The 70478-nt window shown below is 44.0% G+C and overlaps 4 protein-coding genes across 15 annotated transcripts; all 4 read left to right on the forward strand.

Moving 5' to 3' along the window:
* Positions 1-6753: 6753 nt before the first annotated feature.
* On the forward strand, positions 6754-13781 carry LOC100384259 (uncharacterized). 4 transcript variants are annotated; one of them, XM_008645924.4, is made up of 22 exons: positions 6761-7579; positions 7817-8016; positions 8107-8253; positions 8399-8532; positions 9286-9395; positions 9484-9590; positions 9686-9818; positions 9902-10018; positions 10235-10342; positions 10423-10494; positions 10732-10854; positions 10933-11107; positions 11207-11328; positions 11537-11674; positions 11908-12068; positions 12136-12201; positions 12406-12469; positions 12543-12678; positions 12752-12825; positions 12918-13012; positions 13124-13155; positions 13292-13781. In XM_008645924.4, the coding sequence occupies exons 1-22, from the start codon at positions 6905-6907 to the stop codon at positions 13468-13470; spliced, it is 3168 nt and encodes a 1055-aa protein (XP_008644146.1). In that variant the 5' UTR covers positions 6761-6904; the 3' UTR covers positions 13471-13781. The 4 variants fall into 4 exon arrangements, with proteins under 4 accessions (XP_035814846.1, XP_035814847.1, XP_008644146.1 ...); XM_008645925.3 differs by having other exon boundaries at positions 6866-7579; positions 11908-12050; XM_035958953.1 differs by having other exon boundaries at positions 6754-7579; positions 7817-8253.
* Positions 13782-15005: 1224 nt separating this feature from the next.
* Positions 15006-19828, forward strand: LOC100191289 (uncharacterized). 3 transcript variants are annotated; one of them, XM_020552994.3, is made up of 3 exons: positions 15020-15254; positions 15585-17864; positions 18083-19828. In XM_020552994.3, exon 3 carries the CDS (start codon positions 18086-18088, stop codon positions 18905-18907), a length of 822 nt encoding a protein of 273 aa, XP_020408583.1. In that variant the 5' UTR covers positions 15020-15254; positions 15585-17864; positions 18083-18085; the 3' UTR covers positions 18908-19828. The 3 variants fall into 3 exon arrangements, with proteins under 3 accessions (NP_001130195.2, XP_020408583.1, XP_020408584.1); XM_020552995.3 differs by having other exon boundaries at positions 16138-17864; NM_001136723.2 differs by lacking the exon at positions 15585-17864 and having other exon boundaries at positions 15006-15254; positions 18083-19364.
* Positions 19829-22058: 2230 nt separating this feature from the next.
* On the forward strand, positions 22059-29279 carry LOC100281610 (uncharacterized). Of its 6 annotated transcripts, none has more exons than XR_004858197.1 (4): positions 22065-23604; positions 23722-27121; positions 27427-27756; positions 28884-29279. XR_004858197.1 is itself a non-coding variant. In XM_008645406.4 (3 exons), the coding sequence occupies exons 1-2, from the start codon at positions 22363-22365 to the stop codon at positions 27754-27756; spliced, it is 1572 nt and encodes a 523-aa protein (XP_008643628.1). In that variant the 5' UTR covers positions 22059-22362; the 3' UTR covers positions 28884-29279. The 6 variants fall into 6 exon arrangements, 4 of the variants coding, with proteins under 4 accessions (XP_008643628.1, XP_008643625.1, XP_008643626.1 ...); XR_004858196.1 differs by lacking the exon at positions 28884-29279 and adding an exon at positions 28053-28545; XM_008645406.4 differs by lacking the exon at positions 23722-27121 and having other exon boundaries at positions 22059-23604.
* Positions 29280-64201: 34922 nt separating this feature from the next.
* LOC100282569 (uncharacterized) lies at positions 64202-67180 on the forward strand. Of its 2 annotated transcripts, none has more exons than XM_020553354.3 (6): positions 64202-64378; positions 64481-64599; positions 64957-65059; positions 65151-65214; positions 66479-66567; positions 66649-67180. In XM_020553354.3, the coding sequence occupies exons 1-6, from the start codon at positions 64340-64342 to the stop codon at positions 66742-66744; spliced, it is 510 nt and encodes a 169-aa protein (XP_020408943.1). In that variant the 5' UTR covers positions 64202-64339; the 3' UTR covers positions 66745-67180. The 2 variants fall into 2 exon arrangements, with proteins under 2 accessions (XP_020408943.1, NP_001300810.1); NM_001313881.1 differs by having other exon boundaries at positions 64236-64378; positions 64496-64599; positions 66649-67164.
* Positions 67181-70478: the final 3298 nt, after the last annotated feature.

A 70478-nucleotide genomic window follows, 5' to 3' on the forward strand; every position in this document is an offset into this window, starting at 1 on the left:
TCATAGCCGATCGCGTATGTCATCGTTTCTCACTTGGTCCAATCTTATGTGCCCATATATCCAACGCAACATACGCATCTCTAATGGCGAAGGACGCGCCAAAATCAAGGTGTTTCTAATGCAACTCCGAAAAAAATTCATAAACATAATCCAAACCAATTCATAGCTATAAAATAAGCGATGAATATGAAAATAAATATCTTATTTAAGAGTTATCATGATCATAATCCACTTACTAACCGGTTCCTTCTACCTCCTAGGCTCCTAGTCCTTGTCGGTCCAACAACGGAGATGGTGACATGGGCTACAACGGGAACCGGGACAACCGATCAGGGATGAACAACCGCGATGTGTGCAGAGCTGGGCACAGCGTCGACGCGCCTACGTAGAGCAGGGCGGCGGCGCACGGAGCAGAGTAGTTTGAGCAGAGCTGGGCTGAGCGGTGCGCGCTCGAAGCTTGGCTGGGAAACGCTCGTGCACGGTGTAGGGCGGCTGCGCACGCAGAGCACGTCGGCAGAGTCGCGCAGAGCTAGGCAAACGGGCGGAGTCATGCATAGGCCCTGTTTGGCACAACTGCTGCTGGTTGAAAAAGCAGCTTATCTGATAAGCTGGTGAAAAGCAGCTTCTGTTTGTTGGCTGCTTTTAGTGTATTCTGAGAAGCAGCTGAACTGATAAGCTGCTGCAGAAGCTAGCTGTTTGGCAAAACTTCTGCTTAAATTTGTGAAGAAGCTGAAAATAAGCTGTGCCAAACAGGGCCATAGTCTGTCCTGGCGCCCTAGCAGCTGCGTGTTAGGGTTGTGATGGAATTGTTTTACCGTTGATGTTTTCTTGGGCCGGACCAAGGTATTGCTCAAGCAATACTGGGTCATATTGGGCCCTCCGCCCCTACACATCTCTGCGACACTTAATTGTTGGATATGTTGTCTCTTAGTAGGCCAACACTCAGCCCTATATAACATAGCAGGTCTAATCGTTGTCCTGTAGAATTTGTCTTTCAACTTATGTGGCACTCTCTTGTCACATAGGACTCCTAATGCTTAACGTCATTTCATTCACCCTGCTTGGATTCTATGGCTAACATCTTCATCAATATCACTATCTCTCTATAGCATTGATCCCAAATAACAGAATGTGTCCTTCTTTGGTATTACCTTGCCTCCCAAGCTTACATATCCATCCTCACTAATTGTAGTACCAATAAGCTTCTATTAAATGGGACTCTTATGTTTCTTCTAACAATAGTAATGATGATGACTAGAGGATCACAAAGAAGAAAACACATGCAACCATCTCCATCAACAACGAACTTTCTCTCTATGACGCTTGTAGGAAACAGGTGACGCCTAAGAGGGGGGGTGAATTAGGACTTCTAAAACTTTCGCTAAACTAGGCCACAAATAAATCCTTAGAGCGAAACCTATGCAAATAAACAAACTAGAATGTGCAAACTAAGTTTTGTCTAAGTGTTGCTATCTCTACGGCAATGTCTAAGTTTCAATCTACACTATATAAGCATGAATACAAGATTGAAACTTAAATGCTTAATATAAATGCGGAAACTTAAAGAGCAAAGTAGAGAAGCAAACTCTCGTGGATGACGCCGGTATTTTTACCGAGGTATCCGGAACCGCGCAAGGTCCCGACTAATCCTCGTTGGTGCCCCTACGCAAAGGGAAGCCCACGCGAGGGCCAAGCACCTCGGTCGAGTAACTCCGTAGAGAGCCGCGGGCCTTCTCCACGCGCAAGTGGTGCACCGCTTCCGGCTCCTCTCGGACGCTCCCCGCCGTCTCCACTATTGAGCTTCCGGCCGAAACGTCGCGGGCCTCGTTCCCTCCGGTACACGGTGGTGGCCGTGACACAAACACGGTTGTCACGGTCTCGCAAGACACTCGCCCCACTCGGTACAATTACAATGGCTCACGCAAGAGCCGAGAGGTTGTGAGGTTTATCTAAACTCACTCAACAATCTAGGGTTCACCTAGAGCAAGCGCTAAAGCGGTCTAACTAACCTAAGCACTTCGTAAAGCACCTACGCTAATCAACGAGTGATTCTATTAAGCACTTGGGTATTTGAGCACTTGGAAATGTCTACAATATGCCTTGGTATGTTGCTTGGGCTCCCACACCTTCAAATGGCCGGTTGGGTGAAGTATATATAGGCCCCAACTCAAATATAGTCGTTGGAAAGCAGTTCTGCAGCTTTCTGTGGCGCACCGGACAGGTGCACCGGACTGTCCGGTGGTGCACCGGACATGCCACGTGTACTAGCCGTTAAAAGTAGCCGTTGGAGCTTCCGAAGATGGCGCACCGGGACGGTCCGGTGTGCACCGGACAGCCCATGTCCGCTTGTCGTATTTTGGCCATAACTTTTAGCTCCGAACTCCGATTTCGATGATCTTGTACTTTTTGGAAAGCTTATGAAATTCTCTACATCCCAGAGTTGAAGCCATATCAGTTTGAGCAAATTTGGCACATCGGACAGGCCAGTGTGCACCGGACATCCCATATGCTACTGCAGTTTTTCAGCAATTCCGACTTCGTATTGTGGGCATAACCTTTAGCTCCGAACTCCGATTTTGATGATCTTGGACTTTTTGGAAAGCTTATAAAATTGTCTACATCTCAGAGTTGAATCCATGTCAGTTTGAATAGATTTGATGTTGTGAAACACTTCCAATTCAGTCAGCCCTTCCTCTCAACTTTATCAACTTCACTTTTGTTTTGTAGCTTTGTATCTCACTTCTACTTCTTGATGTGTTGGACTCTTAGCATATATAAAGTGTCTTCAATATTACTTTGTAATGTCTTCTATGAGTCTTATAATGTCTTCTTTGAGGTGTTGCATCCTCAGAGCCTCAGTCCAATCCACTTCGCATCCTGTGAACTACAACACACAAATATTTGGGAAATACATTAGTCCACAGGTTATGTTGATCATCAAACACCAAAACCTATTGAGCTAAATGGCCCGGGGTCATTTTCCTTACAACGCTCCATCATCATGCTTCGTGACCAAGGGTCATAAGGTATAATATGATGAGAGCAATAGCAAAAGTGAGAATAAAAGTGAGGATGAGGAGTAGACATTCAAGGAGGAATACTTTGAGATATTGCAAGAGGCTCATTCTCTCAAGGACAAGAAGAGAAGAGAATTTAATAGAACATGCAAGAAGCATAAATCTCTTGAGCAATCCCTTAAGGAGGCCTTGGCTACTTATGAGAAGCTTATTGATGCTCATGAGAAGCTAAAGGAAGCTCATTCTTCTTTTCCTGTCCAAGATAAGAAGGAACCTATTGAAATAACTAGCATAGGTGTTACATGTGATATTCTTCAAGATACTAATTATGCACATATTGTTATTGCACCTACTAACCCTTCTTGTAGCACTAAAAACCACCATCTATGAGTGACATTGTTGCTTGTGATACCTTATGGTTTAAAATGAAACCCTCAATAAGGAGGTAAATAAGCTCACATTGGGGGACATCATTTTTTATCCTTCTTAGCATGTTTTCTCTTTATGTTTAAGACAAACATAGTGCATGGTTTACCACCACTTTTGTTTTGAGCTCTTAGGTTCAATAGTTACAAATCTCTGCTAAGTATCTTTGGGTCCTATCATTGTCCTTGGTTCTATTTGTTATAGCCATACATGTGCTTATGATGCTTTTAAACACAATTACGTTCATGGTACATGACATCAATGTTATGCATCAAAAGCAACACTTTAGCATATAGGAGCTCTATATTCCACTAACATGAGTATAGTTGTGTTCCACTCCAAATCCTTTGTTGCCATCTCCTTTTCATTTAGAACCAATTTGTTGAGGTTATCAACAATTTCTAGCCTACTTAAATGTTTTGTTGGTCCATTTTTATATTTATGTCATTCCTGAACTTACCCCTCTATCATCTTGTCTAAGATGTTATTAGATTGCAACTAACATCTACGGGAATTGAAGTAGTACATCTTGCCACCAAATAAGAGGCAAAATAGTCAGTGTTCGAATCACATATTGGACATATAAAATTATCACGAATGCTTCATCCAACAAAGATGTTGTAGACTAAGAAATTATGAACCTACCATAAATACGCTACCCTAAGGGTGAATTTATGCTTCTTGTAAAAGTGATTTGCTTCAACTCCTTTCTAGAACTTTTTGAACTCTTCAATCAAAGGTTTTAGCATCACATTGAGTTTTGTTCCAGGATGTTTTGGAGCTAGAGAGCGACAACAGGCGTGGACCTAATCAGTGTGGGGCTCACGTGTAGGGTTGGCAACGAGTTTGAAACCCGCGAGTATAGGGTTTACAAACCCGTACCCATGATGTTAATACTAAACCTGTATCTGCACCCTCTACATGAGTCGGGTACAATATCCTACCCCCCCCCCCCCCCCGTCCGCTACCCGTGGGTGCCACAAACCCACGAGCACATAAATTGCACGTATATTTTACTTATATATGCATACATATATAAATATATGCATGTATATATAAGGAATGCAGGTACGTGGATTCACGACATGAGTACAACTTTTTCATACACACGAGAAAAAATCATCGGTTTGACAATCAAACTCACACTCATCACGAGTTCAAACTCACACCTAAATCCGCACCTTGTATTGTAGGTGAAAGGGAAATAGGCTTACACCTTTTCCTAAATTGATTTTGGCGGTTGAATTGTCCAACACAAATAAATGGACTAACTAGTTTGCTCTAGTCTATAAGTTTTACAGGTGCCAAAGGTTCACAAAAAGCCAATAAAAAGACCAAAGATGGGTTCAAATAAAGAGAGCTAAAGACATCCCAAAAGGCACCCTGGTCTGGTGCACCGGACTGTCCGGTGTGCCACCGGACTGTCCGGTGTGCCACCGGACAGTGTCCGGTGCACCAGGGAACTTGATGCTGAACTCGCTACCTTCGGGAAAATGGGAGGCCGCTCCGCTATAATTTACCGGACTGTCCGGTGAAGCACTGGACAGTGTCCGGTGTCACACCGGACTGTCCGGTGTGCCAGCGGAGCAACGGCTACTTCGCGCCAACGGTCGACTGCAACGCATTTAATGCGCGCCTGCGCGCGCAGAGGACAGAGCACGCGCGGAAGGCGCACCGAACAGTCTACAGGACCTGTCCGGTGCACCACCGGACAGCCCAGAGGCCCCACCAGTCAGAGCTCCAACGGTCAGAACCCAACGGCCGGCTGACATGGCTGGCGCACCGGACAGTGTCCGGTGGCGCACCGAACTGTCCGGTGCGCCATGCGACAGACAGCCCTCCAACGGTCACTTTTGGTGGTTGGGGCTATAAATACCCCAACCACCCCACCATTCATTGCATCCAAGTTTTCCACCTTCCAACACATTACAACAGCTATAACATTCAATTGTAGACACAACCAAAGAGATCAAATCCTCTCCCAAGTCCGGAATCACTCCAAATCAAATACTGACTAGAGAGAGCGACATTTGTGTTCATTTGAGCTCTTGCGCTTGGATTGCTTCTTTTCTTTCTCATTCTTCTTGTGATCAACTCAATTGTAACCGAGGCAAGAGACACCAATTATGTGGTGGTCCTTGCGGGGACTTTGTGTCCCGTTTGATTGAGAAGAGAAACTCACTCGGTCTAAGTGACCGTTTGAGAGAGGGAAAGGGTTGAAAGAGACCCGGTCTTTGTGACCACCTCAACGGGGAGTACGTTTGCAAGAACCGAACCTCGGTAAAACAAATCATCGTGTCTTACTCTTTATTTGCCCGCGATTTGCTTTCACCGTCTCTCTCGGACTCGTTCATATTTGTAACGCTAACCCAGCTTGTAATTGTGCTTAAGTTTATAAATTTCAGATTCGCCCTATTCACCCCCCTCTAGGCGACTTTCAGTAGGGCTTTTACCCGTGGGTACGCAGGTAAAATATGCCCGTTGCCATCCCTACTCACACGTTCCAACCATACGTTTTACGAATGCACATACAAATCTACGAGTTGGTCTTAGGGTATCAACGTTGCTGATACATATCTAATGGAATTGGTATTTGATCATTTTCCATAGACTCCTTATCTCATCTCCTATTATACCGCCTATTTTGAATTCCACGGTGTAAACAATCCACCGTAAAACAATATTTTATATGACTATATACCGCTGTGCTAGAGACGCCCCGCTCACAAGTCACTCTCAAGTGACATGACAATCAGCGTGCTCACAAGTCACTCTCAAGTGACATTTCCCAAGTCATTGCTGAACAGTGTGTAGACTCCCTATCCAAGATTCCAAGTGACAAATCGTAGCGTCCCAGGCCATCTGGTGCAAATCAATGTTACGTATGGAACGAGCTCCACCACCAGGCGCATCGTTTGCGTGACCGCAGCGGACAAAGATGTCACGGTCCCTTTGCCAGATCTTCCACCGCCGCGTGCACTCTGTCGCACAACTTACGTGCACTCTGTCGCAGCGTGCACTCTGTCGCACAACTTCCCTTTGTGGCCTTCTCCCGCCGTGCGCCACCGGAGATTTTACTCCAATAGATCCACTGAGACGTGCGTGCGGCCATGTGAAGAGCCGTCGCATTAACCGTCGCGTTGCCACTGTCGTCAGATCGCAAGGGCGAAACGCATCCAACCCCAGAACCCCTACGACACCACTGTCCAGTGTCCACTCCACTCGCTTCGCTTGCAGTTGCAGATCCGCCAGTAGTGAATTGCATGCCGGTCGTGTGGGCTTTGGCGCTGGTGGGTCCATCAGTTGAAAGTTGAAACGCCGGGGTGCGTCGCACTGTCGCTTCGCTTGCGCTCTTCGCGTCCGTTCCCCCCCAAAGCCACGATAAATATGCGCTCGAGACCGACCCTTTCGGCCGTAATCTCCTCCGCTCAAGCCGTAGTAGGGTTTCCGTAGCCCAGCCCATGTCGACGCGCGACGGCGGAGGCGGCCGGCGTGGCGGCAATGCAGCAGCAGGCCGTGGAGGTGACGGCCAAGGGCGGGGCCGTGGAGGGGGCGGCCGAGGTGGCGCCGGCGGCCGTGGCGGTGGCGGCCAATGGCGGGCCCAAGGCGGCGCGGAGCTTGGCGGTGGCCGAGGTGGAGCCGTCGGCGCAGCGCGTGGCGGCCGCGGAGGTGTCGAGAGAGGGGGTCACCAGTCCTTCCACGGCGCCAGGCCGGTCGGTGGGGACCGAGGCGGACGCGGACACTACCACCATGGCGTGCCTGCTCAGGTCCAGCCGCAGTGGCAAGTGGCCGCGCCGCCTTCGACGTCGAGGCCGACACCCGCGGAAGTCGAGGAGCTGAGAGGCGAGGTGGAGAGGAAGGCGGCGGTGGCGGTGCCAGACGCAGAGGCGCACGAGGGGCCGTCGTCGGGCACCGCGCATGAGCCTTCCGCCGCGCCGGCGCGGGTCGAAGCGGAGCAAGGGACGTCGCTGGTGGTGGAGGCAGACCAGGCCGCTCAGGGGAGGCTGCCTCCGTCGTCGAGCAAGGCGCTGGTTTTCCCCGCGCGGCCGGGGTACGGCACGCTCGGCCGGAGGTGCCGCGTGCGCGCCAACCATTTCTTCGTTCAGGTGGCGGACAAGGAGATCTACCACTACGACGTATGTGCTGTATATATGCATGACCCCTCTCTCTTTCTTTTGGTTTTTATTATAATTTTTTTTTCATTTTTTTGAAGTTGCATAATTAAGTTTTATAGTGTTCGCTGCTTTACGCAATTTCTGTAGTTACATGGCTCCTGTTCATTCCCAGTTCCAGAACTGATATAATCAATTTACCGTAAACATTTATATCTGTCTCCTTTCAAGTACAATTTCTATCCTTCTTAACTTGTGCAGGTCGTGATTAGTCCAGAATCGCAGTCAAGGAAAAGAAATCGTTGGATTCTTAACGAACTCGTTAAATTGCACAAGAATTACTTGAATGGGCGACTGCCTGTTTATGATGGTAGAAAGGGCCTTTTCACTGCTGGTCCGCTACCGTTCAAAACCAAAGAATTTGTTCTGGAACTAACCAATCCTGAGAGAGCAAACCAGGGGTATGGTGTTGTATTCTGTTTTTCAAGCTCACGCTTGTTCTTTGTATGTGCTTATTCACGTTGCATTAATCCTTGCCTTACTGCCTGCAGGGCGAAAGAGTACAGCGTGACCATAAAAGATGCTGCCAAATTAGATCTTTACAGCCTTAGGCAGTTCTTGGCTGGTAGGCAGAGGGAACTGCCACAGGATACTGTCCAAGCCCTCGATATTGCTATGCGAGAATGCCCAACTGAAAAGTACTAGTTATGATGCATCCATGCAAATTTAATATCCATTGAATTCATGTCGCCCTATATATATTTGTTTGGCGGACTGACTATTGTATATGATCCTTCTGCGGTTCCATCAGTTCTGACTTTTTTTCTTTTCAAACTGTGACAGGTATGTATCCATCTCAAGGTCATTTTTCTCTCAGTCATTTGGACATGGTGGTGATATTGGCAGTGGTGTGGAATGCTGGAGGGGGTACTACCAAAGTCTACGTGCTACACAAATGGGATTGTCTTTAAATATTGGTATAGTTGTGGCTAATTCTTTTGCCTTATTAAATCACACATACCACACTATCTATTCTCCTAGACATTTACTTGGCATGCAGTAGCATCTATATGTACTATCTGTATGTCCACCAAATTAAAGAGTAACAAGCTCAATTTAAAGCTTCTGCCGTGGGCATGATGTATATTACACATTCGTGGTGCCCTTTGTTACTCTTGTCATCAATGAATAAGTTAGGTCACTGTACAGTCTTACAGGACTACTGTTCTGTATCATGCAAGTGTACTTTGTACTATGTATTAAGAATACTTGTATATATTGTATATGCCATTGTGCCACTTCATCTTGATTTTATATACAAGTATTAAAGAACTATAGTATTCTTTTCGTCCCAAAATATAAGTATTCCTAAATTTGTCCTTAGGAGCTTCTCCAACAACTGACTTGGGTTTTCGCCATGGGACATGAGAGCCAAAAAAGCTATGAGCTAGTGTAGGAATAAGAGCTTTTGCAACAATTGGTGTTTTAGGGCCTGTTTGGAAGGGATCCGTGTGGCTCCAGCTCTACATTGTAGTAGTACTATAGGTGTGGTGGGGCCAGGAGCCCTAGAATGATGGCTTCTCCGGCTCCTCCACTCTTGTAGTTGTATTTTTCTGGAGACAGCCATCCAGCTCTGTGCCATAGTGTTGCATATTGCACATGCGCAGGAAGTCGGATAAATTTCAATGTTAACCAGTAGGGGTGATAAAATTTGTTTATTTTCCTTTCAGATATTTCAGCAACTGCATTTTACAAGGCTCAACCGATTTTGGAGTTTGCATTGGAGTACCTCAACATACGTGACACCTCAAGGCGTTTGTCTGACCAGGATCGCTTAAAAGTATTGAACATCATACTTTTATTATATCCTCATTAGTTCTAATGTTATATGGTCTGATTGAATCATATTTTGTCGTTTCTCTTTGTAGCTGAAGAAAGTCCTCAAAGGAGTACGTGTTGTGGCAACACATCGTCGTGATATAGCCATACATTACAAGATTACTGGGATAACCTCACTTCCCTTGAATAGTTTAACGTATCTATTCAGTTTTAATTGATATTCTTTTTCTTAATTCATTCTGCACTGTTTTTTAATGGCACATGTTTAAATATTCATGTTTGTTTATATAGGTTTAATCAAGATGGGGCAAGTGTTTCAGTTGTCCAATACTTTAAACACCAATATAATTACAGTTTGAAACACATTCACTGGCCATGCCTTCAATCTGGCAATGATAGTAGGCCGACTTATTTACCAATGGAGGTAGTGCCTATATTTTATCTGTTTGTGTTAATATTTTGTCAGTGTTTTGTCAGATTTCTTTAGGATGTCTCTTATTTATGCAGGTTTGCAGTATACTTGGCGGTCAACGCTATTCTAGGAAGCTAAATGAGTACCAAGTCACAAGCATCCTGAAGAAGGCATGTGAGCGACCACCTCAAAGGGAGGGCAGCATTTTAGAGGTGATTTTTGTGACTACTATCCCATTGTTGACTCTGTTCTTGTACATTGGCTCTGTTCTTGTACATTGACTCTCTTCTTGTACATTGTAGTATATAGTTTTGTGTGGTGTTTAGTATTTTTTTTACCTTTTTAATGAAAGACCTACCTATTTCGTATTTTTCTCAGGTAGTTAATAGGAACAACTATGGTAATGATCTATTTCGTATTTTTCTCAGGTAGTTAATAGGAACGACTATGGTAATGATCATTGTGCCAAAGAATTTGGTATTAAGGTGACAAATGAACTTGCCTTGGTTGATGCACGGGTGCTGCCAGCTCCGACGGTAAGTTTGTTCTTTTCCTGGATCGTTTTTTACACTCTGTTCCAGTTGTCTATACTGGTGATCATTTATATTGATTTTAGCTTAAGTACCATGACTCTGGACGAGAAAAGGTGTGTAGTCCTTCCGTTGGTCAGTGGAACATGAACAACAAGGTATTACATGTTATTTTCTTTCTGAGCTCCACTTTACTTTTATCCAATCACACCAAAATTATATTTTTTTGATAAGGATTCTAGTTTCATGTGTACCTGTAATGTTGTTGGCGTGCCACTTTTATTAATAAATACTATAGTCACTGATTCACAAATGTAGTAATTGTCAGGTTTTCACATTCTTTTTCTGAAATGTTTCCATATCTTTATTGGTCAATAATTTTTGACATCTATCAGAGATTGATCGATGGAGTATCCATTCAGTATTGGGCTTGTGTGACTTTTGCTTCTCGGTTGCATCCAAATGATGTCCGCATGTTTTGCAACAACTTGGTTGGGGCGTGCAATGATATGGGCATGGTAAAGATGCAACATTTGGTCTTGTACCCCTTTCACTGTTTTTTATGCTGGTTTAAATGTTCTCATTTTGTGTGGCAGCAAATAAATGGGAGACCTTGTGTTGATGTTGGGCAAGCACGCCCAGATAACTTAGAAGCTGCACTCAGAAATACTCATAGACAATCTGCACAAATGCTTGCCCAACAAGGCGTGACTAGACAGCTTGATTTACTAATTGTTGTATTACCAGATGCAAATGCAAGTGTCTTTTATGGTAAGCAAGTCAAATGGTTTTCAAAGCTTGTAGTATTTGTTGGCTACTTTTTGTATGCATTCTTGTTTGAACTTTAGCTTTGACATGTCTTTAATGCAGGTAGGATAAAGCGTCTTTGTGAAACTGAACTTGGTTTAGTAACTCAATGTTGTCAACCAAAGAATGTTTTTAAAGGTGGCCGACAATATCTCCAAAACCTGGCTCTTAAAATTAATGTTAAGGTAATGTCGCCTAGGTAGTTGCTGAATTTGGCCTTTGTAGATACTATTCAGCTCATATACTGTCATTTTGGGCTGTTTCGAGCTTTAGTATAATTGGTATTTCATTGAAATTATGGTTTGTGGGTTTGGCTTTTATAGCTCAAGAAAGAAAGAGTGGAACATGTAACTAATTTGAAGATTGCTTACATTGTTCATAATTTGCACATAGGTTGGTGGCCGTAATACAGTTCTCGAAGATGCTTTAAATAGGAGAATACATTTGTTAACAGATTTACCTACAATTATCTTTGGAGCTGATGTTACCCACCCAGCTCCAGGGGAAGATGCATCCCCGTCTATTGCAGCGGTCTGTATTTTCTCTTTTTTCTTGTTCTCAACTTGATATTTTCATCAGAAGACCTCTGTCAAATAACTTAAAGCATGTAATCTGCTTTTTTTGGTTTATACTCTTGTCAGAACTTTGAAGAAACAATTTGTTACTTTACCTTGACTTCTTGTTGCATTGGCATGTCCTGTTTGTTGGATAGAGGCCTCTGTGTGTTTCTGGTTTCTAATAAGTCGTGTAAAAGTTTATGATAGGTTGTTGCATCAATGGATTGGCCACAAGTTGCAAAGTACAGGTGCTTGGTGTCTTCTCAAGGTCATAGGGAAGAGATCATAACTGATCTTTTCACACAAGTGAAGGATCCACAAAAGGGACTTATTAACGGTGGAATGATCAGGCATGCCGAACATCTTAGGTGTCTAACTTTGTTCTTCAAATAAATGATCTTTCCTTTTTTTTTAAATGTCATATTGTTGATTCAGGGAACTACTCGTGTCATTCTATAAGGCAAACGGGAGCCGCAAACCAAGCAGGATAATTTTCTATCGGTTCGTAATTGTCTGTTTGAATGAATTATGTTGCCGTCTGAACTTAAATCTCGTTTCCGTTCATGAAAAGACAGCACCTGCCGTTTTCCCTTATGTTAATACATTGTTGATACATAGCATTCAACAGCTACACCTTGGGGAAGAATTGCCATTGTGCACCTGAAAAACAAGAGAACTCATTTTACTTGTTTCCTTGACTTGCAGAGATGGTGTCAGTGAGGGGCAGTTTAGCCAGGTCTTGCTTTATGAAGTGGATGCAATTCGAAAGGTGGTTTTCTTCACAATATTATTCTCTTTTGTTGTATTCTCCTAACTGAGTTTACGTTTGTGTTTGTACTCAGGCGTGTGCCAGCTTGGAAGAGGGCTACCTTCCTCCAATTACATTCATTGTGGTGCAAAAGCGCCATCACACACGGCTTTTCCCTGAAGATCATCATGCACACGGACAGATGGATCGAAGTGGAAACATTTTGCCAGGTAAAATAAATTTGCTATCGTTTCAGTCCTCTGCATTCTTTGTTTCTGGCTACTAATTTTATTGTGTTCTTAGGAACTGTTGTTGACACGAAGATATGCCATCCAAGTGAATTCGACTTCTACCTTTGTAGCCACTCTGGCATACAGGTGAAACTGATGCTAGATGCCGTGATGCTTTAGAAACAAAAACAAATCCACTGCTTGACGCCTGTGGTTTACTCATTTTGCACTTTTGGCAGGGAACGAGCCGGCCAGCACACTACCATGTTCTGTTTGACGAAAACAAATTCACTGCCGATGCACTGCAAACGTTGACCTACAAACTGTGCTACACGTAAACAGTTTCTTTACCACTTGCTTGTGATTCTTAACAAAACTGGTGCATTTTTACCGTTCGAATTATGGCCACCATACTTACCTGGTCGGTGATCTGGCTTTCTTTCAGGTATGCGCGATGCACTCGATCAGTCTCTATAGGTCAGTAACTGGTCTGCAAGTTACTTTACATATACTGTGAAGTTTACTGGTGTTATCCTCCATGTTCTCTATGTTGTTTTCTTTCTGTTCATGGATGACCGATCCAGTCGCACTGTGTTGTTATTGCATAATACAGTTCCCCCGGCGTACTACGCACACCTGGCGGCCTTCCGTGCGCGCCACTACATGGACGATGACCTCTCCGACCAGGGGTCGTCTTCAGTGGCGAGTTCTCGCATGAAAGATGGCGCTGTTCCGGTGAAGCAGCTGCCGAAAGTGATGGAGAGCGTCAAACAGTTCATGTTCTACTGCTGAAGGTGGCCTTTGCAGGAAGGACCTTCATCGACACTTTTGTTGCCATGAAATGAAACGAGTAATTCTGGGTTGGTGTAATTATGGTGAAGTAACCCTGAAGGGTGGGCCGCACGACCTCCAAATCATATTTTGGGTCTGGCGAGTCTTCTATCCAAAACTCGTCAGAAAACGCCTTTTATTTTTGGTGGACTTCGTATAAGTCCAAGGCATTGCCTGTGATTTTGGGGTTTCTTTTAGGTTGCAACCTTGTTTTGTTTTTGAAATTTTCTGCTTTGAATTGATGCATTATATATGAAGAAATGAGCCTCTCACGCTAGCTCCAGCAAGTGACCCAAGTATGACAAATATGTATGTACAAAAAATAAAAAATGCCTCTAATATGGATATTTGAGTATAAATGACATGATTTAGAGGACATTGTTAGAGAGAAAGGAGATATAGATAATGAAATTTTTTAGAGAAGACTGTAAATGACGGATATAAAAGATGTATATAGAAGACGTTGCTGGAGACAGCGCATAGTATATGCGTGCCAGTATCGAGCATTCATTATTATTCCTAATGTACCCTCTCGATTTCGATGTGGCCTGTCGTCACGCTGCGATGGGCAACGCCGGTCACTTGCCCCGTTGCCCGTGTCGTTGTCGTTTGAAGTTCTAACACGGTTTGGTCAGAGAAAAGAGAATTTAGTGACGATTGATAGATATTTGGTTGAATTATACATGGCGTGATCGCTTAGTATATACTCGTTCTCAAATCATTTAGGTGCGTTAACTCTATTCTTTGTTTGGTTTAAGTGTAGAGAGGGACTCGTATCCTATCGTTTTTTGAGCAAGAGCATTTAACAATTTATATTAAATTTTCATATATAGATTCAGAACCACTTCGTTCTTATTTTATTGAAAACTAAACATCCAAAAAAAACAAAAAATAAAATAAAATAAATTTACTCTATTTTTTCTCACTCCTCAACCAAACATATCCTTACAGTTGCGACTTGCAGTCGTCAACGTGCTTATGACAAGTCTGGAAGACCCGCCGTGCGTCAATGATCCCCGCGACCCCGCCTCCCCGGCATTCGGGGTTATTCCCTCGCAAAAAGCAGGTCGGGACTCGGAAGCAACGCCATGCTGGGGAAGGGAATAATTTCAAAAACCGTAACTCTTATTGGTGCCACACATCATCCATTAGGTCAGATTTGATGCTATGGGACTCCTCCAATTTACTAGTCCTTAAATTTAGGAACAATTGGATCTATACCATTAAAAGATCCAAACTTTAGATATATATCATGGACCCTACATGTCATTGACTCATGTGGACCCACATGTAAGTGAGATAGTAATGGTATGGATCCAAAGTGGTGATCTTTTAATGGTATGGATCCAAATTTCCCTTAAATTTAATAGACTTACCAAGGTCCTTAAATTTAATACTATATATTTAATTTAATAACATCTTTTGGATGTGACACAATTAAACTTTAGTAGATGGCAAGTTGGCAACCAATCAACCCTTATAAAAAGAAAGAGAAAGAAAAGAAAAAATCGAACCAAGCCCTGCTAGCGGTGTCCGGTCCGGTGCCCACCTATTTCCTCTCGCAGCCTCTTCTCCCCAAACCCTAATCTTGCTCCTGCCTATCTCTGCTCCAATCCGTTGGTCGAGCGGCGGCGATGGAGGGGAAGGAGGAAGGTCGGATCTTCGTGGGCGGCCTGTCGTGGCAAACGGACGAGCGCAAGCTTCAGGACGCCTTTGGTCGCTTCGGCAAGGTCGTCGATGTTCAGGTACCCGTTCCTCCCCGTCCGTCTCCGTTAGTGCTCATGCCCGCCCCCGGGTAATTTTGCTAGATCTATCAGTTTCATGTTGCCCGCGGCGCAAAATTGTTGGGTACTTGGGTATGATGGTTGGCGTGCGGTGGGTGAGGTGGAAAGACGGATCTGTAGATTCCTTATGTTTACAGTCGAAGGGGGATGTTTGTTTTGCATATGAAGAGGATTGCGATTTCTGTTCACCTTTATTCCTTCCGTTGTTCAGAAAGAGGCGTAACTTGGTGAGCGAAAAATACTTTTCTTCTTTAGGTTCTGTTTGGTTACAGTCCCTGTATTTGTCTCTAGATTGCCGTGGGATCTCCCGTGGGACTGAAGGAAGGACTAAACTGCTTCACTCTAAACCATATTGATTCCACCGGTTGCCCCCTTTTTTTCTGTTGCTGCGGGAGGAGGGTAGTGGCGCGAGAATGGTAAAGGGTATTTTATTCTTCTTACAAGTCATTTGATGAGTTGTGAACACTTTTAGTCATGGAACCAAACATGCAGCAACTAAACTTTAGTTCTTGGACTAAGGAACCAAACATGCCCTTAGTTGGAAGTAGCAAGGTCGAATTCTTTGGCTTCATTATCGAAATTATAATGATGAAACGGTGCTTCTTGTCATGATGGACTAAAAGAACATACTATCCTGTATGTATCCTAGCTTCTCAAAGACTAAAGAACTAAGTCTAGTGTCATTTGTCTAGTATGATTCATAGTTATTTTCCTATGTTGATAGCTTGCTCTCTGAAATTCATGAATACTCACTGCTCTTGTTTTTGCATTTTTCTTTGCAACTGGTCTCTGTTCTCTTGGCCATTCTTTGTTTGCCGAGGCTGAATGAGCGGCAAATTTCCAGATATGGAACACAACGCGACACTTGTTGCTTTCCCGAGCTGAATTGCTGATGAGGTTCACCACAGTTAGATGCCTGATTTGAGCACTTTGTCTGTGAAATTGGATTAAATAAATGGAGAACAGCCATTGGTTCTACTGTTTCTGGTGTTCTGCTATTTCTTAGTTCAATTCTGTGGTCTGATGAAAGAGAGGAGATGTTACTAATGATTTCTTTGGTAGAATTGGATGAACAACACCTGTCATGCCTCCTTAGTTTCTGATCTGTGGGCATTCTGCTCAGCCAGCACAAGAGTTGTGTGCACCTGTAGAGAACAACAACAGGGACAATGCTCATGACACAGATTGATAGATGAAGTTGGAGGTCATTGCCAGATCTGCATATGTTACTGCTGTAGTGGGTTGAACTGATTTGATTGGCTTATAAGATGCAACAGAAATCATCATTTCATTATTAGTGTTTGGTTGTGTTCACTGCCCTGGCCATGTTTTCAGTTGGGTTCATTGGCATCCTTGCTGCAGATAGAATCATGACTGCAGTTGGCTTGTTTTGTTTTTGTTGATATGACCTGCCTACATAGCTCCTTGTCCCGCTACCTCCATCAGCATTTAGTGAATTGATGACAAATTTGATCTTTTTTATGTTTTATATTTTTTAAACTAGGTAGAGCTTGCAATGATTTATGGCTGCAACTCTTTTACACAAATGCTTATTTCTTAACAGCTGCAGCAAAATTTGGTATTTACTTTTTTTGTATTTCAAACTCAAGCAAGTCCTTTTCTTAAGCTCTCCTTTTTGAATTTCTTTCTTGTGTAATACATTTTTTTTACCAGTGCTGTTATTGTTTGAGCCTTGAGGGCAGTAACTGTTTCCGTGCTCCGGTAATGGAAGCTGACTTTTGTTTAGGGTTAAAATTTGCATACTGGTAATTTATACAGTATTCAGTTATCATTTATGGGCACTTGAAGGACAAATGCTGGAACAGAAATTTGTTGCTAGCCTCACCAGTGTGGACCCTTTGATCCATTGTCTGTGTGATATTGCTTTCAGCCCCCTCCATGCTTTGCATTGCAATTTTGGGAAGACAAACTGGTTTGACCTAGGAGATCAGCTAACCAGCAGCTCAGACTTAAATGTTGTTACCATTGAAAAGCTAGTTGTTTGCCTTTAAATTTGGGCACTTGAAGGACAAATGCTGGAACAGAAATTTGTTGCTAGCCTCACCAGTGTGGACCCTTTGATCCATTGTCTGTGTGATATTGCTTTCAGCCCCCTCCATGCTTTGCATTGCAATTTTGGGAAGACAAACTGGTTTGACCTAGGAGATCAGCTAACCAGCAGCTCAGACTTAAATGTTGTTACCATTGAAAAGCTAGTTGTTTGCCTTTAAATTTGTGCATTGGCTTAGATGGTCTGGTATGCAAGAATATGCCAGTGGGCATATCTGCTACATTGTCCTGTCATCAGAATATGCTGAATTTTTTGAGAAGTTCATGGCGGTAATGATAAAATTGGTTCCTGCTTGGAAACAGTCCAGTTCTCCAAAACATGGTTCCCACTCCCAGAGTTCTATAGCTTTGCTCCTTGTCTGTGTTAATGAGTTTTGCTGTCTTGGGGATAGACAATTTCATGAAGGTAGTTACAGCTAGATGCATCTGTGTCAGGATTATGATTTGTTCTTGTATTACCGAGATCCAGGAATAACCTAGTCTCAGTGCTTCTCTTCTGAGGTAATGTCCTTTTGTTGTCTATCTAAACTTATTAGAAGTGATTCTGCTTAGTGTAACCTATTTCACGTAGTGGATACTATTAATTGATATGGCATGTTTTGATGGTTTTCTCATGTATCACTGTGCCTCAAGGTATCAGTATTAAATGACAACTTACTGATATGATATCTGTTTATTTTCCCCACATTGATTACGCTCATGAGTGTTTCTACTTGTAGATCATGCTGGAGAGACACACATACCGCCACAGGGGCTTTGGCTTCGTGACATTCGAAGATCGAAGGGCAGTTGACAGCGCTATCAAAGAGATGCGTGGCCAAGAGTTAGATGGTCGTACCATCTCAGTGAACAAGGCTGAGCCTAAGATGAATACAGATGACACAAGGTTCGACAGTGGCGGTGGACGAGGAGAATATCGAGGTGGTAGAGGTGATGGTCCACCCCCTGGCAATTGCTATGAGTGTGGCCGTCCTGGTCATTGGGTCCGTGACTGCCCTAGTGCTGCTGGTGGTCGTTCTGGCAGATTCCCATCCAAGTTCAGTGGTGGTGGCAGAGGAGACCGCTTTTCTGGATCAGATAGGTTTAATGATCGTTACATGGATGATCGTTATGATGGTGGTCGTTATGGGTACCGTGATCAAGTTGATGCAAGGGACAAGTATGGTGGGGGCCGAGATCGTTATGCCAATGATCGCTACCCCGCTGGTGGCGATCACTTTGACGGAGACAGGTATGGAGGTGGCCTGGATCGGTACGCACCGAATGGTTATGGGAGGGAACGAGAAAGAAGTTACGAGAGAGATGGAGTTCGTGGCGGCGGTGGCTATGATAGGAGTGGCTCAAGAGGTGGTGGAAGCTATGACAGGGATGGCCCTAGAGGCGGCAAGGGTGGTGGCTATGTCAGGGATGGCCCACGCGGTGGTGTTGCTGATCGTTATGGTGGTGGAGGACCTGCACGCTATGATGGTGGAAGTTACAGGGAGAGGCCTGGGCCATATGATCGCCCTAGCAGGGGAGGAGGTCGTTTTGATGAACGCCACTGATGAACTGCCTCTAGACTCGAGCCCCTGGTCTTGTAGTTTAGCCTTTTGCAGTTCTGCATAGCTTAATGTTTAATGGGCTATGGAAGATGCCTAATTTACCCCCCTCTTTGGCACTTCAATGTCTGCTCTGTATTTCAACCAGTACTTGGGCGCCGTTGTTGCCTTCTCGATAAGTTTATCAAGCTGACTGTTTTTGCATGAGACGGGTCATCCTTTGGGCTACTACTCTGCCTGTTGGTCCGGATGTTTCAGTTGTGCATGCCGTGCGTCCTGCAGTTATAGTGGAGTCGAGGTTCTCAGTGATTGTTTGTCATTGTTGATCTGAATATCTGGTATGCATGGACTGACTATGTTTTCAGTGATTGCCTGTCACCGTTGGTCTGAATATCTGGTGAACATATATGCTCAGTGACGGTGCTTGTCAATGTTGTTGGTCTGGATATTTGGGTTCGCAAGGATATATTTGCAGTGCTGAGATGCAAGTGCTTAACCGAACTGTAGCCAAAGTAACCCTATGCTAGAAGTAACTGGCAACCATGTTGAATTGTTAATCTCGTTAGTTTTTTGTCTGGGGTCTTGAAAATGCCCTCCAGATCTCTCACGAGAACGTGAACTTCACCTATCTTCTCTATCGAGCTGCATCGCCCTCTCTTTTGGCGAGCAGGTCTTTGGATTCACCGTTTGCTTGTGTGATATCTGCTTAGTTGTGTGGGGATGATCAAGTGGTTGGAAAGCTTTGCTGTGACTGTTCGTTGATCTTCTTTCTGCCGCTCATTGGATCGGAGGACCGTCTTGTTTTTGTGTGAATGTTCGAGGAACGACACTGTTAACAACTGACCTTTTTATGTTGACAAATTACAGAGTTGTTCACCTTGGCATTAGATGTTCGTTTGACTTTAATCTAAAATGTCTTCTATTGTTTATATTGTGTTTTGTTTCTATGGATTATACCTGCAGCAGTTCGAACATCCGAACAGTCAGCATGTTAGCTTGAGTTCAGCAAATGCATGTTTTTTTTGATAAAATAAGGGAACCGAGAGATTCAGAGGTGGAGCAAGGTGCGGTTAGTCCAATGATAGCTGGTGCCGCCTATCGCCGTCTCCACAACTCTATCGCCCAGCGTGACTGTCTGACTGAGTTCCCCGTCTCGGTCGTCCTGCGTCTTTCCAATTAGGCTCGCCAAGAAAAATCACGATCTGTCAGTCTCGGTCCCGTGATACACTCCAGTCCACCTCCAAGAAACATGTAAATTAATCCTGTCGCCATCAGCGCCAAACGGCACATTGCTCAAGCTATTCTAGTGGAGCACTCCTAAGTGACGCATTTCTTTGCGCTGTGATCCATGACCAACTTTGGTATTTATTAGCTCTTTGTATCATTGTAATGTGTTCTCTTTGTTAACATACTGCTGCCACCAGTGTACTATTAGGTGTTGTTTAGGATAGTGGTACGGTCTCTAAAATATAACTTAAACTATTTTTTTAAAATATAATAAACTCTTAATACATTTATATATTTATAAAAGTACTTGTTAAGATAAATCGGTGTATATAAATATTATATTTCAAAATTACATAATAAAATGATTATTTATAGTCAAAATTTTATAAATTTAACTATAATCTTATTTAAAACGACAACTAATAGAACACCGAAGATAGTACCAAAGCGGCAGAGCCCAACCTTCTCAACTCTCAACTATGTTAGACAGTGTATCATAGTATGAAACACACTTTTTTTTGAACTTTTGGCTTCATTTTTAACTGTCTCTGACCAATTTTTTTTTGCCGTAGTGAGGAAAGAAAAATTCATATGATTAGAGAACACACAGCTATACTTTTGTCGTTTTAATGGTATTCGACGGTGCTGAGCAACTAAGACTGTCTCCAGCAGCGTCCCCTAAATTCCATCCTCTAAAGGAATATTCCCTGTCTTTTACAGCACACTCTAAAATATTATGTCCTCTATATCTTCTCAGTCTCCAGCAACGTCCCCTAAATTCGATCCTCTAAAGCTACAATGTTAACAAATTTCCTTTTCCCATTCATTTAGTTTTTTTGTTTTATTTCCATTACACGCAATAAAATGTATTCGCAAAATAGTACATTTAAATTTTCTAAATAATGCGTGATTAATAATTTGAAATTGTAAATATTAATTATCACTCGAAGTGATTTTTTTACTTGTTGTCGGCAATACGTTTCCGGAACAGACAGCGACAACAATATTCTAGCTCTCGCTTTAACTACCAGTCACAAATTAGCAATTACTTAAAAATCAGCACCGTGCGCTCGTCCTCCTCCCTGGCAGTCAGCACGCTCATCGTCCTGCGTGGCACTCGAGGCACACGAGCATAGCAGTGGGCTGGTGGTTTCGACAGATAGAGGATCTATATGAAATCTCCAAATATAGCGAATGCATGACAAACGCTATATTTTAGCGGCCTCGGTAGCGGATGCTGCTGGACACCTTCCGAACGAGAGGAAACGTTAAATATAAAGGACATGAAGTCTAAGGGAGAATATACAATGTTATTTAATATAGAGGCTCTTGAGTTGTTTAAATGAGTATTGGGAAAAAAACCGTCTCTCCGTGAAAAAACGTCTATGACTTGTAACCTAAGTAGCAACAGACACATCACTTCCCATTTTACGAATTCGTCGTCTATTCTATCAATCCGATGTTGTAAATACGCATTTACTTCTGTATTTATTAATATACTATATTTATAAATATTTCGTTGTATAATAATCTCTTAACTGTTTCTTTTGTTTAGAGAACTGTTTTGATGTATCTTCATTATACATGCCCTAATTTATATCTATACCGTGCAAACACCTGTATTAGTTGCCCTGGGTACATTTTTAAAATTTTTCGTAATTTTAGTCGCAGTTTATATGCTTTGCTTATGTAAAAAAAAGTTAGAATCACTCTCGAGAGACAGAGAGAGTATAAACTAACGCCTACCATAAATATAATTTATACCTATACTGTGCAAACACCTGTATTAGTTGCCCTGGGTACAATTTTTTAAATTTTTAGTAATTTTAGTCGCAGTTTATATGCTTTGCTTCCGTACAAAAAAAAGTTAGAATCACTCTCTCGAGAGACAGAGAGAGTATAAACTAACGCCTACCATAAATACAAAATAAAGAAAGACAAAAAAAGAAAATCCCTATTCCTCCTCAGCATACCCCTTCTTCCTTCGTCCCCATTGATCCCCTTCCCCCCTCCACTCGTCTCCCAAATCGCCAGCGAGCGCCATGCCGCCGCCTCCCCTGCCCTCGCCGCCCCTGACCGGCTGACCCGACCTCCCCACTGTCTTTCCCTTCCACCTGGGCGCCACAGCGTTTCCCTTCCCGTCACCACGAAATCCCGGAGGGACGAGGAGGGAGTTCGTCGCCTGATCGATCGGCCGATCCACGCCGCCGGCCTCCCAATCCTTCGCTGCCGCCATGTTCAACAAGATAATCAAGAGGGGAAACCGCAAGGGCGCGCGCGGGGACAGTGCGGAGGTCGCCGCGCGCCCCGCAGCGCCCTCGTCATCCTCCGGGAGCGGCGGCGGCGGCGCGGGGGGAGCCGCGCCCGTCACCGTCAACCACGCCTCCCGGGCCACAGCGCCTTCTCCGTCGTCGCCCACTTCTCCGCACGTCACGCCGTCCGCGTTTGCGACCAACCCGGCGGTGGGGGCGGCGTCACCGCCACTCCTCGAGCCTCTCCCGCTCCTCCGCGACGTCGCCGCCGCAGACCGTCCGGGCCTCATCCTCCGCAAGCTCCGCCTCGTCGCGGCGCTCTTCGACCTCTCGGACTCGCTCAAGCACCCGCGAGAGAAGGAGGCCAAACGCCAGGCGCTCCTCGAGCTCGTAGATTACGTGCAGGCTCCAGCTCAGGCCGCGGGCGCCAACGCGCCCACGCGCCTCCCGGACCACGTCCAGGAGGCGCTAGTCCTTGCCATCTCTGCCAACATCTTCCGCCCGCTGCCACCCGCGCTGCACGAGTCCGCCGCCGCGATCGACCCCGGCGCCGCGCCCGACGACGACGAGGAGCCATACCTGGACCCCTCCTGGCCACACCTCCAGCTCGTCTATGAGCTCCTTCTCCGATACGTTGTTTCGCCTGACACGGACACCAAGGTCGCCAAGCGGTATGTGGACCATGCTTTCGTCCTCCGCATCCTCGACCTCTTTGACTCCGAGGATCCGCGTGAGCGGGAATACCTCAAGACCGTGCTCCACCGCATCTATGGCAAGTTCATGGTACACCGACCATTCATCCGTAAGGCCATCAACAATGTGTTCTACCGGTTCATCTTTGAGACTCAGCGCTACAATGGCATAGGGGAGCTCCTTGAGATCCTTGGAAGCATCATTAATGGATTTGCCTTGCCAATGAAGGAGGAGCACAAGCTATTCCTTGCCCGTGCTCTCATCCCCCTGCACAAGCCCAAATCTGTTGTGATCTACCATCAGCAGCTATCCTATTGTATTGTTGAGTTCGTTGAGAAGGACTACAAATTAGCAGATACTGTGATTAGGGGTCTGCTCAAGTACTGGCCAGTCACAAATTGCCAGAAGGAGGTGTTGTTTCTGGGGGAGCTTGAAGAAGTGCTCGAGGCAACACAGCCTGCAGAGTTCCAACGGTGCATGGTGCCACTGTTTAAGCAGATTGCCCGATGCCTTAACAGTTCTCACTTCCAGGTATGGCTTTAATTGATTTTTTGGCTTCTAGTTAAGTATATTGTCATCAACATGCCTTCTAAGTTTTGTTTTTTAGTCAAATGAGCTCCATATGTTTCAAGATATGCCTTTTTTCAGTGGATATGCCTCATTGCAAGTCCCAAATCACAATTTGCATGTTGAGGAAAACAAGGGCTTCTTTGGTTGCTGCATGACTCTGCCCTGCCCAAAGTCTCGGCCGGCCAAATCGGCTGCCCAGAAATTGGCCGCGCATTTGCTGCAAAATGAACTGTGTTTGGCCTCATGAGCTGGGGCAAGCCAAAATACGGTGGGAATCCAAACAACATCAGTTTTCTTGGTCAACAGACAGATTTTGGCTTGGCAGTCATGGACGTTCATCCAAACCCACCCTTAAACTCTTATACAAGGCAGTGTTAATTAATAGGAAAAAACGAAACGGGATGCATTGCTTTGTACATTTTTTGTAACCTAGCATAAAAAGTTCCATTAAGTGTACCCAAATGAGTTTTGAATCAGTAGGACACCTTTGACAATTACCATTTTGCACTAGTACTTCTAGTACTATCTTTATTGGTCCTTGTCCGCGGGGTAAGGTAGCCCCCAGGTGTTTTGCTAAGAAGAAGACCTCATACAGGTCGAGAAAATCCTCCAACCCCTGCACACCAATACATAGTGGCACCAAAACCCATTTGAAAACGACCACGCCCTGTGCCGTGATCTGGGAAGTCAGAAAACACATTCCAGGTTGAAGAAATGCTCAAATCATTTTTGCAGTTTTTTTCATCACTGTCTTTTTCTGTTTTTGGTCAGAAAACATTCTTTCTGACACAGTGGAACACAATGGCTGCTTTGAACCCGCGACTTGGTGACTCAGTGAGACACTTCTCACCACTGCACCAGGCCTGCCTTTCATACAGTGGAACACACTAGGTGATAATTGATTGTTTCCAGACAATGTAGTACTTAAAGGCACATTTAGATCACACTTATGGAGTCATGAAATGTTAGCTATATTCATAACAGTCGAGCACTTATGTTTCATAATTTTTTTAGTCTTGCAATGTTGAAATATGTTACAGAACTTGGATGCTATGGGATGGAAGAATCTAAGCTGGGTGTAGATGGAAAGGACTGGAATAGAATCTTCCTTTCCCTTTTTGTTTCTTCATGTTATTGGTTTATGTCAGTGTATCCAGCTTTTTGTGGCTTCTATTTCCTTTTTGCAGCTAAGCTGCCTAATAGCTTTAGATGCACATTATCTGTAGCTTTTAGCAGTAGAAGCATGCAAATATTGGACTCAATATGAGATTTCTAAGCAGTACAAGCTGCCATTTGCAGCAATCAACTGGAGTATGGAAATGTGTTTGAACTTTGAAATATTTGAAAGATACTATGCAATTACTTCTTTAAATATTGTACTATCTAGAGGATAGATTACTCGCTTTCCACACTGCACTGGACCTGTAAACTACAAATGTACCATCTATAAGTTCTGGAAGAATGTACCATCACTATCTATAAGGAGCCAGATCTATTGGTTCTTGTCTCAGTGATTGCTAGTACAACCTTTGGTGTTATGTTAAATGTTAGCTGATCTGGGAGAAAGTCATGGGAGAGGCTAAAACATGCATAAGATTACACAAGCTATTAGACAAGACTGGTTCCCCAGTGAAAACTGTTTGTTGTGGGCATATTCAAAGATATCTATGCTAGTGTTTCATTAAGATAGTCATGTCCCTCAACAGCAGTTGATAAATATCCGTTGTTTCGAGTTGATCTGTTCTGTAGGATCTTAGGTACCAAATATTTCAGTGTTATTGACAAGACCAGTTCCCTCATCTAGCAACATGCAGCATTTATAGTTTTACAGAATATTTCTGTATCTGTCACTGAATTTTAGAAAATGATTGCATCCATCCATTTATCATTCCATTCTTCAATTTCCATGGTTTGCATCATAAATAAGGCAACCAAATTGCTTTTTTTTTTAATTTTTAGGCACCTAAGTCTGGCAGTAGATAAGTTCAGTAAAAATAGCTGGACCACTCGCTTTGGTAATAATGATTGTGTTGTTGTAGATAACTCTTCTCTGGTTGTAACATTTCTTGTACCGAATTGACTCCAGAACTCGATATGCCTGATGAGAACCCAATATTTCTCATTATGGTCTTGTGTATGTTCCAATTTTCCTATACTGGGTCCAACCATTTCCCTCTGCTGCAACGTTCTAAGAACATCAATGCTCTGTGGGTGTCATAGACTGGATGGTGATGTTTACTGCATGCTAATTGGCCAGTGTTTCTTTTAGTTTGATTATTGTTGGAGCTGATTTCTAGCCATGCACATTGATTTTAGTAAACTGTGGCATACTGGTTTCATTTTCATTATAATGCTTATTTATGATATTGGATGACTAAATAAACAATAAATTTTCCATTCACACAAGCTTTTGAGCTATGCTGCTGGCACAAACGATTCAAAATCCATTTCTATGTGAATTATTCTGGTTGGTAAGTGAACTTATCTAGATGATCGAGTACCAGGACCTTCGTATCAAATAATGAAACACCATCTCACCATGCATCTCTGTGCCCTGTGTACATTCTACAATGACGACTCTTTCACTCACTGCATTCGGTTACTGACATTTGCTTGAGTACAAATCTTTTCCTATCCTTTTTACCATTTTTTATGGATATATGGCCTGCTATGTTATTTCTGCAAATAAATAATATCTCATGTTTGACTTCTTTTAGTTCATTATAAATCCATAAAACTAAAGATTCATGTTGGACTTGTTTTAATTCGTTTTTCATAAATCCCAGGAAGCTTCTCTATCATTAACCAGTTTATTTTAGTTTTTAGGATTGTCACACTGCATTTAAATCACATATTCGGTACTGGTAGTATGTTAATTAATCTTGGCTTGAATCTCTTGACAGTTATATAATATATTCCTGGTTCGTGTCTTCAATTGAAGCGAAACCTTCCTTGAGCATACACAACCATCCAGGTACCCACTCATGGATGAGTGGGTAATATGACCTATTCCCTCTGTTGCTTAACTTTTCTTATCTAGTGCTGCATTTGTCAATAACCTGCTTTAGGATTGGAGTCAGCTTGTACAAATATATGATACACTCACGACCCTTACGCATCCCACCACACAGACACCCTCTCCCACAAAAATGGGTGGCACATATATAATAGTGCACAACCAGTGTAACATATAAAGAAGTGCAAAAATCCACTTTTATACCTGTGTCTTATGGCATTTTGAGCAACAGAAATTTAGTTGGTACTGTTTCCAATTGCTGTCCATGTGCTGCTGCTGTGCAAATTACATGACACTTGGCAGTGGTCATGGTAGAGCCTAGGGATCTTAGGGCGCGATCATGTGTGATGGTGGGTCGGCGCTTCCACGAGTGACGTCGGGCAGGTGCCGTCGGAACGGGAAAGAGGGAGAGCATGAACTCAGGGGGCAACGGCTGATGTTGTCCTGTTTAACTGTTCCCTGGTACGAGAGTTTGTGTTTTATCAATCTAAACAATTGAACTTTTAATCCAGGTGGTTTATCTAATGTCGGTCAGTTGCCGCGGATGTGCACACGGCCCATGTCCCACGACGCCGTGCATCACATGTCCACAGTCCTTCGTCTATACCGCATCATAATGTACCCTTTGCCTAACAAGATATGCTTTATGTTGCCACTTCTGATTTCTAGAAAGTATTTTACCGTGTTGTTAAGTTGGTAGTTCCTGCTTTGTAATTTCTAGAAAGTATCTCTGATGTTTTTGCTTGATTATTGATTTTGCTTGTCAGGTTGCTGAACGCGCTTTGTTCTTGTGGAACAATGATCACATTGTAAGCTTGATAGCGCAAAATCGTGGTGTTATATTTCCAATTATATTTGAAGCGCTCGAGAGGAATATACATAGCCACTGGAATCAAGCAGTTCATGGTCTCACTGCAAATGTGCGCAAGATGTTTCTGGACATGGACAGTGAACTATTTGAAGAGTGCCAGCAGCAGTATATGGATAAACAAGCAAAAGCCAAAGAGATGCAGGAGCAACGAGAATCAGCATGGAGACAATTGGAAGCTGTTGTTGCTGCCAAGGCTGCTGGGGATGACATGGTTTTGGTCAACTAGGTAATATAACCAACCTTTCCACTTCATTTATTTGTTAGTGCTTGTTGTTTTTAGTCTTGTAACCTAAAACTGTACTACTTTTGTTCTCGGCTTTGTTCTAGCATATCTGTGAGATGCATTGCCACTTTTTGTACTGCTCACCTTTTGTTTTGAGTCATGGCAGTTCACAAAAAGATGGGATATATCTGTACCAAAGTTTCAATTTATTATGGACAATTGATTTTTAGTAATGTCAGTCAAACCAAGCATCCATAAGTACGCAAACATCGTTTGAAAGGATGTTTATGCTTTCTCAGATGATTGCTGCTCACTTATTTCTTGAGCGCGGTGCTAGTTGCGGTCCTCTTATATCAACTTTGTTGACTTGGGACTATCAGATCCATGTTCCTTGCATCAGTGAAAAACATGTGGGCCGAGTTTGAACACATTGGTGGCCGCGACAGCCAATCCACGCAGAATTTCTGTGTCTAGTGAGGTCCTGCTATGGTTCTGAGCCGTTCCTTTATTCAGCCCCTCCTCTTCTGTTGCGTTAATTTATGAACAATTGGACTCTTGTATTAATCCTTCATTGTTTGCCCTAGTTTCGTACCCACAATTGGGAAAATTCAAGTAGTGAAAATGACTCAGCTAGATTGTAAGGTTTCTTTTATTTGTATTTACTTCTTTTCTCCTTGGGAGTTATTTCAGTTCATGTTGTTGTATGGAGGTAACAGTACAAATGGCAGATAAAAGCCTTTTTAACCTAGTGTCCGGCATGGTAGCAATACAATGTCAGATCTTCTGTAGGAACTGTTTCGACGTTGCTGTGATTGTTTAGCAATATAACGGCTCACTCTGTGGTACGCTGGATTAAGTTCTGGTTACATGTTAATTCGTGGGTAAATGGCAGGGGGCTCGCCGTATGCAATTTCTAAATTTAGATCTCATATTTCATGTGGTGTAAGTGTAATGCTAGCTGTGAGTTTCCTAGTTACGACATATGCGCAAGCCATCGGTTCATTAATGGTCGCTCGCCTGTGACATTCATTTTTTTCTTATGCCCGCTGCATTAGTTTATTCACGGTTTAAATGTTCTGATTCTGCTCTTAATCAGATGATGCCATCTTGGCCGGCTTTTTTTTTGGCAGTTGGCACGACAGTTTGCAATCTGAGACTTGGCACTCGTGAGTCGTGAGAGAAACAAGTCGATGTCTAGGCACTCACGTGAAAGCTTTCCGGTCGGCGGTGAAATAGCGGAGTACTCGTTAGACATCATGCTCACGTGCATGGCAGTGTGTCCCTGCCAAAAAAGAATGGCGGAGCATCCTGCTTTTCTATGAAACACTCGGTAAAATTTCATACTGGGATGCAGATGGACCACGCGTTATCGTCTTATAAGTGCCTGCTAAAAAAATGTTGAAGATAAGTATGGTGTCACCGCTCGCCAGCTGCCGCCGCATGCTGACTTGCATCATGTACGTGTCCCTGGACAGCTAGAGTTATTTTTTACAAAAAAAATCTTTTAATCAATATTTTAATATTAACCTGGGATAAAAAAGATGCAACTTGCATCATGTACGTGTCCCTGGACAGCTAGAGATTTTTTTTTAAAAAAATTCTTTTAATCAATATTTTAATATTAACCTGGGTTAAAAAAGATGCAACTTGCATCATGTACGTGTCCCTGGACAGCTAGAGTTTTTTTTAAAAAAATCTTTAATCAATATTTTAATATTAATCTGGGTTAAAAAAGATGCAGTTTTTGTTTTGTTGTGTTGATCCATTATCGCTCGTCACGGTAGGAAGACACTGCTGCAACAAGGGACCCTGTGCAAACGTGGCATTTCTATGGTGTCCGTTATCTCATCGTATCTGGCATAACAAGGAATCCCATGTAGACCTAAAATCGTCCCAGAAGGGGTTGAATTTGGGTAGAGAAGTCCCTAGAAGGAGTTTTTCTAGGTGTGTGCAGGGTTGAATTTTGATGTTTAATGATCAACATGACTATTAGCAATATTAGTTGCCAGTATAGAAGGCTTAATGGATGACGTGTAAGAAGTCCAAGACATAAGATAGAAGTCACTTATGATATTTCATCAGCACCACCAGTGGTGGAGCTCTATAAAATTAACACTCCAGGCCACTCTATAAAACTTTCAAGGTTACTTTAATAAACAGCCCCTAATATATTATGTGACTAAATATACCGCTAAAACAAAATATACCACAAACATAGACTAAGATATTATTTACTTCAATTTAGCATCTAAAAATACAATAAACTTGATAAAAAATATAAAAGTATCTAATTAGAGACGATTTGGTCCTCCGTCTCTAACTACTTCCTTGGGTTCCAAGTGAAGCAACTCAAGGACGGCACCTTCATCTCTCAAACGAAGTACACACAAGACTTGCTGAAGCGGTTTGGGATGAAGGACGTCAAGCCCGCAAAGACTCCGATGGGGACCGACGGACACACCGACCTCAACAAAGGAGGTAAGTCCGTTGATCAAAAGGCATACCGGTCAATGATAGGGTCATTACTTTACTTATGTGCTAGTAGACCGGATATTATGCTTAGCGTATGCATGTGTGCTAGATTTCAATCCGATCCTAAGGAGTGTCACTTAGTGGCGGTGAAGCGAATTCTTAGATATTTAGTTGCTACGCCTTGCTTCGGGATCTGGTATCCAAAGGGGTCTACCTTTGACTTAATTGGATATTCAGATTCCGACTATGCTGGATGTAAGGTCGATAGGAAGAGTACATCGGGGACGTGCCAATTCTTAGGAAGGTCCCTGGTGTCATGGAACTCTAAGAAACAAACTTTCGTTGCCCTATCCACCGCTGAGGCCGAGTATGTTGCCGCAGGACAGTGTTGCGCGCAACTACTTTGGATGATGCAAACCCTCAGGGACTTTGGCTACAATCTGAGCAAAGTCTCACTCCTATGTGATAATGAGAGTGCTATCCGCATGGCGGAAAATCCCGTTGAACACAGCCGCACAAAGCACATAGACATCCGGCATCACTTTTTGAGAGACCACCAGCAAAAGGGAGATATCGAAGTGTTTCATGTTAGCACCGAGAACCAGCTAGCCGATATCTTTACCAAGCCTCTAGATGAGAAGACCTTTTGCAGGTTACGTAGTGAGCTAAATGTCTTAGATTCACGGAACTTGGATTAATTTATAGCATACATGTGTTTATGCCTTTGATCATGTTCCCTATGCATTTCGTTGCTTACTTATGGTGCTCAAGTTGTACAAACACTCCCCGGACCTCACAAGTCCTTTTTGCAAGTGATGCACATATTTAGGGGGAGCTGTGCTACAACTTGACCCTTTGAGACTAACCATGTGCTTGAGTTTGCTTGTTCTAGTCTCAAAGGAGGTTTGAAAGGGAAAAGGTGGACTTGGACCATGAAAGACTTCCACTGCACTCCGATGAGAGGGTAACTTATTCCAAGTTCATCTCATGTACTCTTATTGCCTTTGTATTCTTATTGAAGATTTTGGTGAGGCAATGGGGTTCTGGGGCCAAGATTAATCCCGTTTTGGTGCTTGATGCCAAAGGGGGAGAAAATAAGGCTAAAGCAATAAATGGATCAGCTACCACTTGAGAATTTTGAAAAAGTAGAGTTAGAGTTTTTGTTTGTCAAAATACTCTTGTTTGCTTCTTATTGTCAAAAGTTGGCTTCTCGTGGGGAGAAGTGTTGATTATGGGAAAAAAGGGGGAGTTTTTGAAATCTTGAATCAATTTCTCTTGGAACAACTCTCTTCATGTCTTAACAAGTGTGTTTGACTTAGAGATAGAAATTTGAGGTTGATTTGCAAAAACAAACCAAGTGGTGGCAAAGAGTGATCCATATATGCCAAAAATAAATCAAACCAAATTTGAGTTTTCATTTGCATTGATATTGCACTTGTTCTAGTTGTTTTATGTTGTGTTGGCATAAATCACCAAAAAGGGGGAGATTGAAAGGGAAATGTTCCCTTGGGCCATTTCTAAGTATTTTGGTGATTGAGTGCCAATGCAAGTGCTTTTGTGTTGATATATGCAATATGGTGGACAAAGTGCAAATCATGTCAAAAGGTATGTTTCTCAGACTTGGTACATTGTTTTTGAGACTAATGTATTGCGTCTAAGTGCTGGAAACAGGAAAAGAACAATTGGAAATATCTTGGCCCGGGCAGCCAAGACTCTGCTCAGTCTGGGAGCACCGGACTGTCCGGTGGTGCACCAGACAGTGTCCGGTGCGCCAGGCTGGCTCGAGCGAACTGGCCGCTCTCGGGAATTCACCGGCGACGTACGGCTATAATTCACCGGACTGTCCGGTGTGCACCAGACTGTCCGGTGAGCCAACGGTCGGCCGGGCCAACGGTCAGCCGCGCGATCTGCGCGGGACACGTGGCCGAGCCAACGACTAGAAGGGGGCACCTGTAACACCCTGAATTTGGGGGTATAAAATTTCTTTGCTCATACTCACAAATTCAGGTGTTACTTCCTTTTCTCATCCTTCCTCATTCTTTTCTTTCTCATTTCTATAGGAGCTAAGTGCTTATTTTATTTGTAATTATAGTTTATTATGTTAAACCCTAAGGGAGTATGAATTGTTGCATCATGTTGAACCCTAGATTTCACTTTTGCTTGGTGCATAATTCTTGGAAGGTTTGGTTTGAATTTGTGGCTTGTTTGAATTTGAATCAAATAGGGAAAGTAAAAAGAAAAGGGAAAAACAATTCAGAATAAAAGAAAAAGGCAAAGCAGCCCACGTCCCCGCCCCCCTCGGCCTTTCGGCCCAGTCGGCCCATCTAGCGCGCGCGCCCCTCCCCCCTCCTCTCTCTGCTCGCCCGGCCCCACCTGTCGGCGCTGCCGCTTCCCCGCGCGCGCCCGCTCCCTCGCTCTCTCTCTGCCCGTGGGCCCGACCCGTCAGCCCCGCTTCCCTCGCGCCCGCACCCGCTTTCTTCTCTCTCTCTCTGCGCCGCGGGCCCAGCTTGTCAGCTTCTCCGTCTTCGCGTAACCGCCGCCGTGCGTGCCGCGGTCTCCGCGCCCACGTCGCGCGTGGGACTCGCCCCACCTCGCCCTCGGCCACTTGAGCCCCGAGCCTTGCTCGCCATCTCCCCCTCCCTCATTTGCGCACCAACCGCCCCCCCCCTTCCACCTCTCCCTCGCTGTGCGCACGCCAGAGCGCCGCCGCCGTAAACCCCGCCGTCCCGAGCTCGGTTCCCGGCCGCCGTTGGAGCTCCGCCGTGTCCATTGCCACGGTGAGCTTCGCCCCGACGTCCGCAACCCGGAACGCGCACCAATTTCCCCTTCCCCTCCCTATTTCTCTCTGCCCGCGCTCACCCGCCGTCCGCCGTGCAGCCGCCACCGTCGACCCGGGCCACCGTCGCGTCTCCGTCGCCGCCGAGGAGTCCCCGGAGCCCGCCTTGAGGTAAAGGACCTCTCCCGCCCCTATTGGCCTTTATTTTGCTCTCTGTTGCGTTTGATTGCTCGCCGGAGTAGAGTAACCCCGCCGCCGAGCCGCCCCGCCGTGAACCGCCCCCCTCCGGTGCCCCTGCCCCGACCCAGACCCCACCAATGGAGTCCCCGTGCCCACCCTAGCCTCCCCGACCACTCGGATCGCCCCAAGGACCCGCAGGGTCCCCGCGCCCCTCGTCTCCGGCGAACTCCTCCGCCGCGGGGACGAGCGCCGCCGCCCCAGCTAGCCGAAGGAGACGGGAGCCAGCCACCCCATCCCCGCCGTCGATATTAGATCGGACGGCACGGATTCAAATAACACGAACCCAACCTCAACCGTCCGCCCAAGATCCAACGGCCCAGATCCGTTTCCCCCGCGCCCGCCTCCCTGCCAACTGGGCCCCGCGTGCCAGTCGCCCGCGCCCGCGCTGTCCGCTGGGCCCCGCCTGTCAGCCCCGCGCCCGCGCTGCCCGCCCGGCCCCGCCTGTCAGCCGCTCACGCCGCCGCGCGCCCGCGCGCCCGCCGCGGGATCTAATCCTAGCCGTCGATCTGAGATCCAACGGCTGTAGGCGCCCGATACCCCTTCGCCCGCGCATTTTCTTAAAGAACCCCCCTGTTTTCTGGAAATTGCGCCCGCCGTCCCTGGTTTCTCGCAGTTAGGTCCTCGGACCTTTTATTTAATTCAAAATAAGTCCTTAGGGTATAATTTTAACCCTTAAACTTGTAAAATTCATAACTTTGTCATATGAACTCCAAATTAGGTGCTTCAAATTGCAAAATGTTCATAATATTATTATCTATCTGTTTATGCAATGTTTCCTTGCTGTTCCATGTCCCAATTAATGGTTAATCATTAGGATAAAGTTAATGTTATGGGAACCCTATTTGAGATAAATAAAAGATAGTAGACTTTAATGAAAGTTGGAGCACTTAAGTTTATGGACTCAAACACTTAAGTTTAAGAACTTAAACCAGATAATTATTTAATCCCACCACTGACTTAAACTTGATTAGTGGATGATGAATCACTTTGTATAGTCCTCTACCCCAGACCTAGGGAACACCAGAGTGCCTATCCCTTTTCAACTATGAACATGTGACCTCTCTCTGCTGCATATGTTTGGTATATTGTTTTTGTTTGTTATTTTCCCAAGTGCATAGTGTGAATGATTGCTTTACGTAGACAACGAGCAGTCTGTGTTTCCCGAGGCAGTGGCAGAGGAAGTCCCTGATCAGCAGTTTGGTGAAGGCAAGTGTCCTATGTCCCATTATGTCCTATTCATTTATAACTTACTACCCCGCATTACTTACTTGAGACCTAAGGATTGACTAGCTTTACATTTTACTTTATCCTTGATGACCTTATGGGCTATTATGGTTAGCACTTTGCTATTGCTTTAACATAATCAATGAACATGATGTGACTATTTATGATACTGTTATCCTGATGATGTTGGTGATCCTGTGATACTCTAGGGGGCTCAGGCTGTTTCCTGAGTACCTCTCCGTAAGGACTGGTTCGTTGAGAGACCACCCGGGATAACAGTGCAACCATGAGGGTGAAATGGGATGCCCTTAGCTGATTAATTAGATGAACTAGAGGTGTAGTTGCTTAGTCGTCGTGCCGTCAATGGGGTCCAGGCACAGTGCTTGCTCTGCCGAGGCTGAGTGCCGAGGTTCTTTCGTTTTGCTCTTTGTTAGTCACTCTCCTGCGGGGAGGGGTACTGTGTTTATCAAACTGGAGAAACCTAACGGGCAGCTATGATCTCTAGGGAATCTTTGTAAAAGTTACGTAGTGATGCCCTGCCAGACCACCTAGGTAGTGGTCAATGGGGAGTAGCTCTCCCCGGGTAGAAAGGGAATCATGACTCATGGGTAAAGTGTGCAACCTCTGCAGAGGGTAGTGAAACTGGTATATCAGCCGTGCTCACGGTTAAGAGCAGCCTTGGGATCCTCTTTGATTAGAGATACAGATGGTTCGAGATACAGGGATTATGTTATGGTTTTGGTTCGACTATGATGATGATGTTCCTCGATGAGGAAATGGTTTACGGGTTGGTTAATGCTAAAATCTGGCTTCTACTAATGATAAATACTTGACCAACTAAAAGCAACTGCTTGAGCCTAACCCCACATAAAGCTAGTCCACCTCAGCCAAACGGGACATTTGCTGAGTACGTTGATGTGTACTCATCCTTGCTTTACCACAAAACACCAGGTTGTCCGCATTGTAACCACTGCTCCGGAGAAGGCGAAGCCGTGGAAGGAGACTTCCAGGAGTTCCAAGACTACGATGAATTCTAGGTGTGGGTTGGCGGCAACCCCCAGTCAGCTGCCTGTGGAGGCTTTATCATTACTGCGTTTCGCTAGCACTTTGATTTAACTGTTAAGACAATGACTATGTGGATGTCTATGACTCTATGATGTAATAAGTACTCTTTTATGTTATTATTCGAGCATTGTGTGATGATGTTCATTTATGTAATCGCTGTGTACGTGAGTTCTGATCCTGGCACGTACATAGTTCGCATTCGGTTTGCCTTCCAAAACCGGGTGTGACAGCACCGGACTGTCCGGTGTGCACCGGACATGTCCGGTGCGCCAACGGCTCCAAGGCTGCCAACGGTCGGCTTCGCCATAGAAGGAAAGAAATCGGGCACCGGAAAGTGTCCGGTGTGCACCGGACTGTCCGGTGCGCCACGCGACAGAAGGCAAGGATTGCCTTCCCAGATTGCTCTCAACGGCTCCTAGCTGCCTTGGGGCTATAAAAGGGACCCCTAGGCGCATGGAGGAGTATCTCAAGTATTCTAAAATCATTCCTAAGCACTAAGACATCGATTCCGCGCCTTTGATTCTTTGCGATAGCAATTAGAGCTCTAGTTGAGTTGTGAACTCATTGAGTTGTGTTGTGAGCTCTTGTTGCGACTTGTGTGCGTGGTGTTGCTGTGATTTCTTGTCTTGAGTGTGTTGCTTATCCCTCCCTTACTCCGTGCTTCTTTGTAAACTTCAAGTGTAAGGGCGAGAGGCTCCAAGTTGTGGAGATTCCTCGCAAACGGGATTAAGAAAAGCAAAGCAAAACACCGTGGTATTCAAGTGGGTCTTTGGACCGCTTGAGAGGGGTTGATTGCAACCCTCGTCCGTTGGGACGCCACAACATGGAGTAGGCAAGCGTTGGTCTTGGCCGAACCACGGGATAACCACCGTGCCATCTCTGTGATTGACATTTTTGTGGTTACTGTGTTTTGTTGAGACTCCTCTCTAGCCACTTGGCGATTATTGTGCTAACACTTAACCAAGTTTTTGTGGCTTAAGTTTCAAGTTTTACAGGATCACCTATTCACCCCCCCTCTAGGTGCTCTCACTAAGAGCAATATTACAAGTAAAAGATATAACTTAGAGAGAGGAAGAACAATCACAAAGAATCAAGCACAAGTGACACGGTGATTTTCCCATGGTTCGGTCAAGCCTCAAATGCTTGTCTACTCTACGTTGTGAACTTGTGATGTCCTAACCGAAAAGGGTTGCACTTAACCCCTATCAAATGATCCAATGATCAACTTGAGTGCTACGGTCTTCCTTATCACAGTATCAATCCCCTCGCAAGGAATCTCCACAAGTTGGAGTCTCTTGCAGTCGTTCACACTTTAATAGAGTTACAATTCAGTAACAGCAAGAGGGAGAGTAAGAACACACACACACACAAGAGCAAACGCACACCAACACAATGTAAGAACGAAGATCACAACACAACACTCCCACAAAAAGATAGAAACAACTCAGAACGATGTCTAGATCTCACTAGAATGTCACAAATACGTCGTTGCAGAGTATGAGAGTGATGTATTGCTCTTGGGGTGGTTGGGGTGCTGAAGGAGGTCACCAAGGGGTCCTTTTATAGCCCAAGGATGCCCAAGGTTGTTGCTCCTTCCTCGCAAAACTTCCTGAAAAACTACTGTTCTCGGGGGCACCGGACCGGTCTGGTGTGCCACCGGACTGGAAACAATAGCTCTTCTCCGGGATATGACTGATCACTTTCCTTAGCTGACTGGCACCAGACCGGTCCGATGCACCTCTGGACTGGGTGCCACATCAGCTAGCCATTGGCCAGTGTGTGCCCGCGTGAAGTACTCGTTACATACGGTCTGGTGCACCACAGGATCGAACACTGTTGAAGGTCTGATATTTTTATAATAAAAATCATGAGGCTAGACTATTCACGTACGGATGCGGTCCGTGCACCACCGGATTGGTCCGGTTCCTAGACTAGCTGAAAAGTCTTTTTTCTCCAAAACTTTACCATTTATTCCTTTTGATTTGGACTTTCTTGTGAGCTTTCCTACCACTTAGACAAACATAGCTAGCATCTAATCAAATTTACCAAGTGTAGGAAACTCATATTTTTATTAATCTTTCACCAGGATTTGAGTTATGGCTCAAATTGAGCCCAAAATGCACTTTTTCATAGAAATGAGTTAGACATTGAATCAAAGTGCTAAGAACATTGTATTATGCATATTCAACTTATCTAAGTGTTCAAACCTCATAGTTTTACCATTTTACCTGAAGTTACACTTTCTAGCCTCTTGCAGGCTCGTTTGGACTGATTCTAAGCCCAAAACGCACATTTCTCACAAAGTTGAGTTAGTGACCAAATGAAAGTGCTAGAAACATTGTATTGGGTCTATGCAACATTGTAACATATCTAAAGGTTCAAACCTCACAATTTTATCCTTTACTCTGATTTGCACTTTCTGGCCTTTTTTGAGCTCTTTTAGACTTCGAACCTTCGAATTCCATATAAGTGAAACTACACTCATACACTTAGCAAACAAGTTAGTCCACGGTGGTGTGTGTGATATCCTGGCCCCTGGGATGGTGATATCCTGGCCCAAGGCTTAATAGAATTAATAGTGTATCCAAACCAACAAGGTGCATCTTCTTTTTTGGAAGCATATCTCGAAGGAACCTCCAAGTTAAGTGTGCTTGGTGTGAATCATCTAGGCCCCTTAGTGATGTTTTGGTAATTAATGACAACTATTTGTGGACTAACGGTTCTTGGAGAAATAAGAAAATCTTGGAGATTTATAAGCATTGGTTGTGGATCAAGTGAAGGCAAAGGTATAACATAGGTTTTGTTTTTGCCGATCTCCAGGAGTTTAGAGAAGTTATTTGAAAGGGAAATAGGCTTACACCTTTTCCTAATTGATTTTGGTGGTTGAATTGCCCAACACAAATAATTGGACTAACTAGTTTTGCTCTAGAATATAAGTTTTATAGGTGCCAAAGGTACACAATAAACCAATACAAAGTTAGAAGAAAGGGTTCAAAAAGAAAGGAGCAAAGCAACCGAAGGCTGCCCTGGTGTGGCACACCGGACAGACAGTGTCTGGTGCACCAGGGTGGATTCTCTCCAACTCGCTAGCTTCGGGAATTTGGGGAGGCCGCTCCGCTATAATTCACCGGACTGTTCGGTGTAGCACCGGACTGTCCGGTGCACCAAGCGGAGCAACGGCTCCAAGCACCAACGGTACAGGAACAGTGAACAGTGTTCACTGCGCTCGCAGAAGTCAGAGCAGGCGTCAGAAGGCGCACCGGACTGTTTGGTGGCCCCACTTGTCAGAGCTCCAACGGTCGGAACCCAACGGCCTGGTGACGTGGCTGGCGCACCGGACAGTGTCCGGTGGCGCACCGGACTGTCCAGTGCGCCATACGACAACATCCCTCACCAACGGTTCTTTTGGTGGTTGGGGCTATAAATACCCCTAACCACCACTCGTAAATGCATCCAAGTTTTCAGCCATCAAACTTCATGCAAGAGCGATAGACTTCATTCCAAGACACAATCAAAGAGATCAAATCCTCTCCCAAGTCCGGAATCACTCCAAACAAAATTAGTGACTAGAGAGAGAGAGAGACATTTGTGTTCTTTTAAGCTCTTGTGCTTGGATTGCTTTTCTTCTTCCTCTATTCTGGTTTCCAACTCAATTGTAATCAAAGCAAGAGACACCAATTGTGTGGTGGTCCTTGTGGGGACTTAGTGTCCCGTTTGATTGAGAAGAGAAGCTCACTCGGTCTAGGTGACCGTTTGAGAGAGGGAAAGGGTTGAAAGAGACCCGGTCTTTGTGACCACCTCAACGGGGAGTAGGTTTGCAAGAACCGAACCTCGGTAAAACAAATCACCGTGTCATCCGTTCTTATTTGCTTGTGATTTGTTTCGCCCTCTCTTTCGGACCCGACTTTAATTCTAACGCTAACCCCGGCTTGTAGTTGTGCTTAAAGTTTATAAATTTCAGATTTGCCTATTCACCCCCCTCTAGGCGACTTTCAATTGGTATCGGAGCCCTGTACTTCATTAAGATCCTAACCGCTCGAAGTGATGTCGGGAGCTCACGCCAAGAAGGAGATGGTGGTGACCGACGAGAAGGCCGCCACAAGCCACAGGAAGGCTCCATCGGGGGAGTCCGCCAACAAGAAGAGGGAGGAATCACCTCCCCGCGTTAAGTCGCACCGGAGTGGCGACAAGAAGAAGAAAATGAAGAAAGTGGTCTACTACGAGACCGATTCTTCGTCGCCCTCCACCTCCGGCTCCGACACGCCTTCCGTCACTTCTAAGCGCCATGAGCGCAAGAAGTTTAATAAGATCTCCTTACGCTATCCTCGCATTTCCAAACGCACCCCTTTACTTTCCGTCCCACTAGGCAAACCACCGGTCTTTGACGGTGAAGATTATTGTATGTGGAGTGATAAAATGAGGCACCATCTAACCTCACTCCACGCTAGTATTTGGGACATTGTTGAGTTTGGTGCGCAGGAACCATCCGTGGGGGGATGAAGGCTATGATTCGGATGAGGTAGCCCAAATCCGGCACTTCAATTCACAAGCCACCACTATACTCCTCGCCTCTCTAAGTCGAGAGGAGTATAACAAAGTGCAATGGTTGAAGAGCGCCAAAGAGATTTGGGACGTACTCAAGACCGCACACGAAGGAGACGAGGTGACCAAGATCACCAAGAGGGAAACGATCGAGGGGGAGCTCGGACGGTTCATGCTTCACCAAGGGGAGGAGCCACAAGCCATGTACAACCGGCTCAAGACCTTGGTGAACCAAGTGCGCAACCTCGGGAGCACCAAGTGGGATGACCATGAAATGATCAAGGTTATTCTTAGATCACTCGTATTTCTTAATCTCACTCAAGTTCAATTAATTGGTGGTGATCCTAGATTGTAAGTGCAATCAACCCTACTTAAGGGTTTTGGTGATTAATGACAAAACAAACTGAGATTCTAACAAGTTTGCTCCTAGCATGTACACAGAAATTCTACAGACACGAGAAGCACAGATCTTACGAGCATAAAAGTATAAAGCACAGAGGATTTAAAATTCCACATCAAATGGCGTGCTCCAAGTGCTTAGAAACAACGGCGGTGCTAAATTTATAATTCTTGAGTCATAGGAATTGCCGTGCAATTAAGAGGGATCCGCGACGGTTAAGTAAGTTGTGCAATGAGCCAAGTTCAAAATCTTTTGAAAACATCTTGGAGAACATTTTTCCAGATCATGAATGTCCTTGAGAAAAACAAATTTTACTTCCCACAAAGACTCCACTTTTGTTCTCTTCAAAATACTCAAAATTTGGTTTCAGCCCCCAAAACCGGTTCAACCGGTCCTGAAACCGGTTCAACCGGTTTTGGTACTGTTCACCTGCCACCTCTGCTCTGACCTGTCTGACAGTCAGAGCTGTCAGAAAAGTCGCAGCAGATATTTTTCTAAAACCGGTTGAGCCGAAATTTTTCCTTACTCAGCCGGTTTTGAAACCGGTTGAGTCTCCGGCTGAGTAGCTCGGTGGACTGGGATCCCCCTGGTAGAAACCGGTTCAACCGGTTTGAAAACCGGTTCAACCAGTTTTTACTTCTTTTCTCCCAACGGCTGCCAGCTTTTGGGGGATCCTTTATATACCCCCTCACACTCTCTCTCTCATTTACTCCTGCCTCTCCCACGAATTCTTGGCTGACCAACCTTCAAACAAGCACATTCATTTCACCTTTCACACCCGCAATAGCATCTCCTTCAATCATTTGAAGGACCCTTGGTGTGAGGTGAACTCGATCGAACTCGCTGTCAATTTCATCTCGATTCTCCCATTCTCTTTGTTCTTGAGCTTGTTGCAAACTTAACCGTGTGCGGATTTGTTACTCTTGGAACCTCGTGTTCCTTGACGGTTAGAGGTTGCTTGGGAGTCTCCAAATTTGTGGACGACCCCAAGAAGTTTGTATCACCCGCTCTTTGAGCTGATTTGAGAAGAGATTGCCTTGACCTTTGTGGTCGGCTTGTGGAGGATTAGGGTTGGAAAAGACCCGGCCCTTTGTGGGTTCCTCAACGAGGAGTAGGACACCTTTGTGGTGGTTGCCGAACCTCGGGTTATATCGCGTGTTCTTGTGTGTTCTTGTTAAGCGCTTTATATTCGGTGGTTGGTTCATATTATTCATTCGAGTAGATTTTGTGTAAGGCAAGTCTTTAGCTATATTCTTCACTACTTCGTATTTGTTCAATAGATTATCTAATTTAAGTTGAGCAGGTTCAAACTTGTTCAGTTGTAATTAAAATTGACTGAACCGGTTTGTACCAGTGCAACTTTAATTTAACCTATCTCGAAGTTTTTTTTAGTGAAAATTTTTAGGTGTAGCCTATTCACCCCCCCTCTAGGCTACTTTCATAGATACAAACTAATGTCTCCCGAGGAAGTGATAGGAAAATTTGTGAGCTTTGAATTGACGATCAAAGGCTCCAAGAAAATCATCGAGAGCAAGGCGTCTCCTCCACAACCGATGTGCAACCCGTTGCATTCAAAGCAACAGAGGAGAAGAAAGATGAGTCTACGTCAAGTACACTCCCCATTGACGCCTCCAAGCTCGACAATGAGGAGATGACGCTCATCATCAAGAGCTTTCGCCAAATCCTCAAGCAAAGGAGGGGGAAGGACTACAAGCCCCGCTCCAAGAAAGTTTGCTACAAGTGTGGTAAGCCCGATCATTTTATCGCTAAATGTCCTTTATCTAGTGATAGTGACAGGGATAACGACAAGAAGGGAAAGAGGAGAGAAAAGAAGAAGTATTACAAGAAGAAGGGCGGCGATGCCCATGTTTGCCGAGAGTGGGACTCCGACGAGAGCTCCACCGACTCCTCCTCCGACGAGGACGCCGCAAACATCACCGTCAACAAGGGACTCCTCTTCCCCAACGTCGGCCACAAGTGCCTCATGGCAAAAGACGGCAAGAAGAAGAAGGTAAAATCAAGATCCTCCACTAAGTATGCTACTTCTAGTGATGAGGCTAGCTCTAGTGATGATGAGGATGATTTGCTCACCCTTTTTGCCAACTTAAACATGCAACAAAAGGAAAAATTGAATGAATTAATTAGTGATATTCATGAGAAGGATGAACTCTTGGACACCCAAGATGACTTCCTTATTAAAGAAAATAAGAAGCATGTTAAAGTTAAAAATGCTTATGCTCAGGAAGTAGAAAAATGTGAAAATTTGTCTAGTGAGCTAAGTACTTGCCATGATGTTATTTCCAACCTTAGAAATAAAAATGCCAAACTAATTGCTAAGGTTGAGAAGTTAGATATTTGTGATGATTCAATTGTTAGTCTTAGAAATGATAATGCTAGTTTGATTACTAAGATTGGCAATTTGAATGCATCTCTAGCCTTAAGATTGAGAATGAAAAATTAATTGCTAAGGTTAAAGATTTAAATGTTTGCAATGATACTATTTCCAATCTTAGAGATAAAAATGCCATGTTACATGCTAAGATTGATGAACTAAATGTTTGCAAACCCTCTACTTCTAGTGTTGATCATGTTTCTATTTGTACTAGATGTAGAGATATTAATGTTGATGCTATTCATGATCACCTAGCTTTAATCAAACAACAAAATGATCACATAGCTCAACTTAGTGCTAAAATTAATGAGCATGACTTAGAAAATGAAAAATTTAAATTTGCTAAAAGCATGCTCTATAGTGGGAGACGCCCAGGCATTAAGGATGACATTGGCTTCCAAAAGGGAGACAATGTCAAGCTTAATGCCCCCAAGAAATTGTCCAACTTTGTTAAGGGCAAAGCTCCCATGGTTCAGGATAACGAGGGTTACATTTTATACCCTGCCGGTTATCCCGAACATAAAATTAGGAGAATTCACTCTAGGAAGTCTCACTCTGGCTCTCATCATGCTTTTATGTATAAGAGTGAGACATCTAGTTCTAGGCAATCAACCCATGCTAAATTTCCTAAGAAGAAAACTCCTATTGCATCAAATGAGCCTAATATTTCATTTAAAACTTTTGATGCATCCTATGTCTTAACTAACAAATCAAGCAAAATAGTTGTCAAATATGTTGGGGGCAAACACAAAGGCTCCAAGACTTGTGTTTGGGTACCCAAGGTGCTTGTTTCTAATGTGAAAGGACCCAAGACCGTTTGGGTACCTAAGAACAAGGCCTAAAACTCTTTTATAGGTTTATGCATCCGGTGGCTCAAGTTGGATCATCGATAGCGGGTGCACAAACCACATGACAGGGGAGAAGAAGATGTTCTCCTCCTACGAGAAAAACAATGATCCCCAAAGAGCTATCACATTCGGAGATGGAAATCAAGGTTTGGTCAAAGGACTTGGTAAAATTGCTATATCTCCTGACTATTCTATTTCCAATGTTGTTCTTGTAGATTCTTTAGATTACAATTTGCTTTCCGTTTCTCAATTATGTAAAATGGGCTACAACTGTCTTTTTACAGATTTAGGTGTTACTGTCTTTAGAAGAAGTGATGATTCAGTAGCATTTAAGGGAGTGTTAGAGGGTCAGCTATACTTAGTTGATTTTAATAATGCTGAACTCAACACTTGCTTAATTGCTAAGACTAACATGGGTTGGCTCTGGCACCGCCGACTAGCCATGTTGGGATGAAGAATCTTCATAAGCTTCTAAAGGGAGATCACATTTTGGGACTAACCAATGTTCATTTTGATAAAGACAGGGTTTGTAGCGCATGTCAATCAGGAAAGCAAGGTGGTGTTCATCATCCACACAAGAACATCATGACGACCAATAGGCCGCTTGAGCTACTCCACATGGACCTATTCGGCCCGATAGCTTACATAAGCATCGGCGGGAGTAAGTATTGTCTTGTAATTGTGGATGATTATTCTCGCTTCACTTGGGTGTTCTTTTTGCAGGAAAAATCACAAACCCAAGAAACTTTAAAGGGATTCTTGAGACGGGCTCAAAACGAGTTCGACTTAAGGATCAAAAAGATTAGAAGTGACAACAGAACGAAGTTCAAGAACTCATAAATAGAAGGCTTCCTTGAAGAGGAGGGAATCAAGCATGCGTTCTCTTCTCCCTACACGCCACAACAAAATGGTGTAGTGGAGAGGAAGAATAGAACTCTACTTGACATGGCGAGGACCATGCTTGATGAGTACAAGACTTCATACCGGTTTTGAGCGGAAGCAATCAACACCGCTTGCTACGCCATCAACCGCCTCTACCTTCACCGAATCCTCAAGAAGACATCATATGAACTCCTAACCGGTAAAAAGCCCAATGTTTCATATTTTAGAGTCTTTGGTAGCAAATGTTTTATTCTTGTTAAAAGAGGTAGAAAATCTAAATTTGCTCCTAAGGCTATAGAAGGCTTTTTACTTGGTTATGATTCAAACACAAGGGCATATAGAGTCTTTAACAAGTCCACTTGACTAGTTGAAGTTTCTTGTGACATTGTGTTTGATGAGACTAACGGCTCTCAAGTAGAGCAAGTTGATCTTGATGAGCTAGATGATGAAGAGGCTCCGTGCGTCGCGCTAAGGAACATGTCCATTGGGGATGTGTGTCCTAAGGAATCCGAAGAGCCTCCACAAGCACAAGATCAATCATCTTCCTCCATGCAAGCATCTCCACCAACTCAAGATGAGGATCCAGCTCAAGATGATGAAAATGAGGATCAAGAAGATGAGCCACCTCAAGAGGAGGACAATGATCAAGGGGGAGATGCCCATGATCAAGACAATGAAGATGATGAGGATCCAAGCCCGCCACACCCAAGAGTCCACCAAGCAATACAACAAGATCACCCCGTGAACACCATCCTCGGCGATATTCAAAAGGGGGTAACCACTCAATCTCGTGTTGCTCATTTTTATGAACATTACTCCTTTGTGTCTTCTATTGAGCCGTACAGGGTAGAAGATGCATTAAGGGATATGGATTGCGTGTTGGCGATGCAAGAGGAGCTCAACAACTTCACGAGGAATGAGGTATGACATTTAGTTCCACGTCCTAACCAAAATGTTGTAGGAACCAAGTGGGTCTTCCGCAACAAATAAGATGAGCATGGTGTGGTGACAAGGAACAAAGCCCGACTTGTGGCCAAGGGTTATTCACAAGTCGAAGGTTTGGATTTCGGTGAAACCTATGCACCCGTAGCTAGGCTTGAGTCAATTCGTATATTACTTGCCTATGCTACTTAGCATGGCTTCAAGCTTTATCAAATGGACGTGAAGAGTGCCTTCCTCAATGGACCAATCAAGGAGGAGGTCTATGTTGAGCAACCTCCCGGCTTTGAAGATAGTGAGTACCCTAACCATGTCTATAAACTCTCTAAGGCGCTTTATGGGCTCAAGCAAGCCCCAAGAGCATGGTATGAATGTCTAAGAGATTTTCTTATTTCTAATGACTCTAAAGTCGGAAAAGCCGATCCTACTCTATTCACTAAAACTATTGCAAAAGATTTGTTTGTATGCCAAATTTATGTTGATGATATCATATTTGGGTCTACTAACAAATCTACTTGTAAAGAATTTAGTTGGATCATGATTCAAATATTCGAGATGTTTATGATGGGGGAGTTGAAGTATTTCTTAGGATTTCAAGTAAAGCAACTCCAAGAGGGCACCTTCATTAGCCAAACAAAGTACATTCAAGACATACTCACCAAGTTTGGGATGAAGATGCTAAGCCCATCAAGACACCCATGGGAACTAATGGGCATCTTGACCTCGACACAGGAGGTAAATCCGTAGATCAAAAGGTATACCGGTCGATGATAGGTTCTTTACTCTACTTATGTGCATCTCGACCGGATATTATGCTTTCCGTATGCATGTTTGCAAGATTCCAAGCCAATCATAAGGAAGTTTACCTTAGGGCCGTAAAACGAATCTTGAGATATTTAGTTTATACTCCTAAGTTTGGCCTTTGGTACCCCAGGGGATCCACTTTTGATTTAATTGGATATTCCGATGCTGATTGGGCAGGGTGTAAGATTGATAGAAAGAGCACATCAGGGACTTGCCAGTTCTTAGGAAATCTCTGGTGTCTTGGGCTTCAAAGAAGCAAAATTCTATAGCTCTTTCTACCGCCAAAGCCGAGTATATTGCCACAGGCCATTGTTACGTGCAATTGCTTTGGATGAGGCAAACCCTTGGGGACTATGGTTACAAATTAACCAAAGTCCCTCTCCTATATGATAATGAGAGTGCAATCCGCATGGCGGATAATCCCGTTGAGCACAACCGCACTAAACACAGCCATTCGGTATCACTTTTTGAGGGATCACCAACAACGGGGGGATATCGAGATTGCATATATTAACACCAAAGAACAATTAGCTGATATCTTCACCAAGCCACTAGATGAGAAAACCTTTACCAAACTTAGGCATGAGCTAAATATTCTTGATTCTAGAAATTTTGATTGATATTTTGCACACATATCTCATTTATATAACTTTGATCTTCTCTCTTTCATGTGCTATGACTAATGTGTTTTTCGAGTGTATTTCATGCTAAGTCATAGATTGAAAGGGAATTGGAGTCTTCGACGAAGACAAGGCTTCCACTCCACTCCATCGAATTATTCATCCTTCGCCGTCACTCCGCACCGCTCTCCAATTTGGTATAATCTTCACTCCTACATTATCTATCAAAGGAGGGGAAAGTATGAAAAAGGGCTTATATTTCACTCAAGTATCCGTTTTTGGCGATTCATGCCAAAGGGGGAGAAAGTATTAGCCCAAAGCAAAAGGACCGCACCACCACCAATTTTCAAAATGTAGTCTTTCAAATTTGTATTAAATGAAGGTTTTTCAATTGGTATCTTATTCTTGATAAAATATTTAAATTGGTATAACCCCTTTCAAAATTAATATCTAAAACCCTCTTGAACACTAAGAGGAGGATTTTATTGAGGGGGAGTTTTGTTTAGTCAAAGGAAAAGCATTTGAAACAGGGGGAGAAAATTTCAAATCTTGAAAATGCTTCTCAAAATCTTATTCATTTCCCTTTGACTATTTGCAAAAAGACTTTGAAAAGAATTTACAAAAGAATTTGCAAAAACAAAACAAGTGGTGCAAGCGTGGTCCAAAATTTTAAATATGAAGAAAGCATCCATGCATATCTTATGAAATGTATATTGGTTTAATTACAAGTAACCTTTGCACTTACCTTATGCAAACTAGTTCAATTATGCACTTATATATTTGCTTTCGTTTGTGTTGGAATCAATCACCAAAAAGGGGGAGATTGAAAGGGAAATAGGCTTACACCTTTTCCTAATTGATTTTGGTGGTTGAATTGCCCAACACAAATAATTGGACTAACTAGTTTTGCTCTAGAATATAAGTTTTACAGGTACCAAAGGTACACAATAAACCAATACAAAGTTAGAAGAAAGGGTTCAAAAAGAAAGGAGCAAAGTAACCGAATGCTGCCCTGGTCTGGCGCACCGGACAGTGTCCGGTGCACCAGGGTGGATTCTCTCCAACTCGCTAGCTTTGAGAATTTGGGGAGGTCGCTCCGCTATAATTCACCGGACTGTCCGGTGTAGCACCGGACTGTCCGGTGCACCAAGCGGAGCAACGGCTCCAAGCGCCAACGATCGTCTGCAACGGTACAAGAACAGTGAACAGTGTTCACTACGCGCGCAGAAGTCAGAGCAGGCGTTAGAAGGTGCACCGGACAGTGAATAGTGACTGTCCGGTGGTGAAGCGCCCCAATCCTTTGGGACTCAAATGTGATACAATTACTAGTCCCAGGAGGCTAGTAAACACATTTATACATCAGATGATTACAGATCTGCTTAAACGATACGAACCTATAAAGGTGGCGAACAACTTTAAGAGTTGGTCCACAACTCAGGATATATCATCAGAGTGGGGCTGAAGCAGCCCGATATACGCAGCAAAGCAATTCATCGGTCCAACAGCCACAGGCAAGGTTGGGAACAGTCGTAACTCTTACCCGATCTCATTTTTCTGAAAAAAATTAAGCAAGGGTGAGTATAAATGTACTCAACAGCCCACCTTCACCCGCGGAATGGGGAAACCAGATATAATGCATGTAATATGTGGAGCTCAGGATATTTTGCAGAAACAACAATATTTTATGCAGGGTTGTTTTGTAAACATTTTTGTATTTTTCAAAGCGCATCCTCTCTCAAAGAAGCATGAAGTTTTTCAGTATAGAACGAAATCCCCTGGACTAAACCATCCAGGTATCTCAGCAGTTTCCCACTGGTTTTCATTTTTAAAAACAGCTACTGGACTTCCCGTCCACCATAGCTCACGGCTCAACCGCCAGACCTTTTAAAAAACCACTTTTCTCAAACGCACCCTTTTTTGAAAACAAAACATTAATTGCCATACCATACCAGACTCGTCCATTCCTGTGGACACGGACTATTCGAATAGGTTTTCAAACTCTGCGCAGAGGTGTACACTTTACCCACTAGTCCGGCTCTGCGATCTCATAGCTAGTGAGACCCGAATACGAATCTCTTTCTTTCCTCGCACGTCCTAACCTTAACGGTTATACCGGAAGGAGTCAGGCCACCGCCATGTCCAAACCAGACAAAACATTCCCCCTCCTTATCCTCTCGGTGCTCCCCAGCCTTCATAACCCTAGGGTTGGACCGTACGAGTTCAGATTGAGTGACTGCCCACACAGTCTCGAGTGGTTGTACTTATCATGAGTACAGGTAGTGAAGGATGACAAACCGGTCCTTATGTGAGGGAACAATCCTTCTGCTCACACCTAAACCAGTTGAGCCATCACCTTAGGCCCTCCCCTAAACCAGGGAGTCCCTGATCATCCCTACTCAAAGGTGGTAAGCATGAAAACCCCTCATCATACACATTTTGAAAAGCATTTTCTTTTGAAAACTCACAGCTTTCCTCAAATCCTTTGTAACAAATATATTAAGGATTGATTGCGGCAAGCGGCTTGGGTGGCCATAATAACTTGTCTCAAAATCATATCATGCATAAAATAACAGGCTGAGGATTGTGGTTGAAAAACATAGGTAATTTATGCATCAAAGGGATCCAGTGAGCTTGTCGTGCTTATCCGGCGAAGGGGGAAGAGGAGCTCGCGGAACTGGCTTCTAGCTCCACTGCCTGGCATAGACTTGCAGATCTGGCCTCCACGAGACGGCACGAACGCTCCAATAACTATGCAACATGAACAAACAAACATACAAACCAACAAGTATACCAAAAAATATTTAGTATAGTGGTCAGAATAGCGATATATGCATGGGTAGAGTCGTGAGTAGAATCTGTGTCATGTGGTGTTGAGATACTGCTGGTGGTGGAGCAAAGGTGTTTACCAGGAGGGTGGACTGGAGACGAAGCGACACTATGCGTGTAGCCGGCAGAGCGGAGTAACTGAGTGGGTGGGGTGTTTGCCTTGGCTGAGGGTGTTGAGTGTGTGGAGTGGGAGAGGGTAGCTGGGTGTATTTATATATAGCTGGGTGTATGTGGTGTAGCACAGTGAAGTTCACTGTTGGTGAGAATAGTGACGAATGAATCGTCTGACTTAATATGAACAGGAGAGTTATAGGTAGAATATGGGACAAGAGTATTTTGGGAGTTTTCTGGAATATGAACCATGCTTAAGGGATGACATGGTTGGATAGGGAATAGTTTGACAAGAATTTTAGAAACAAGAATGACTAAAATCTGAGTTTAGATGGAGGAGTTTTGGATTTTATAATCATAGGGAGAGAAAGAAAAGGAAAAGAATATTCTTGGAATATTCTAGAATTTGAATATTTAGAGATATTTGGAAAATCGGGGTGCGAGGAATTATTTTTGGGCTTTTCTTGGGCAGAGGTTTATGTTGGTGGAAATTGTTCCTACCTATTATGTCACATCAGACAGCAGTGAGGCAGGACCCAAATAGCTGGAATGCTGTGGTATTCTGGTCCGAGTGGGCTGTGGTATCTTGGGCCATGTTTTATAGGATTGAAGACGTATCCATACAAACATGGTTTGCCTTTCTTTTTGGAAGTCTGGCTTGAAAGAATCCCAAAGTTAAGCGTGCTCAACTTGGAGAAATCTAGGATGGGTGACCAGATGAGAAGTTCCCTACTGGAATGAAAATCATAGTCACCAGAGTTCGTATGGCAGGAATATGGGTCTGGCTGGTCTTAGGTGGACTGGACAACATGATGGACGAGTAGTTGAAATTTGGAGTGATCGGATGATCGATGAATAGTAACGATGAATAATGATGGTGAATAGTTCGTATGAACGAACGATGAACGGTGAATAGTGACAATGAACGAACGATGAACAATGTATAGGAACTATGAACGAACGATGAACGATCGAATGATCGAACGAACGATCGGAATTTCGGCAGCATAACGGCAGGAAAAAGATTATTTGGACGAACAAACGGACGAACGATCGAACGAACGATCGGACGAACGGACGAACGAACCATGAACGATCGGACGAACGATCGAACGATCGGACGAACGAACGAACAAACTAAGAACAGGGGAACGAACGATCGAAGAACGACCGAACGATCCTTGTGCTAGTGTGTGCTTGTGTGGGAGGTGGAGTGGGAGTGGGCGTGTGGGGGGAGGGAGTTGCCATGAAATGGCTTGGGGTGGGATGAGAGGAGGCCATTGCCCCTCTATTTATAGCCATGGTGGGGGGATTAAGGGGAGGGATGAGAGGATTAGTGGGAGGATGAGAGGATTAGTGGGAGATTAGCATGGATTTGTCTTATATGAGTGTAATTAGCTTGTAGAGCTCACCGTATGACACCGGAGGCATACGTATACGTGTGAGCATGAGGAAAGTTATGAAGAAAATATTTGTGGGGACTTGAAAAATGATTCTGAAGGTATTTTTCAAGAGGAAAATATCTGGAGATATATCGGTGGAATATTTGGGCAGTATTTCTGGAAACAATTTGAGGGGGATCACTGTGGAAATATTTGTAGGATATTTTGAGGATGATTTTGGAGAGGAATATAGACCACTATATTTTATTTGCTGATATCAACTTGCAAACAAACATTTTGAACGAAAATTTGAAATTCATTTTGAATTTAGAGCGAGTTTGAGAAAATTTCAAGATTTGAATTTTTGGGATGCTACAAATCTACCCCACTTAAAAGGAATCTCGTCCTCGAGATTCGGCTTAGAAGGGTTATGGGTATAGCTTTACTTCAGCTACATATCTTCACTTTGCAACTCTTCGAGGAGATGGAACTTCAACATGATCTGGCCTTGAGGAGCATCTGGTTGCCGATTGCAAACGCTGATTCTGGCTACTTAAGATTATCTTCAGGCTTCTAGGTTTCGCTTGGCAGCTAGCTTATTGAGGAAGCATCGATGCCAACACGCAAACCTTTCTCTTGCGAACTCCCACATGGATTCCTTCCTTGATTAGTCTTCTGGTGCTTCATCAACAAAACTTGGGTGACCACTTCTCATCCAGGAACTTATATGCTTCGATGATCTGGGGTCTTCCACAAGCTTGCTACAGGCCTTCTTCTTCTTCTCCATAGCAGGAACCTTGCTGGAACACTACCCCACTTAAAAAATGAGGGTAGATCTCTTGAATCTTGGGGATTTGAACTCCTTGAAGTACCTCATAACAAGGGTGTTACGAGGCCTTCTTCTGCTGTTGCTGCTTGAGCAGGCTGCGGAGAAATGACTGACACAGGGTTGATTCTGGGAGAACCTTCTTCTTATCTTCTCTTCACTATCTTCTTTTCACTGACCCTTTCTTTCTCTTTGCTCTTGCCACTGGAGGATTCTATCAAAGAGTATTACCATCATACAGAGGAGGAAACCGAAGATGTTGAACCATGTACAACAGTCTTCAACCCAAGAATCACCAAGCATTGTGATCTTAGGGGCGAGGGAGTGGAAAATGGGGTTGCTTGCGATTTGGCAGAGGGGATTTATCTAGAGTGTGCTTTGATTTGAGCGAGATGGGAGTTGAGGGAGCTGGTGGGGGGGGTTTATAGGCGAGTGGGGGTGCTGGGGGGTGGAGTGGTAGTGATGGAGCAGGTGACACGAGGCAGCAGGTGCGACAAGGGGAAGGGGGGCCTGTTGCCGGTGACGATGGCGGTGGGTGCGCTGCAAAAGGGGGCGTGGGTGGCGGTAGTGCGCTGCAAAGGAGGGGGCGTGGGGCGGTGGTAGTGCGCATGGAGGCGGGCACACATGCGGGGGGCACGGTGAGTGGTGGGGTCGATGACCCTGATGTTTGTGGTCTCTAGTTCCAAGAATCTTTGCCTCTCTGTATGGTAATAACTTCTTCTGTCCTCTTTTCCTGTTTGCTTTGACTCAGGGGCAGTGCTTTGATTCTCACGGTCGGTCCTTTTGACTGAGCAGCTGGACATGCTCCTTCTGTAGCTTATTCCAGGCTTCAAGGGTAAGCTTCCTGGTATCTTCTTGGGTAAGGCACTTTTCTCTTGAGATGGGTTAAGATGAGAATGGAAGCATAAGGTGAGGATTAGATCTAATTTGTGATCTATGTTTTTAGAGAAAACCTTTCTTAAAAAAAGAAAACACACAAGCTCAGCAATGATAAGCACAAACAAATCGAATGTTTTGAATAAGGGAAGGATAGAGTTTTTCCAAAGCACAGACTACTCAGATTCGGGGGCTAAGCATAACTACTATTGCTTGGTTCTTGAATTGAGAACTATGCTAAATGCGACTTATGAGCACTAACTTTAAAGCATCACATATGCACTCAAAAGGGGAGAAAACCTCAAGCGAAATTCATTTTGAAATGCCCTAGGGGACCACACAAATAGAGTTTTTCAAAGCACAGGACTACACGATTACCTCTCATACATGCAGGGCTCTAGCCAAAGTGAAGAAAAACTTCACTACCCAATGCATGCAGAGGACTGGGCATACTAACTTCAGATCTGGCAGCTTCTCTTCTGGCAAGGCTGGCGCACAACTTCAATCTGAGATATCTCCTGGATGGGTCAAGAGGGAGCTGATGTTGATGACTTCTTCCGGCGGCGACTGAGATGGCAAGACGGGGTCGAACTCTTCTTCAAGCGGGACTGACTCTTGTAGCTCCTCAGAGGGCGGCGGTGCTGGCGGGGTGCTTGCAGCTTCTTCCTTGACTTCAAGGGATGGTGCTGGAATCTTCTTCATGGTGAGGGGCTCAAACAACTCTGGCGGGGGATCTTGGGAGGACTCGTGGTGCTCTTTCTTATCCATAGCCTGAGGGAAGACTGGAATTCCTTCCAAGACTATGGCTCCTTCTGGTAGTTCCCAAGCCTTCTTTTCTCCTCTGGTAGGGACCGGGTGACCTTCAAGAATCTGGGGATCTTCAGCTCTTATGGGTTGAACTAGGTTGGATGAAGCGGGCTCTTGGATCCGCAGGGCTCTACGTTGGTTATGGGTGACCAAGTAGGCCTCCATCAACTTCTGGACGTGCTCATCCTTGGCTTGCTTCAGGGCTTCAACAGCAATGACTTCACGACTTTCCAATGCAGTTGCACGGGCTTGAGCTGTGGTGAGATCCACATGGAGCTGACGGTTGCGCTTCTCTGCATCTTCTGCTCGGGCAATCATCTGACGGTGGTGCCGAGCTAAGAAATCATACTGCGTATCCAGGGTGAGCAGGTATGCAGTGAGGTACACGACTGAGGGGTCATCCTCAAGCAGCTGCTGCCCTTCCAATGCACGCATCCTGGCCATCCAAGCGGGACGGTCTCTCTGAAAGGGCGGAAAGAATCTGAGCGGGGTGTCGGCCACTTCTTCTTCGTGGATCTGACATAGGGCCCTCAATGCCTTGCGAGCGACGACTTGGCAAGTGTCTTTGAATCTGTGCCCAGCTGCAGTGACACTCCATTCCACATGGTGTGGACTGGATCCAATGTATACAGTCACGACACACTTCTCTGTGCCATGCTCGACGAATTCACAACCATCATACTCTGGCTGGCTCCTGATTCCGAGGCGGACTGTGCATGCTCTCAACAACTTGGGGAAACCATCTTCATTCTGGCAAAAGCTGGTTTGGCAGCGAACCTCCATCTGACTTCTGAGAGAAGGAAAGGGGGAAAGCATTTTTGAAATGAAGGGATGAGAGCAAGATTTTTTTAAGAAAATAGTTTGGACTCAAAAACTTTTGATCAGGTTAAGGGTTACGTCCTGCGGCCAACCTAACAGCTCTGATACCACCTGAAGCGCCCCAATCCTCTAGGACTCAAATGTGATACAATTACTAGTCCCAGGAGGCTAGTAAACACATTTATACATCATATGATTACAGATCTGTTTAAATGATACGAACCTATAAAGGTGGCGAACAACTTTAAGAGTTGGTCCACAACTCGGGATATATCATCAGAGTGGGGCTGAAGCAGCCCGATATACGCAGCAAAGCAATTCAGCAGTCCACAGCCACAGGCAAGGTTGGGAACAGTCGTAACTCTTACCCGATCTCATTTTTCTGAAAAAAAATAAATAAGCAAGGGTGAGTACAAACGTACTCAGCAGCCCACCTTCACCCGCGGAATGGGGAAACCAGATATAATGCATGTAATGTGTGGAGCTCAGGATATTTTACAGAAACATCAATATTTTATGCAGGGTTGTTTTGTAAACATTTTTGTATTTTTCAAAGCGCATCCTCTCCCAAAGGAGCAGGAAGTTTTTCAGTATAGAACGAAATCCCCTGGACTAAACCATCCAGGTATCTCAGCAGTTTCCCACTAGTTTTCATTTTCAAAAACAGCTACTGGACTTCCCGTCCACCATAGCTCACGGCTCAACCGCCAGACCTTTTAAAAAACCACTTTTCTCAAACGCACCCTTTTTTGAAAATAAAACATTAATTGTCATACCATACCAGACTCGTCCATTCCCGTGGACACGGACTATTCGAATAGGTTTTCAAACTCTGCGCAGAGGTGTACACTTTACCCACTAGTCCGGCTCTGCGATCTCATAGCTAGTGAGACCCGAATCCGAATCTCTTTCTTTCCTCGCACGTCCTAACCTTAACGGTTATACCGGAAGGAGTCAGGCCACCGCCATGTCCAAACCGAACAAAACATTCTCCCTCCTTATCCTCCCGGTGCTCCCCAGCCTTCATAACCTTGGGGTTGGATCGTACGAGTTCAGATTGAGTGACTGCCCACACAGTCTCGAGTGGTTGTACTTATCATGAGTACAGGTAGTTAAGGATGACAAACCGGTCCTTATGTGAGGGGACAATCCTTCTGCTCACACCTAAACCAGTTGAGCCATCACCTTAGGCCCTCCCCTAAACCAGGGAGTCCCTGATCATCCCTACTCAAAGGTGATAAGGGTGAAAACCCCTCATCATACACATTTTGAAAAGCATTTTCTTTTGAAAACTCACAGCTTTCCTCAAATCCTTTGTAACAAATATATTAAGGACTGATTGCGGCAAGCGGCTTGGGTGGCCATAATAACTTGTCTCAAAATCATATCATGCATAAAATAACAGGCTGAGGGTTGTGGTTGAAAAACATAGGTAATTTATGCATCAAAGGGATCCAGTGAGCTTGTCGTGCTTATCCGGCGAAGGGGGAAGAGGAGCTCGCAGAACTGGCTTCTAGCTCCACTGCCTGGCATAGACTTGCAGATCTGGCCTCCACGAGACAACATGAACGCTCCGATAACTATGCAACATGAACAAACAAACATACAAATCAACAAGTATACTAATAAATATTTAGTATAGTGGTCAGAATAGCGATATATGGATGGGTAGAGTCGTGAGTAGAATCTATGTCATGTGGTGTTGAGATACTGCTGGTGGTGGAGCAAAGGTGCTTACCAGGAGGGTGGACTGGAGACGAAGCGACACTATGCGTGTAGCCGGCAGAGCGGAGTAACTGAGTGGGTGGGGTGTTTGCCTTGGCTGAGGGTGTTGAGTGTGTGGAGTGGGAGAGGGTAGCTGGGTGTATTTATATATAGCTGGGTGTATGTGGTGTAGCACAGTGAAGTTCACTGTTGGTGAGAATAGTGACGAATGAATCGTCTGACTTAATATGAACATGAGAGTTATAGGCAGAATATGGGACAAGAGTATTTTGGGAGTTTTCTGGAATATGAACCATGCTTAAGGGATGACATGGTTGGATAGGGAATAGTTTGACAAGAATTTTAGAAACAAGAATGACTAAAATCTGAGTTTGGATGGAGGAGTTTTGGATTTTATAATCATAGGGAGAGAAAGAAAAGGAAAGGAATATTCTTGGAATATTCTAGAATTTGAATATTTAGAGATATTTGGAAAATCAAAAATACAAATGTATTTTTGAGCGGGGTGCGAGGAATTATTTTTGGGCTTTTCTTGGGCAGAGGTTTATGTTGGTGGAAACTGTTCCTACCTACTGTGTCACATCAGACAGCAGTGAGGCGGGACCCAAATAGCTGGAATGCTGTGGTATTCTGGTCCGAGTGGGCTGTGGTATCTTGGGCCAGGTTTTATAGGATTGAAGACGTATCCATACAAACATGGTTCGCCTTTCTTTTTGGAAGTCTGGTTTGAAAGAATCCCAAAGTTAAGCGTACTCAACTTGGAGAAATCTAGGATGAGTGACCAGATGGGAAGTTCCCTACTGGAATGAAAATCACAGTCACCGGAGTTCGTATGACTGGACCCAAAGTTAAGCGTGCTCAACTTGGAGAAATCTAGGATGGGTGACCAGATGGGAAGTTCCCTACTGGAATGAAAATCACAGTCACCGGAGTTCATATGACTGGAATATGGGTGTGGCTGGTCTTAGGTGGACTGGACAACATGATGGATGAGTAGTTGAAATTTGGAGTGATCGGATGATCGATGAATAGTAATGGTGAATAGTGATGGTGAATAGTTCGTATGAATGAACGATGAACGGTGAATAGTGACAATGAACGAACGATGAACGATGAATAGGAACTATGAGCGAACGATGAACGATCGAATGATCGAACGAACGAACGATTGGAATTTTGGCAGCATAACGGCAGGAAAAAGATTATTTGGACGAACGAACGATCGAACGATCGGACGAACGGACGAATGAACCATGAACGATCGGACGAACGATCGAACGATCGGACGAACGAACGAACAAACTAAGAACAGGGGGACGAACGATCGAAGAACGACCGAACGATCCTTGTGCTAGTGTGTGCTTGTGTGGGAGGTGGAGTGGGAGTGGGCGTGTGGGGGGAGGGAGTTGCCATGAAATGGCTTGGGGTGGGATGAGAGGAGGCCATTGCCCCTCTATTTATAGCCATGGTGGGGGGATTAGGGGGAGGGATGAGAGGATTAGTGGGAGGATGAGAGGATTAGTGGTAGATTAGCATGGATTTGTCTTATATGAGTGTAATTAGCTTATAGAGCTCACCGTATGACACCGGAGGCATACGTATACGTGTGAGCATGAGGAAAGTTATGAAGAAACTATTTGTGGGGACTTGAAAAATGATTCTGAAGGTAATTCTCAAGAGGAAAATATCTGGAGATATATCGGTGGAATATTTGGGCAGTATTTCTAGAAATAATTTGAGGGGGTCACTGGGGAAATATTTGTAGGATATTTTGAGGATGATTTTGGAGAGGAATATAGACCACTATATTTTATTTGCTGATATCAACTTGCAAACAAACATTTTGAACCAAAATTTGAAATTCATTTTGAATTTAGAGCGAGTTTGAGAAAATTTCAAGATTTGAATTTTTGGGATGCTACAAGTGGCCCCACTTGTCAGAGCTCCAACGGTCGGAACCCAACGGCCTGGTGACGTGGCTGGTGCACCGGACAGTGTCCGGTGCGCCATACGACAACAGCTCTCACCAACAGTTCTTTTGGTGGTTGGGGCTATAAATACCCCCCAACCACCACTCTTCAATGCATCCAAGTTTTCAGCCATCAAACCTCATACAAGAGTTATAGACTTCATTCCAAGACACAATCAAAGAGATCAAATCCTCTCCCAAGTCCGGAATCACTCCAAACAAAATTAGTGACTAGAGAGAGAGACATTTGTGTTCTTTTGAGCTCTTGCGCTTGGATTGCTTTTCTTCTTCCTCTATTCTTGTTTCCAACTCAATTGTAATCAAAGCAAGAGACACCAATTGTGTGGTGGTCCTTGTGGGGACTTAGTGTCCCGTTTGATTGAGAAGAGAAGCTCACTCGGTCTAGGTGACCGTTTGAGAGAGGGAAAGGGTTGAAATAGACCCTGTCTTTGTGACCACCTCAACGGGGAGTAGGTTTGCAAGAACCGAACCTCGATAAAACAAATCACTGTGTCATCCGTTCTTATTTGCTTGTGATTTGTTTCATCCTCTCTTTCGGACCCGACTTTAATTCTAACGCTAACCCTGGCTTGTAGTTGTGCTTAAAGTTTATAAATTTCAGATTTGCCTATTCACCCCCCCTCTAGGCGACTTTCATTATTTGACTAGATTAGTAGGCTAGATGGTCGTACTATTAAGAGGGGTCAATGACGTTTGTATGTGTTAAACTTAGTGCCTCATAGAGCATCTAGTGGTTGCATTTGCATGAGAACTAACAACGCTTCCAATTTCAAGAGTTAAAAATATTTTCAAAAGCATGTTTGAAAAATTGCTAAGTCTTGGGATAGGCGGACCGTCCGGGCCATGTTGGTGGACCGTCCACGATCCTCGAGTGGGGTCCGAAGTATGTTTACTTCAGACAAGTCATGTTCATTTGTACTGCGGACCGTCCAGGCCTTGGGGTTGGACTGTCCGCAGTCCTGACCAGAGAAGGTTGCTCTCGGCACAGTTCCTGTATTATTGTGCGGACCGTCCGACCTTGTAGGGTGGACCGTCCGCAGGTGCCAAATTGGTTTGGGCAGGGACTGTGTGGTTTTTGGGGTTTGTACTACGGACTGTCCAGAGGATAAGCCAGGACAGTACTGACTCCCAGGTCGCGGACCGTCCGGCCTTGTAGGGCGGACAGTCCGCATGTGCTAACTCCTCTTGGTCAGAGCTCTGGTGCTCCAAGTTGCCTGGTCTCGGACGGTCCGGCCAAGGTTGGCAGACTGTCCGGACCTCGCTTTTCTGACAGCTCTGACAGATTTCAAACGAGAAAACTAGCCGTTATATGTACGTTGGACCATCCGGGCTTAGGGCGCGGACCGTCCGCGTGTGCGCGGAATGTGTGATGTTTGCACAAAACAGTTGGATTTGAGTGGTGTGCTACAAATAGAAGGGGAGCTCGTGTGTGAGGTCTCTCTTGGCCATTCCTTGCACACATTGAGCTCATTTGTGATCCTCCCACTCATTCTCTCACGCTCTTTGCTTGAGGTTGCATTCTAGTGAGAGATTGAGAGTTCCTAGTGCATTTGCATCCATTGGTGATTCTTGAGGCACTAGGTGGTACATCGAGCAAGCATAATCGGCTTGTTACTCTTGGAGGTTGCTGCCTCCTAGACGACTCGGGTGTTGTCTCCATCGAGCTCTCCAATAAGATTGTGGAGAAGCCGCGGTGTCGATTGTGAGGGCTTCGCGCCTACCTCGCCGGAGCGGCAAAGGTGACATTAGTGGAAACGAGGTATTGAGTGATTTCTTGTCCACTTGGCTCAAAGATCAAGTCGTGTCTTCATAGAGGAGCAAGTGAGAGCTTGAAGTCCACCTCAACGTGGATTAGGGGTGATCGACAAATCACCGATACCATGGGATAAAATCCGGTGTATTTATTTTCTTGCATTACTTATTGTCGTGCAAGTGATTAGTATTTTTCATATTGTTCTTCAAGTATACAATCACCTTAGTTGATTCTCATAGATTGTTTACTTGTTATCACTAGAGAATTTATACCTCTTGTCATATTGATTAAATTTCTCTAGTGTTTTTTATTTTAGTCAAAATCGTCTATTCATCCCCCCTCTAGCCGGTGTCCTAGATCCTACACTTGGTTTGGAGTAATTTGGGATGGGTGACCAACTAGGAAATTTTCCTGGGTGCACATGAGTAAGGACAAAGTGCGCATAAAAGACTCGTGTTGGTCTGTAGGGACAATATATGATTCTAGAGAGTTGCTAGGAGTAAGTATCACCGGTCCGGGAGTGGCCAGGGTGTTACAAGTGGTATCGGAGCCGACCCTCACGGTTTCACGGACGTGTGTGGGTCAGGGGTTAAGGTATATGGCATGGAGCATGTGGGCCCGGAGTGACCACATGGCATGACATATGACGACACTAGACACACAAACGTGGGTAAGAGGGGAGGTTCCTAGATTGGGGTTGATCGACGAGGACGTCGGTCTTCTAGGGGTGGATTGTGATATCCTGACCCCTGGGATGGTGATATACTGGCCCAAGGCTTAATAGAATTAATAGAGTATCCATACCAACAAGGTGCATCTTCTTTTCAGAAGCCTATCTCGAAAGAACCTCCAAGTTAAGCGTGCTTGGCTTGTAGCAATTTGGGATGGATGACCGACTGAGAAGTTTTCTGGGTGCGCATGAGTGAAGATAAAATACACACAAAAGAATCATATTGGTCTGTGGGGGACAATATATGATTATAGAGAGCTGCCAGGAGTAAGTATCGCCGGTCCGGGAGTGGACGGGTGTTACCATTTGTTGGACATTCAATCAACAAAATAGGTACAAATGGCTAACTAGCACATTTCCCTTTCAACATTACACCTAGCAAATAGACAATTTATGTTTTATCTAGTTAGAAAATTAGAGGTCGTAGTTACATGTATATTTTAAGTTGCCTAATTCACCCTATTTTAGGCGTCGTGGTCCCTTTAGTGCAGCTAAAATAGTCAGCCATTTTATAAGATTGGATGCATGGTACATGTTAGTTGATGTTGGCTTTTACAATGGTAGAGGTGGATAATTGTTTTAGACAACATGAAATATGCAGACTATCAGTGACCATGGTCATTAGGTCTATTTTTAGGATTTATTTATTTTAGCATGTCTCACAAGAATAAATGGGATACTATATTAGGTGTTCCAAATATTAATAATAAGATACAATAACATGGAGATAACACCACCCACAATTCAATGGCATACGCTAGAGTCCTAGCCATATATGTGTGTGTTCCTTGTTCATATATGTGCATCTATATATCTAGTAATGGATGTGCACCTATAGAACACATGTTTATGGTTGTAATAAGTGACATCATATCGTTGTTAAAAATTTAAGATTGTATGATCTCTCATAATATTTGGAACACACATTTACACATAACAAGTGTGATGAGCAATCAAACATGATTACATAGCACAAATCTAGTCACTAGATTAAGCACCATCATCCTAATATATAGTGATGTATTGGCGGTTTCGATTGACGACATGAGTATGATTTTATTTAAAGATCTTGGTGTTGTAGTTCATGAAGTGCTAATTGCATGTCTATATAAGACATCCCTTAAGGCCTCAACCGGGAATGAATTGCCAACCTCTCGTCGATAGATTGCAACATTGTTTAGCATTGTTCAATGATTCTACACCAAAATGTAGAATCATTGTTTTAAACATTGTTCAATACTCCTCCCAACTGTGTTTCAAACATGGTTTCCCACTATTCCTTCCTAAAACTACTAAGGATGTCATTTGGAAGTCATTCATGAAAATTTATAGCTTAAAATGTAAAAGTCGTTAGTAGGAGATTTCTAATTGCTTGAAAATCATAAATAAGAGTAATACAAGTATATAAAATTGCTAATAGGTCTAAGAGCCAAACACATGTAACACAATTGATTAGAAGCAACAAATAATAAATTTAGCGCTAGGTACTCACACCAGACCACCCTGGTAGGCCACCAGACCTGCACGTTACGCATGAACAGTGCAGTTCAAGGTCCAAACTTGGTCCTTCTCAACTGCAACTTTAATCCTTAGTTGCAATCCTTAGTTGCAGGGCCTACTAGGGGTTATGCTACACTATACACATATATACAAACAAGCACAACCGAAGTAGATCGAAATCAATATAAATATCAAATTGAAATGCATTATGATGCAATGTTTGCTTTATCAAAGTGCAAACTCTCTCGAGTCCTACTCCATTAAGGAGGCAATGAGAGACCACTAAATGGTGCACTATAGTATGGTGTCTTTCAACCACAACCCTTAAACAACTAGTTTGATTCCTTCCCTTGCTTAAGGTAGAATCAAGCTCTCGGTTGTTGAGGTACACCATAATCCTTGCTTGCTCTATGGTAGATCCTAGCCGTATAGGATCTAGGCTCCAAAAGTAACAAATGTGATTAATGAGGTCAATGGATGCCCCAAGTACTCAAGTGTTGTCTTTTCTCTCTTACCGGATCTCACTCACCCCACAAAATTGATTCTACACCAAAGTTTAAATCTTACTAAGAGAGGTGGCTTTAGATAATGTATAAGAAGCACCAGAATCAATACGGTCCAAATGTGGAGGCTTGGGTATAAATACTCCCCTCACACAAAAGTAGCCATTAGTGGTCATTAGAGGCATTACAACCTCATACCAGATATGTATGCATTACTGAAATCCCTATGTTTGGTTTTGGAAATTGAGACTAGTGGACTAACCATTTGCTAAGTTTGTGATTAGGCTTGGTTAGGTCCACACCAAAGTGGAGAAAAAAGCTTGAATATGGATGAAGGGTGATCATTCAAAATGAGGCAAGCTCTAACTTGGAATGAAGAAAGGGAAAAACAAAAACAACAAATTCTGAAGGTGAAGGTATAAATAGGATTTTCTTTTTTCGGTCAAGACACAATAGAGTGTATGATAGAATTTAGGATAGATGACCATACTATAAGAAAAGAGCTCTAAAATTTAGCAATCTCAATCATCTATTGCCACTAGATGTTGGGTCTACATGCACATGCATTTAGGCCTAAGTGACCAGTCTACAAATGAAGATAGTTTAAAAACACTCTGAAAAATTCTAACTTGGGACTCAGACGTGTCTGGTAAGACATTACAAATGCACCACCCTATTCCACTAAATAGCATGTCTTCGAGGTACTTATTAACACCCATCGGATGTGTTCGATAAATTTCAATAAGAGTACTGGACCCGACACAATTCAACATCTAGTTAGCGAGAATTGGGAGAGTTGATAAAGTTGTTCCAAACGTACCCTTAACTTATGAAGAACTAGACTTTTTTAGAGCTAGAGTTCAATCGACGGGGCACACAAAATGCAAAGCAAGAGGTCGGCAAATATTTTCCCCATTTCCCTTGGCGCTGCCGCCCCACCAAACCACCACCAATACAATACAACATGAATGTCGCTACCTGTGTCTATAGATTGTCAAACGGGCTGAGCCAGTCCAACCACAACTTGGCCCGCTAGATCCGGCTGCTAATAGGGTCGTGCTGGATGGGCCCACGTGCCGCGGCAGCGGGCCAGGCACGGTGGCCGGCTAACCGGACTGGGCCACTAGCATGACGGTCAATTTGAATATATTGCATATATCAAGAAAAATACGAGGGGGAGGAGCCTCGAACCTACAACCACCTGTGCAAAGGGCTCATCTAGCTAGGGCGGCTAAAATTTGGTTGTGTTATATAATAAATTTATGTACTAAATATATGTGTGGTATTAATTTTAAAATAAATAATATAATTATGTCGTGTTTCTACCGACACTATGGGTCAAGAGAGCGGTTTTCACTATAGGAGTGCCGTACGGTCTCCGTTCGGTGTCTAGGCGGCCAATTGTCCATCTATGCCTCTGTCTGGCCCTGCCGCGCCGTCCGCACGCGCGCGCACGACGCACAGTCACAGATAGATACCTTTCCTCTCTTCTCCCGTCCGGCCGTCCCCTCTTCCGCGGCAACCCCGGCGCGGCATGGCGAGCCCGTCCTCCTCATCTTTCCCGTCCCGGAAGGTAATAAACCCTAAACCATCCAGCCGCGTGCGAGGTCGCCGCTCGATTTGACTGATCTCCATGCTTCCCCTTTTGTGGGTTCCCCCTTTCTCTGTGCGCATGGTTGCGCGCGTTCAGGCCCTGAGCAAGATCGCCTGCAGGCGCCTGCAGAAGGAGCTAACGGAGTGGCAGGTCAACCCGCCCGCCGGCTTCGAGCACAGGGTCACCGACAACCTCCAGAGGTGCCGCTTCCCCATCGCCGCACTTCCTATCCCCTTTCTCACCAAGCAGTCCCTGCGGTGAGGGGTTTAGATTCCTTTCTCCGTGGCTCGGTGCTTGCCTACTGTTTTCTTATTCTCGAGTCTAGGTTGGTCACTACTTGGTCCTGCTGAAACTGTGGATAACGTTCCGCGTCCTGTTTGATCCGAGACGCGACGTGTTGCGTTCGTTTTGGGCTTGTAGGTGTTGGTTTCTCTATTTCTCTCGTCGTCTTTTCCAAGGGATTTTCAGTAGATGTTTCCTAGTGTTTTTATGATCTTGGACGAAAGAAAAACTTAATGAATGCAAAAAATAATGGTGGATGAAACAACAACAAAAAGGTGGGTCGTCGATGTAGCCGGGGCACCAGGCACGCTCTACACCGGCGAGACCTACAAACTGCAGGTGGATTTCTCCGAGCATTATCCCATGGAGGCACCTCAGGTCAATATCTTCTCCCCCGATTGATTATTGCGTTTGCGTGTGCTTCGGGTTTTAGTGCCTTTTTTTGTAATGTTGTCTTCCTTTGTTGCAGGTTATATTTCTGCATCCAGCACCGATGCATCCACACATTTACAGTAATGGACACATCTGTTTAGGTATAGCCGTTAATTTCTATTCCCCTGTTGACATTTTTTGGACCAATTCTTGTATTTTAAGTTCACCAGCACTAGGATGCAGTTTCTATGACATGGTCTTGTCATCATGGATGTCTTCCCTGATCTCTAGTGAACTTGGTCATGACTGACGTTAAAACCAGCCCTTGCATATTTACCATTTGTAAAATTTGGTTCACTTAGAGGAAAATATGAACCTATCCATGCAACTAAGTGGCCTCTCTTTTCGCTCCAAGTCAGCATCTCCGCATTTTCTCTGGCCACACCTCAAGCTGTCTGTTTTGTGATGTTAGTACTTAGTAGAACACCTTGACAGTGTTCTCACATACGACATATGCGGCATGCTAAAGTAAAAATGCACTTTGCATGATGCCATGATCAGTACCAGTGGTTGCTATGCATTATCCTGCACCCATTGATTTTGCCCCCTTGCTAATCACCTGGATCATTTTGTGATGTCACTGTTTTTCCTAGTTTGGAATGGCCCGTCATCTCTGGAGTTGTATCTAACCTGTTAGTTAAGGAATATGATTAAGCTAGAGTTATAGGTTATATTTGCAATTCAGCCCTTTGTTTTCTTCTATGTAAGCTGTCATGTCTAATCGATTAACAGCAATAATTGTGTGCTAAAATGACGCTTAGTCAAGACAAGATATGCCAACATCAATGGAGGTTTCAATGCAAGCAACATCTTTAAAAATATCGATTAGAACTTTCAAGTACAAAACGATTCTATTAAAGCCCAATAATATACTATCTCTTTTTTTCATCATGAACAGCATAAGTCTTCTTTTCCAGCTTGGTCCACTGGCTATGCCATGAAATTCCTAACAATATGAGTACCAACCATGATGCCATGACCATTGGTATCTATCACTGGCCTCTTGAGGTTATATTTGTAGGGCAAGTATATATTTTGTATATACCTGCAGTCCTGCGCCCATTCCATGTGTTTGTGCCTCTTTTTTCAGTCTTTAGTTTCTTTTACCTCATCGACTTGAATTGCCAATGTGACCTACCTTTTCTAGCTTAAAATATTTCAATTAGCTAGCATGGCACAATTGAAAAATGTCTTCTGTGCTAGAAGTCTTTTGTGTCCTGGTACTGTAGAAGATGGAACTTGTAACATTTACTGTGCCTTTTGTTTTTGGATGTAAGATAAGACTAATCCCTGATAGCTGACATCTCCATTCATTTTTATGCCATGAAAGAGCTATTCCAGTAACTATTGATTCATTACCTACAGATATATTGTATGACTCGTGGTCCCCAGCAATGACTGTCAGTTCTATCTGTATCAGCATATTATCTATGCTGTCCAGCTCACCAGCAAAGGTTACATATTTCCTCTACATATCCTTGTTCAATCGGTGGGTCTTGCTTTCTGACTGCAATACATACATGTACCGATTGCAGCAACGCCCAGCCGATAACGATCGCTATGTCAGGAACTGTCGCAATGGGAGGTCACCAAAGGAGACCACGTGGTGGTTCCATGACGACACTGTGTGATGGGTGGTTCCGGCTGTTGTCCTGCCCGCATTTTAGTTGCCAGACTACATGGGAGATGATCTAGGCATATTTCAAGCGACCCATTTGACCAGAAACTAACACGCTCTTCTGGTTTGTAAATGAGTGTGCATCAGCGTCAGGTCTCTGTACTTGTTGATCCTTACACCGTCTATAGTATGTAGAATAATGTTTGTATCTTTGTCAATTTACGGAACAGACATGAAATGCAGGTCACTGTTGACTTGCAAGATTTCTGAATCCTTCTAGTTGAAAGTTGAAACGAGGGTTATATATGCTTGGTAGTCTGCTCCAGATGCAGCAGCTTTAGCTCTAGTTCCACTTAACTCTAGCTCAAACTATGGCAGAGCTCTTTTGGGAGTGGCTGTGTGATCGTGTAATAATATATCTGTTGTGTGAGTATTGCAAAATTCTGTAATTGTTCTATTCTGCTGCTCTGATGAATCTCAGTGATCTACACTACCAAACTACAAAGCCATTACAGGTTAGTAACATGAACATTGGTGAATCGAACTACAGATCCGTTACAGGTGAGTAACATTCATGAATATTGATGATGCATAAATACACTATACACCGGATCTTTTTTGTTACTATAAGGCTATTCTCAATAGCAGTTTCATTCTTACTAGATAAGGGGTCATGTCAGCGATTTAGATGACATGCCAAATAATTAATAAAGAGCTGAAATAGGATTTATAAGGATGAAAACATGTCTACATTGTCACCACATAGAATTTAGATGAAATATCTATACATAACAAGTCAAAATCTATCTCAATTCATTGTAATACATTTTAATTCACATGAAATTGCAATAATCGAACAAGACTTGATGTGGTTGGTGTCTATAGTCTGGTCTGCGTGTGATGGCACCACTGGACAGAGGAGGTCTTCTCTCAGATGACGATCCCAAAGGTTTTCTCCGAGTAAGAAACAACACATTAGGCTCAATATATAACCCCCATTTGAATGTGTCTAGATTCATTTTCTTTGTTTTATGCTCATATGCAAACCCACTTCCACTTGTATGGACACATACATTATACTCCATCCGTTCCAATTTATAATTCGTTTCACTTTTTTACCCTAAGTTTAACTCGCTTGTCTATTAAAAAAAATCATAATTAACATTGTTGTTAATTTTTACTATGATATCATCTACTTTATAATGTACTTTAATTATAGCTTTGAATTTTCTATTTTTTGCAAAATAAATAAATAAATAAGACGAGCCAGTCAAACGAATTATAAATTAAGATAGAGGGAGCCAATGTGATAGGTATATGTATGATCTTGACAATGAAAATTTGACGAAGTTACAATCTGTCGGTGAACATGCCATCTACTACTAAAGTATAACCTATATAGACAAGTCTCACCATAAAAGGACTTGGATCAACAAAATAGTCATTCTCTCATAAAAGTTGTCATGTTGTGTCTTTCAACAATATTCTTTTTATCTTTTTTCTTGAAAAAAAATTCCTTCTCTCTGCGTTTTTGACAAATTCACAGTCTGTCATCATCTGCTACTAAAAGTATAACCTAGATGGACAAGTTCAGCCATAAATTAAGAGCTTAGATCAACACAGTATCCATTCTCTTATAAGCCGTCATGTCGTGTGTACTTCGACAACTCGCTGCAAGCGCGAGGTTGGCCGGATGGATATGGTTGTTTCCGGCGTACGAGTGGATGCAGACAAATAGCTTAAAATAGCCTGTATTGCATTTATCTATATAGTATCTTTTACGTGTAGACAATCAAATAGGTGCTCGGATAGAGTCAACGTATTTGGTGGTGCAGGGTGAGACAGCGCGAGCAACCAATCACATCGAATATCTCTCTCTCTTCAGATTGGCTACCATAATTTATCTACAACTTATTTCTGGAAGGAAGTACACATGCTAAAAAAATAAGAGAGTTTAAACATTATGATCGTGCTCCTCATTTCTTCTCTGATGATTAGGTAGAAATCTGGGAAGAAGAACATACAGTCTACAGTTGCACTACATAAAAAATGGATAAACATAGACAACTGCGCATATTACCAGCGCCGTTTTAACATCAATCGCTGTCAATCACAGCGCGGCCCTTTGCTACCGCCAGTGTCACTTGTAGAGATGCCAAACGGGTCGTCCGGTCCAGGCCCGATGAAGTCAGGTCCGTCAGACACGGTTAGAAAATTGGGTCGGGCCGTCTAAGTCCACGGGCTCTTTTTTTGTTCGAGCCTGGCCTGCAGCGGGCCTAAACGGGTCGGCCCGGTCCGTTTAGTACGGAAAAACGGACCGGAAAATGGGCTAAGCGGACCGATAAGCTCAGTTTAGTGCAAAAAAGCGGGCTTAGAGGTAAACGGGTGACGAGCTAGCCCACCGTTCATAGTTTCCTGTCCGAACCCGACCCAGTTATTCATGTCGGGCCGGTCCGGACCCGCATAGAACCAGGTCGTGCCGGACTCGAATTGGGTCTAAACAGCGGGCTTCGTGCTGGACTTGCGGGTCTCGTGCTTATTGACCATTTATAGTCACTTGCAACATATACAACCTGGACCTAAGTCACGTACACGCATGCATGATGATTACAAAACCTCCTTCATAAGAAAAAAGAAGGTTTTGAGAGGGAAAGAAACTAATAAAAGGCAACAAAGAAAAAGATATAAGATATAAAGGAGAAAGGTGAAGTGCGGTCATTGTTGGGCAGGCAAGGGAAGCCGTTTTAGGTCCACCAACTGGTTGTTTCATAAGGAGATGGAGACCATCCATCCGTCCACGCACACATCCATCACCTATCGTCTTCGTCTCCAGTTCCGTCCGTCTGTCCATCCTAACCTAAGCGCCCACTCCCAACCTCAATGTGTGCGTCGCAAGCCCCATATGCACGTGTGACTTAGGTTTCAAGTGTTGTTTTCTCTCTATATATACATTGACTGCAATGATTTGGTTAAATTAAAAATTTATCGTACGTCCATGTGTGTTTACATCAAGAGCATTGTTGTTGTTGTTCGCAATTATTGTGGACCATCGAACTCGTTCATCTTGTTGTCAGCTTAATCACGAGACACGTCTGGGTGATGGAGGGTGCTAAACTTCAATTTCGATGGATTGTAGGATCATAATTACGACGACAACAAAGCCTTTTATCTCAGACAAGTTGGAGTAGGCTGGTTATAGGATCTTAATTAACCATTAAATTTTTATTTGATAGATACATATGCTAGACAGGTGTCAACAATGGGAAAAAAACTTTGCTGATGGGGGTCAGCTAGCTAGCTCCCTCTAACCTTTGTTGGGCCACTCTTGGTGAAACTTATCATCTGGGTTTTATTTGCATTTGATAAGATGTGATATGAGCATTTTTTTTATGATAATGTAACAGTATTTTAGGGGAAAATAGTTATAAAACTCTCCTGAGAAAAAAAATTTACCTTTGTTGGGCCACTCTTTTAGACGAGTGCTTTACTCGAACTTCGATGACTTTACTTCGGACTGTAAAAAATGTAAACCTGTGTGAAATCATTCTCTGGGTATTTTGACGGAAAAATAAACCTCTTTTTATTCATAATGTGCCAAGGAATCTTATGATACTCCCTTGAGAAGAAAAAAAACTGGATCAACAGTATTTCTAATCCTTTGGCTGCTGATTTTAAGGACGTAAGCTGGAGCTGCAAATGCTGTATTTATTTTTTTATACAACCTGACGCAGCAGCAGAAGCCAGCAG

This window comes from Zea mays, chromosome 5, assembly GCF_902167145.1.
Source record: "Zea mays cultivar B73 chromosome 5, Zm-B73-REFERENCE-NAM-5.0, whole genome shotgun sequence".
Lineage (NCBI taxonomy): Eukaryota > Viridiplantae > Streptophyta > Magnoliopsida > Poales > Poaceae > Zea > Zea mays.

Coding starts and splice junctions, on each gene's coding strand:
- LOC100384259 (XM_035958953.1), top strand. CDS start 6,905: ATGTCGACGCGCGACGGCGGAGGCGGCCGGCGTGGCGGCAATGCAGCA. Junction 12,826..12,917: donor GTAGCCACTCTGGCATACAG/GTGAAACTGATG, acceptor CACTTTTGGCAG/GGAACGAGCCGGCCAGCACA. Junction 13,013..13,123: donor ACCTACAAACTGTGCTACAC/GTAAACAGTTTC, acceptor GCTTTCTTTCAG/GTATGCGCGATGCACTCGAT.
- LOC100191289 (NM_001136723.2), top strand. CDS start 15,144: ATGGAGGGGAAGGAGGAAGGTCGGATCTTCGTGGGCGGCCTGTCGTGG. Junction 15,255..18,082: donor GCAAGGTCGTCGATGTTCAG/GTACCCGTTCCT, acceptor TTCTACTTGTAG/ATCATGCTGGAGAGACACAC.
- LOC100281610 (XM_008645406.4), top strand. CDS start 22,363: ATGTTCAACAAGATAATCAAGAGGGGAAACCGCAAGGGCGCGCGCGGG. Junction 23,605..27,426: donor TTAACAGTTCTCACTTCCAG/GTATGGCTTTAA, acceptor TTTGCTTGTCAG/GTTGCTGAACGCGCTTTGTT.
- LOC100282569 (XM_020553354.3), top strand. CDS start 64,340: ATGGCGAGCCCGTCCTCCTCATCTTTCCCGTCCCGGAAG. Junction 65,215..66,478: donor TAATGGACACATCTGTTTAG/GTATAGCCGTTA, acceptor CATTACCTACAG/ATATATTGTATGACTCGTGG. Junction 66,568..66,648: donor TGTCCAGCTCACCAGCAAAG/GTTACATATTTC, acceptor TACCGATTGCAG/CAACGCCCAGCCGATAACGA.